At 37.4% G+C, this 72,089-nt stretch overlaps 1 protein-coding gene across 2 annotated transcripts; it reads right to left on the reverse strand.

Moving 5' to 3' along the window:
- Positions 1 to 5,542: 5,542 nt before the first annotated feature.
- Positions 5,543 to 33,270, reverse strand: AMIGO2 (adhesion molecule with Ig like domain 2). 2 transcript variants are annotated; one of them, XM_025171083.2, is made up of 3 exons: positions 32,978 to 33,270; positions 10,917 to 10,959; positions 5,543 to 9,577 (listed from the first exon to the last, which is right to left on the reverse strand). In XM_025171083.2, the coding sequence occupies exon 3, from the start codon at positions 9,505 to 9,507 to the stop codon at positions 7,966 to 7,968; it is 1,542 nt and encodes a 513-aa protein (XP_025026851.2). In that variant the 5' UTR covers positions 9,508 to 9,577; positions 10,917 to 10,959; positions 32,978 to 33,270; the 3' UTR covers positions 5,543 to 7,965. The 2 variants fall into 2 exon arrangements, with proteins under 2 accessions (XP_025026851.2, XP_025026850.2); XM_025171082.2 differs by lacking the exon at positions 10,917 to 10,959.
- Positions 33,271 to 72,089: the final 38,819 nt, after the last annotated feature.

The raw sequence follows: 72,089 nt of genomic DNA on the forward strand, positions 1-72,089 counted from the left end.
CAAAAATAAGGAAAGCCATTAGATGGCAGCAAAGCAAGTTTTCCTACAGTCTAGTATTGGTAGCTCTATGCTTTGGTTCTATGTTAATGGACATAAATAATGACAGTCTGATATGACTTGGGTTAATATGCTTTAATCTGAAGGCATTCATAGTAACACCTTGCCTGATATAAAGGCAAAGGATGACATATCCTGAAGGAGCCAGTTATAAAATCATCATCAAAGAAACCACATTTAGAGCCAATTGGTGATGGAAATTGATTGCCCAGTCTTTAGAACTACTGTATCTGAGCTGAGAAGATCCACATGAAAATCTAGATGGCAACAAAGATATTCAGAAAACTCAATGTCAAGATCTGCTCCAGGGTTTTGGTAGCAAAATTCAGAGAGCTAGACAGTAAGCATTATCAATGTTCTCCTGGAAGTAGAGTTATCTGGTTAATTAAAGCAATGATTGGGTTCCAGATTCAGAGTAGTATATAGAGCCTCTCTTTTGTAGCCTGCAACAAAAAAAAATTAGAACAGATTTCTGACCTGATGTCCTCCAGCTGTATTAGCCTTCAACTCTTAGAATTCCTTTCCCAGTACATCTGGAGAACATTGTTGGGCTCATGAGTATCAAAATTTTCTGAATGTTAGCCCCTTCTGTCAGAGTAATCACTTCCTAGAAATATACATGGTTCATTTTTAAGTTACACACTTTGCAAATTTCAAGCTATCATTGAATAACAATTTTTCAATGGCTGACGGATTTATAATATTGTGTTTAATTTTAAAATTGTAAATAGCTATGACGGCTTATCTCAAAGGCAGTTTAACAATGCTGTAAATAAATAATATCATGGCATTAAAATATGTAAATGAGAAAGAAAAAGCTAAAGCAAACCATGTCATGGTTGCAATAGCATCTACAACACAGAGTTAGCAGCACAAACCTTTTAGGAACAGAATGAATGCAAAAATAGTGAGGCCACAGTCATTCCTTTCTGCCATGTTGTGGTTTTCCTAAGGCTGATGGCTTGTGATACAGAAAAACAACAACAACAACTATAATATAAACCCTAGCAAGCTTAACCCTATAATAGGCTTAAAAGTAAAGAAACTCCCCAATCCCATGCAAAAAAAAAAAATAAAAATCTTGAAGACTTGGCCATAACTCCATGCATCATTGCTTTGATTACTGTGATGCTCATTTTCATCCTCCAAACATTTCATGTGGTCCTGACCACCAAATGACTGCTAACCCTGATACAGATGGAAAATAAGATTATTCAGTTTGCTTTAAAACTAAAGGCAAATGCCAAGATCCAAAAAGGACATTTACTATTCCCAGATCCCCATTTTCAAAGGATAATTTGAAAATCATAGCAATTGGCCATCATGAATATTCATGGATCAGTTTTACTTTTATCCATTCATTATGAAACTGGTTGAGGTTCTTTTTTCTTTACTGTTACAACTCAGTAGAGATGGAAAGAAGATGACTTCATCAAAGCTAGGCTGTGGGATAGGAATGTATGTCAAGGGAGTGGTATTTTTCATCATCTTCAGGAGTCAACACTCATTTTCCACAGCTGACACTGCCCCTAAATATTTACATAAGATGAGAATTTGTTATTTTCTGTGTTTAAAAAGATCCTGGATGATGTTTTCGGTAATGGTCTGCTAAAATCTGCCTTGCAATTTTACAAAAGCTTTCTTCTACAGTATAATGGCTTTTAGTACTATAATCCTTCTTTGGAGTCTGAGTTTCTTCTATTGCCTAGAAAAAGTGATTAAGCCTTTAGGATATTTTCATAAGAAATGATTCGTGTACTGCTGTTGGCTACTCAATGTAAGAGTAGAAAAACTACCATAGCCAAAATGGCAAGTTAAATTCTATTACTTGGCACCATTTATGTATTATTATTTTTTTTCACCTCAACTTTCAGACTTAACCCAGAAGCATACCCATGTCCCCAACCACGCAGGAAGCTACCATCTGCACATAGCCTCAGAATATGTGCAAACCAAATAAATGAGGCCATAGTTCCCATGTTTTTGAAGCACACATCAATGGAACTTTTGTACATATTAGGAAAAATGTGTTCCATGGACATATTTAGTAGTCTTATGAGAGATTAAATAGATATTCCAAGATCCATTATAAATCCAAAGTGTAAGTGATGACATCCAGGAATAAACTCCTCACGTATTGGAAATCATGATTCACTCAGAACTCAGTTGATTTATGAAGTGCAAAAATAGCCAAGTGATAACAACATGGTGCTGAGACATTAGGCAGCATCATTGCCAAAACAAGCCTTCTCCAGCCAGATGACCTCCAGGATGTATCAGGATTATAATTTGCACAGTTGCACCAAGTTCAGAAAAAGTTAGCTTCTTTCTACCTGTTGAGTTGCTTGCATCACTAATTATCATGTGAATTATATGGTGGTCCATTTTAGAGAGCCTTTAGCCTAGTTTAACTTTGAAAATTCAGGAATCATGGAGGAACACATAAATAAATGATTCTCTCTTGACCTGACATTTGGGATTCCCCCACCTCAAGACTGCATACATGGCCTTCAGAAAATCTTTTGCAGGTTTTGTTACAAAATGTCGAAAGTGCATATTTAAATGCAATGGCTAAAGATAACTAAGGAATAGATAGGTGGGTAGGCAGCAGAAATTGAAAGGTCATTTGGAACCTGGATTCAGCTGGATTCTATTTGGAATGAAGATGCAAAAACTTGTCTTTACACCGCTGGTCTTCCAAGCTGCCCAACTCAAATGTATATGTGAAGATATCCATAGCTCATCTGATTTGGTTTTCTTCTTAACTGACTAAAGGCAGATAATTCAAATACTGTATGTTTCAAATATTATTTCACTTGAAATTACTTGCATATTTTGATTGCCAAGATAACCTTATTTCCAATTCTATAAATTGGAGATAAGTTCCATTTTAAGGTTTTTAATGCAAAGAGTATTACTGAAATTCATTTCAGTTATTTAAGTTGGAATACTGCATGAACTGGTTGCAATCCCTCACATTGCTTTGGATTTTAATGATAGCATTTAATCTAAAGAAGATAAAAAGGTATACTCTAAATAGGGTGGTAAATCATATTATTCTTTTTTTTTTCATAGCAAGGGAACAATCTAATCATGCCAAAACATGATTAATGGGTCTTCTAAGAGTGCTCATTTGGTACATTATGTCAAAATCTGTGGAAGGATGGTTCTTCCATTAAAAGAAACCCAACATATTGGAGATATGCCAAATGCTTACGACTCAATGTTGAGACATACTTTATTACAAAATGTTCTTTCTTTACAATAACTCTCTTCTGTTTTATATGGTCCAATTTGCCCATGCACAGATGGCACATAGCAGTAATTCCAGCACATTTTAATCTGTCTTTTCAACAACAACAAACCCACCCACCCCTCAAATTTCTTGAGCAGCACTATCTTGAAAGGCTATTTCATGTTCCAAAAGATACTCAGGAGTAACTTCTTTATTTACAAACAAGTTAGTTTGAATATTTTATTGATACTCTGTTAAAAGGCTATTGAGTACCACAAGAATAAATATTGAGTAAAATATCTGCATACCATCTTTGATCAGAATGGCTGATTCACTCAATAAAATATATATCAAAATATTAAAATATAGATGGATGGTCAAGAAGAAATATAAGAAACAGCAAGATTTAAACCTTCTTAAAGAAAAAAAGTAAAAGGTTTTGCCAGGGGCTAAAAAATCAGTATTGATGCCTGGCAAACTTCTTTGGGAAAGGAGAATTCGTGGAAGGAGTTGCAGTCCATTGGTTGCCACCTCGCTTTACTGCCAGCCAGAAGGGTCAAGGAGAAAATTCTCCGCTAATGAACTGACAGTACAGACAGAAAGCTTTGGGTGCTCCTCAGGTTTCATTTGAAAAAAAAAAATCTGCTTGGCTAACATCAAGTGTGGTATATAGTAAAACGTATTTGAGAACTATCATCATTACCATCATCATCCAAAGAAAAAAAAAGAAATATTGTTTATCTCCCTAGGGTACAACTCTTGACAGCATGCAGTCCCAGGACAAATTATTTTGTGATCCCCAGAGTGCTCTCTGACTAAAAATTAGCAGGGTGGTTTCCTGTAATTTGGGGTCAGGAAGTACAATGAAAATTGCATTGTAAAGCTTGAAATTCACTGTTTAGTATAATTTTTTTTAATGTTTTAAATTATGAATAGTGAGGGAAATTTCCAATCAGAAAATTGCTGATTTTCTTGGGGTCATTTTTGTTTAGAACAATTCATCCCTTGTGATATATTTTCCTATCCTGATATCTTCAAAATTTGGACTATACCTCTCATCATGGCTACTCACTGCGCAAAATCTTTTTCAAGAGGTTTTCAGCCAGGAGTGCTGACTTTACCATGCTTGGTATGTTTATCTGCTATTTTGGCCCCACTTACCTATTATTAATTATGTCTTGCTTTATTTACAATTGGCATGGAAAAGCAGGATAGATGGTTCATGGTGACCATTACACCAAATTAGTTAAAATCACTTTGTTTATATTGAACCTACTCATTGCAACACAGAGCACAACTGGGCCTTTCTTCTGCACGTTTGAAACATATAAGTGGTAACCTGAATCTTCTAATACACCCTTAGTCATTGCTTAGAGGTGTGGAATCAAAACACAGGACACAAATGCAAAATAATCAAGGCTTCACTCCAGTGTTTATTAGACATACCTACTGGAGGGGGACCCCACCAAAGGTTAGTGGGAGACACTCCCCCTGTAGGCAAAATGGATGCCCTGATATTTATGCAGTTCTACAAGAAGGGGAAGGGAAAAAGGATGTATATGTATACATATTCATATGATGATGTAGGCATACCACCTAAATGAACAATACTTCTCAAGTTACTTTCTGCCCCTCTGTTATCTGCTATCTACAAGGACAACTGCTACCTACTAGGAAGAAGAGAAGAAGAAACTAATTAGTTCAAGGTGCCAAATGCCAGGAAGAAGGCATCCTCCCTTAAGTTGCTAGGGGGATGTTTGTGACAAGGAGTTTACAATCAGCTTAGTTTACACCAGCTTCAAAGGTACCAGCTTCAAAGGTGCTGCACATTCCTTTGTTTCAATTTTATTAAGGCGATCCCATTCATCTGAGGCCTTTAAAAACTTGCTTCTTTCATCCAAAGGTATATTTTCCTCATACAGGTCTTGGTACACCTTGATCTAAATACACACATTATGCTATGTTGTAATGTATCTTGTGTTGTCTTTCTGCCCTCAGCTGATTGTAGTTTATTCAATAAAGTACGGTTGAATACTATAACTGAACTATGGCTTAGCACAATGTATGCAGAATGTTTTATAGAAGTTCTGCTTCTGCCTATACTATGGCCAGCTGAATAAACAAGCTCATAGAACAAAAGGAACAAAGCAGCACATAATTATTGAAGATTCATTTTAGCTCCTTTCATTTTTAGTTAATACATTGATTATTCAAAAAGTCAAAGACCCAGAGATTCAAAAGATTGTTTCAAGATACTTTATTGTTGAATCAAGACTGACATGAAAATCAAATGGAATGTAAAGGAACAGAGAGCTTTAGACTTACATTTACTATAGATTTGTAAACTGGCCTATTGCACATATAGCTCTTAATCTTATTTACAAATGCAAGTCCTTGGTGGGGTAAACCACTCTGATTCTCTTTTGCTTGAGAGGAAGAACTGAAGCAAAGAAATTAATCTCATTTACATTGGCTAGACAGAGATAGCATTTTAAGTATAGTCATTCTAAACCATTTCTGCAAGGACTGGACGTTCCTGATCTTATATAAACTCATATAGTAGCAAGTAAGTGCTTCAAGGCTTTGGACAAAAGGAAATACAGCTGACTCAGGATACCAACAATCATTGGACAGTAAAACTAAAATAGCCACAACTTTATCAAGTGTAGACTAAGGGAACCATTTAACATTCTTTCATGAGACAGAATGGGTGGATGATGAATGTAGTAGATAGCAGTGTTTTCAGGAGTGATTAAAAAAAGTCAAGCTGGTGGTTGTGACAGTGTTACCGAAGCTCACATGCAATGCTTCTGTACATGTGTCAATATTCACACATGTAGAAAGGGACAGGGTTTTTATTGTGCTGCTGTGATCACCATCTTGACTGTTTTGAACCCATCCTGGAGATGCTGCTTTGAACCCATCCTGGAGAGGTGGGACTAAGGAGAATAGACCTATGGTTTACCGCCAAAGAACAATAACAATAACAATCCATTATTAATATTTTAATGGAAACCCTCTTACAAGGTTGCAATTGACAGCCAGCAGAGAAAGAGAAGATTCTCATCTGCAAGTTATATATGAAACTAGGGAATCGTAAGCTATTCTGCATGTCACTGCAGAAATGTCTACCTATTTGACAGGAACTCAAACGGTACAAACAATGCTATGCAAATAACTTGCAAATATCTTACCTACTTACAAGTGACTTGCAAATAACGTACTTTTTTTTGTACATCATTTACTGACACAAAACTATGCTAAAATGTATATGAAAGTACAATCTGTACAAAGTTCTAGCTTTCTGACAGAATGGATCATCCTAAAATTAGGACTTAATTGACAATTTTATATCAAAACTTCACAAGATGGAAGTTTCATGAATAGTTGTTTTGATACTTGCACATTAAACAATGACAAACAGCCTAACTACTTTGAATTTTACAAATAAAGCTCTAAACCAATAAATTCAATGAATCTAGGTTCTACAGAAGATAAAGTCTAGGCATCCATGCCATTTCATCACTGATGATGTGAAAGCCTACCTGCATTTGCAACATTTACCTTGGGGTCAATAGATTGGAGTATGGCTCTAAATAGGTCATCAAAAATAGTCAAAGTGCAGTAGAACTTATACAAAACATCTAATTGCACAAATCTTGATAATTTTACTTACAAAACTAATTCTATGCATTCTTTTTGTAGATATCTTCTGCTCAGCCCACACAGCACACACACATAAGTTTAAATCCAAACAGACAGGCCGGATATACTTCTACAGCATCATGGCTCTTATCCCTTTAAGACCTGTAAGGACAGACATTCCAGTAGTGCACCTCTGTCCTCACCTTACAGTAAATGGGAAAATAGTACTTCTTAAATACTGTTGGACTTTGGGTGTCTTGACAGAACTGAAGTGCTATCCCTTCTGATATACAGGCCTTCAAGGCTTAAGTGGTTTAATAGATCATACCTCTCGGCAGTATGATTTCTGCAAAAGTTTTCATTTTTTGAAGGTTATCTCATACTAGGTTTACCATACATTCCATTTCTAGATTTTAAAATTCAGTATAGAAAAAAAAAGAAAAAGAAAGCTAACCCTAACCCAGCTTTGCAATTTATCTAAACATCTATTTCAGAATATTCTGGGTTGTATAAATTCATTTGCTTCTTTATGTACTCAAGACAATGAGCAAAAATTGAATAAATGGCTATTTTGTTCTTCTATAAACTCTAGAAGACATATTTGATTCAGAGTCTGATCCCTGATAATACAGTCCCACTGGTTCTATACAGAGAAGCAGCTAGGGGCCTAATCTGATGGGACATCTGCCTGTGTAAGCTTTGTTCCACTGAATGAGAAGAGACCAAACATGACTCTTCATAAGACTACCTCCTAATTCATTTCAGAGCAAAGATTAGAAGGAGAGAACCCCACCCTGCTTGGCTACAAATGTCACGAAACAAAGAATTCCTCCCAACTGTTATCAGATTAATGCACATTCCTCCCACTAGTCTGAAAGGGAACGAGAAGATAACAGTGATAACACCTCACACTTCAAGATTTCCATTAAAAAAAAAAAATACAAAAGTTTCCCATGATTTTTCTTTTAACATAGGCTAAAGCTATGTCTGCTGCTGAGAGGGTTATGACATTAGAGGAGGTGGAAAACTTAAGAGGATGGCATGAAAGGTGTGTCCGAGAATACTGAGTTCATGGAATCGGAGTCTGATTTTGCTCGGGGTGTTTTCAGAATGCTTTCAGCAATTACAGTCTCATTGGGAAACATTCTGACTTTCCCATTTTGACCTGGCTTTGGCTCCTTCACAGGTTCAAGAAACACCACTCTTTTGCCACTGCTAGCTTTCTTCTCATCTGCTGGAAGTTCGAGGGGTGAATTGGAGGTTAGTATGGATGCATGAGGTGTGCTACTTTGGTTCAGTTGCCTTTTCCTTCTCTTCGACTTGCACTTACAAGGACAGGGCGTCAAGTAGAGGTAAAGAAGTACCAAAATAATACTGGCTACACAAGCTGCAAGGGTAGTAAAAGCTGTGTTAAATGTTTCATGTGAGTAAGATTTGTCCGCTGTGAAATTGCTGACATTTATTCTCACTTCAATTGTTTCATTCAATAGTCTTTTCTTATTTATTGCAACGCAGGAATAAAGCCCAGCATCTTCATACTGGGCGTCATCTATTTCCAAGCTCCCATTATGAAATACTTTGAAGTGTTCAGTTGTCTTTCCTGGCTCCAAAAATTGATTATCTGGGCTGATCCAAATGAAATGAGTCCCAGTGTCACTGATTTTGGTATCACAGGGTACTATAATCCTCTCACCAACTTGTGCTTCGTGAATAAAACCAAAGGCATGGAAAGAACCGTTAATGGTGCTTTCTGAGCAATTTAAGTAATTGTTCTGCAATAAAGGCAGTTTTTGGGAGTCTTTATTGCATGTGTATTCAGTCTTGAAGTCTTCCACTGAACTGAAATGCCGAAGGTACCAGAAGCTCAGCATGGAATAAAGTGTACAGTCACAATGAAATGGGTTCCCATGAAGATAAATTCCACTCAAGTGTCGAGCCGGTACTAAGCTCATGTCATTAATTGGTATTGACTGGATCTGATTGTAAGAAACGTCTAAGAGCACAAGTTCTGAGAGTTTATGTTTCCCAGTGTAGAGTTCTATTGGGAAGCGTGTGAGAGAGTTGTAACTTAAATACAGCTTTTGCAGTGTATGAATTCCTCCAAAAGCAGCAGAATCAATCTGTGCAATATGATTGTTATAAAGCAGCAGAACCTCCAGCATTCTCAGCTCCTGAAATACAGGATTATCCAGTGACCTCAAATTGTTGGAGGACAAGTCTAGGTACTTGACATTTGGAATAACTGAAAAGCTCCCTACAGAAATACTGAAAATATTGTTATGACTGAGAATGAGAGTGGTCAGCTTCTCAAGCAGCATGGGTATCCAGTCTTGATCCAAAATCCCAATTCTGTTGTGACTCAGATCCAGTCTTTTTATGTGCTTGAAAAGAGTTGATGGTACCCTTGAGAGGTTTCTGCTGGTGCAGCTCACAAGGTCACTGGCACAGATGCAAGTGGTGGGGCACATTACAGAGGCACTATAACATACACTTACAGTGAAGATTAAGAGGCATCCCAACCTCTTGTAGTTCCCATGAAGAGATGGAGTCGTGTGCCAAACAGAAGACATGACTGTGTTTTAGCCGTCTTCCAATTTTCCTTGCCACACTTTAGGCATGTAGGTCACTTTGTACCAATCACTGTTGAGAGAGAGAGATACATTAAAAAAAAAAAGGATATTAATATCTAAAACCATCCAACATTTTACGATATTCACCCAAATGAAGTTGATCATAAATTTAGGATCAGCCCTTCTTGTTGGGATTAATGGAAAGAAAACTAGAAAAGAGCCACGGAAGACTATTTTATATATGCATGAGACTACTATATGCACAAAAATGGAAAGACTTTGAAATACCCCCAATGGATTGGTGAAGATGATGGAACTAGCAGATATGACAAAATTAATCAATTTGTTTGCTTAGAGGAAGATGAACTATTACATTTATTAGTGACTGGAAAATGAACTTGTGATTTATGGGTTTGATGATTACATGTGTATTCAGTCTTGAAATCTTCCACTGAACTGAAATGTCGAAGGTACCAGAAGCTTAGGGGAGAAAGAAATTATGATGTAATCTTAGAAAGAGAAGATAAAATATAAATGCATTTACAACCGCTGTAAAAAAGATTGGAAGCTGCTTCTTTATAAACTTTTCGTTTTCTATTTCCTTTCTTTCTTATTCATTATTCTTCCTTATTTTCTTTGTTTCTTTTCTAATATTTGTATTGCTTTTATCTTGTTAAAAATTTCTTCAATAAAAATTATGTAAAAAAAAAGTTTATGATCCTTTCCCCTTCACCCCCATCCCAAGGAAGAATAGGCAGAAAAAAATTATACATGTAGTCCTCGCTAAGCGACTGCCTCATTCAGTGAGTGTTAGAAGTTACGACAGTGCTGAAAAACAACTTCACAACCAATGCCTGCTTTTATGACCTTCAGAGCATCCCTCAGTCATGTGATCGCCATTACAGTCAGTATACCTGACCTGTTGTTTTTCTATTTTTCCCCCCCTTGCAGAGTGGAGAAAATAGAGAGGAAGGGATTACGAGAGTGTAAGCAGGCACACAATGGGGAATACACTGGGCTGTTTGCATACCACATTCTGGGCTACCACTGCCAGCGAATTCCTTTCAATGTGTATTCCCCATTGTGTGAAACTGATTTGTCTTGTCAGTTACAGGCTGTGAGTCAGCTATGTCAGTGCTGGGGTGAGCATTTCAAAGGGCAGGGGAGTTAAGAAAAGGAAAGCACAGTCATGGTCACATGATTTCCCACTTAGCAACTACTTCACTTAATGACAGAGCTGCTGGTCCCAATTGTGGTTGCTAAGTGAGGACTACTTGTAAACATAGACAAAAATATGTGCAGTGCTCAGTTTTCATGGCTAGTCCATCTAGAATTGCCAACTCTAGCTGTAACCAATCTTGGCCATTTCCCATTTCCCAGTAAATGGCTGAATTTGCAACAATACATACCTGCCAGAAGTCAGTGGTCATCAACTGAATAATTACTAATTCCCTGTAAAAGAAGGTACCCCATTTATAAAATTATTTTCAATCTGTTTATACTAACTATAATCTGTCACACATCCACTTTCACAACTACAAGTTTCCTTCTTTCCTTCAAGATGAAAAAGCCAAAGAGAATCAAAAGTAGGAAGGTGATGAGGTGAAAGGAAAGGGTAGCTAGGAAGGAAAAGGAAAAGAAAGAAGGTGGGGAAATAAAGCTGAACAAAGATGACATACAGGGAAGAGGCAACTGGACCAGGAAGAAAAAAGAGAAAGTCCTATTTAAGCTTATAGGACAGGTTAAACTCCAGGCAAACAATGAGATAAACTTTGGTCAAGCTTCCAAGGCAGTCATGCTTTGCAGTGGAGATGCCTGAAGTCATCTGGAGCACTTGCTCAGCCCTTTGTTTTCAGGAGCTTCTTCTATTTTTATTAGGAAATGGAAGACAATCTTCTCACTTCCCAGGTAAAGATTTAGGGGAAGGGGGAAATTTGGAACTCTCTCAATTAGGTCACAGTACATATAGTGGCATTTTGCAACTCATTCCCTGCGGCTGTCCATCCAACTGGGTTAACACGGTATTGTTTTTGCATCTCTCTCCATAAGCAAATTAGAAACAAATTAATGCAAAAATATTAGTGTAAGTTAGTACAAAATATTACACAAGACAATCCTCTTGGATGGGACAGGCATAAAAATTTAATGGTGACACTAGTTTCAGTCTTCTGAAGTTATATATGATGTTATGTATGGAAGATGATTAAAAAAAAAAAAACTAAGGGAAATGTCCCTTATGATGTCAGGTATTGTTGGAGTATTCATATAGAAGGAAAGTATTTGCATGGTGTCTCAGATATGGGCCAACTGGATCAAATGTTTGTACTTGGTGGTGGAAATGCCAACCACAAAAAAGATGCAGTGCTGGATCTACTAATGCACATCCTGGAAAGGTAGCTATCTCTCAGTAAACTGAATTCAAATGTTTCTGGTGAGAGCAAATAAATACTGTATTTATCAGCATATAACAGGCACATTTTTTCCTAAAACTGGGGGCTGAAATCCTAGCTGTGTGTTATACGCTGATATGCCCTGAGGCTTCTCACCTCAAGCGGCAGGGCTGGGAGAGCATTTCTTTTTTGGCAGCTGGCACAACCCAGTGCTGCTGCTCCAGATGGCTGCAGAGGGAGGCACAGAGCCCGTGCCGCCCCGGCAAGGGGATCGGCGCTCCTCCGAAGGCTGCATCATGCAGTTGGGACCACAGGAGAGTCCAGAGATACGAGTTCTCCAGCACTCAGTGTCAGAGCAAAGTGCAAAGAGCAGATCCACAGCAGCTCCTCGGTTGGCTAAAATGGGAGGGGCAGGAAGCCATGTGCCACTCATTCCCCGGGCCTCTGACTTTGCAAACCAGCCACTGTCCTGAGAGTGCTGCACCTGGAGAAGGAAGAGTTAAGCGCCGGTGTGCGTGCGTGTGTGCGCGGGCATGTGTGTGCAGTATTCCTCCCCTGCCACTTGGTGATTCTGAGACACTTGCTGAGAGTCTTGGAGTGGGGTTGGAACAGGAAAAAAAACCGCACAAACACATGCATGTGTGCACACACACACACCAGCACACATGGAGGCCTGGGGAATGGGTGATGTGTGGCTCCCTGTGCCCCCCCCCCCCATTTTAGCAAACCAAGGAGCTGCTGCGGATCTGCTCTTTGCGCTTTGCTCTGACACTGAGTGCTGGAGAACGCGCATCTCCAGACTCTCCAGTGCTCCTAACAGTGCGGTGCAGCTCTCGGGGGAGGAGACACCCCTCCATGCCAAAGTTTCCCCAAAGGGAAGGAGAGAGGAGCAGGCGAGGCCAGGGGGAGCTGGAGGAGAGACTGCCTCTTCCACGCTCGCTGGTCTCGGGTTGATCTGAGAGGGGTCGGGCACAGCTCTCGGTGGGTGGCCAGGGGGGCGTTGCGCAGCGCACTGCGGCTCCACGCCTCCCTCTGTGGCCATCTGGCGTGGCAGTGCTGGGTTGTGGCAGCTGCCAAAAAAGAAATGCTTTGCTCTGACACACTGAGTGCCGGACCGCACGGATGATGTCACTGAAGACTGCAAACAGAGGAGGCATACCCTAATAATAAATTACTACACCCCCCAATCCACTCGGACCACCAGGAATTTTTAACTCCTACTGGTCTACCAGAGATCTTACCTGCCTGCCTGCTTCAGACAGGTAAGCAGGAAAGGAGGGAATAAGTACCAGTATGGTACTAAACAGATTACCATTACCACACACTATACAGAGCTAACAAACACTAATGGTACATACACACTATACACAGCCAGCCCACAACATACAAAAGAGGCGCCTTTTCTTTCATATTACATATTTACCTTATAAGTGGTATAAATATTAATAAGCAAAAAGTTCAGAGCTCCCTTTATTTTGCTCCCAAGTCATTTATTTTAAATTTACGTTTTTTTACTCAAACTTCCTTCTTAAAATTAAGGTGTGTGTTATACACCTGTGCGTGTTATACGCCAATAAATATGGTAAATCCAGATATCTCACAAGGTCACCATTCTTCCATGAAATCTCATGAAAGTTTTCTTTTTTTAAAATTAGACACTTTGAAGAAAAAAATATATGAACATGAAAAAAGAATATTTTAATATAATGCAGATGAACAAATCAAGGATTTAAAAATGTTATGGAGATTATAGCTTTCTAATGTGTTGTTAATTAGTTGTACATAGGTAAGTATATTGCATATATTATATCACACTAAAAGCTAAAGATCACCATTAAACATGAGCTAAAATTAAATATCAAGAACCATTGTCAACACAATCACTGAATGAAATGATATAATACGTTCAGTTGATATTACAAAGAATATATTCTGAATAATATCTCTCATAAAACTGAAATATACATTCTATGCATAGGTAAACCCCAATTTTGTATGTGGTACTAATGCATGCATTAAAGCCTAATGCATTAGATTTACATTTAAGATAGAAGGTGATTCTAGACACTGAGTCTTTTGGAGTGGGTGGCCACAATAAATCTAAACAAACAGCAACAACTGAAGCATACTTCCCCAACTTGTTCTTCTGTTGAGGGGATCAGATGACCTTTCCAATAAAAAGCAAATAATATCCTCGCAGTAATTATCATATATAAAGCTAATTCAGTATATGAGCATGAAATTGAGCAAACTCAGGGAGGCAGTGAAGGACAGGAAGGCCTGGCGCAATATGATTCATGGGGTCACGAAGAGTCGGACACGACTTAACGACTGAACAACAAAAAAAATTTCATCAGTTAAAATAGGAATTCAAGTTTTAAGATTTGTTTCATTGTAGTACAACTCATTTTCCAGAACTGTTGAGCTTTATGGTACTGCCATCCAATTTGAAAAAAAAAATGATCCAACCAATTTTTTCTGAGAACAATACATGGAGTGAATTTAATGTTCTTCTTCCACTGAAATTCTCATTGTTGCATCTCTATTACTACATTCAAATTCTGCATCTATTTAATCATACAATCTTTGATCTCTTTGGGTTCTGAGTCATACTTCACCAGCAGTCTATAAATAAGGCCCAACGAATTTCTGAATTGTTCATCATTGTGAAGTAAGAGTTTCAAAGGAGTTTCAAAATATTTTATCTTTGCCTTATTAATAATTAAATGTTCACTGAGCAAATTTATTAGATGTTACTCTTTGTGAAATCTTGCCAAAATCTTACAAAATCATTAATAATAAGTAATGTATTGGATATCCAAGATAAACAGAGGAAAAGAATCAGTCTAGGTTTCTAGGTCTCTATTATATGTTCAAACATATAATAACAATATGAGAGCACAGAGGATTAATGATTTTGTAAGATTTTGGCTTTGTAAGACTTCTCTGTAATGTTTACCATAAACAAAAGGCTGGAAACTAGTGTTGTATATAAATATTTATGCTTTCATGTTTTTAAAAATATTGATTTACTATTACATCTAGGCAGGAATATATGACACGACAATCCTCTGCGTTTAATAATAAAAGCGCTATGCCAGAAGAAAGAAATCAGAATTTAAAATTACTTTGATATAGCTGTTCCCTATCATTCAAAAACAGGATATGAGAAAATAAATGATTTCACCTAATAAGAAAAAAAAATGATGTGCTACATATTGCAAAGCCTTTGAGTGGCTTTCTATTCAATAGTGTAATATTGGATTATATACTAAAGACAAAATAGGGAGGCTCAATTTTTCCATTGCCAACTACTCATATATTCTTCACAGTGAGAATAAGATACCTTCTAGCCCCCAACAGTCTGCATCTTATAGAGAATACTGTTTTATAAGTAACATATTCTTTATAGCAAATGTGCTTTGATTCTCAATTTCACACGTACGTAGAATTGTAGTACAGGTATTACTATTAATTAGTATTTAAAATTATAGCCCGATTTACAGTCTGACTGGTTTCCTTAATATTGGAGGAGGTAAATTTGTAATTATATATTGTTAATTAGGGGACCTTACTAGATAAAAGACTAGATGCTTCTTGTCTCTCAAAGGGACATCAAAACTCCATTGTCAGTGTACTGATAGCTCTAGACCAGGGGTCCCCAAACTCTTAGGCTCATTGACCCCTTCATAAAGTTTCAGATTGTTCATTGAGCCCCAAACATTTATTATGTGAAAATAATTTAATAAATATTACTTTAACTAATAGTATTACTACTACTACTACTACTAATAATAATAATAATATAGTGAAAACTGAAGGAATCAAGATCCCTATGGAAATAACATCAAGAGTCTGGATGAAGAAGATCACTACAAGTACCTGGACATCCTTTAAGTTGACAACATCAAGCACATGGAAGCCAGGAAGAAGGCTAATAGTGAATACATCATGAGAGTAAAGACGATCTCAAAGTCCAAATTCAGTGGAGGAAATACCATTAAGGCAATTAACACCTGGGCAATTCCAGTCATTAGATGCACAGCTGGAATAGTAAACTGGACTCAGAACTAGAAGCCCTGGACAGGAAGACCAGAAAAAAATGACAATGAATCATTCCCTTCATCCAGGCAGCAATGTTGACAGACTCTACTTACCAAGGAGCATAGATGGACGTGGAATGTTGCAAGTACAGCAGACAGTTGAAGAAGAAAAAAGGACATTAGAAGAATATCTAAAGGAGAGTGAAGAAGGTGCACTGAAGCTAGCATACCATGAAGGCTTACTGAATACTGAAAAGACCAAACTGGCCTACAAGAAAGACCAAATGAAGAACAGAAAACAGACATGGAAGACAAAGTATTCCACACAGACACAGACACACACACACAAAGCAGATAACAACAAGACCTTGCAATAGCTAAGAGCGGGAATGTTGAAGAAAGAGATAGAGGGGCTAATTCTGGCTGCACAAGACCAAGCCTTAAGAACAAATGCATACAAAGCCAGAATTGAGAAGACAGCAACAGACAGCAAATGTCACCTCTGCAAAGAAGCTGAAGAAACAGTGGACCACCTACTCAGCTGCTGCAAGAAGATTGCACAGACTGACTACAAACAATGGCATGACAAAGTAGCAACAATGGTGCATTGGAATATCTGCAAGAAATACCATTTGCCTGCAAGCAAGAACTGGTGGGACCACAAAACAGGCAAAGCAATAGAAAATGAAGAAATTAAAGTGCTCAGGGACTTAAGAATTCAAACAGACAAGCATCTGCCACATAACACCCCAGGCTTAACAACTGTTGATAAGAAAGACAAAAAAACTGGATATTGGACATTGCAATACCTGGAGACAGCAGAATAGAAGGGAAAGAACTGGAGAAAATCACAAAATACAAAGACCTGTAAACAGGAATACAACAACTGTGGCAAAAGAAAGCAAAGATAGTACTAACAGTAATAGACGCTTTGGGTGCAATCCCAAAATATCTGGAGTACCACTTGAAGACCATCGGCACTGGCAAAATCACCATCAGTCAATTGCAAAAGGCAACTTTACTTGGAACAGCTTACATCCTGTGACAATACCTTTAACCCCATAAACTGTAAGGTTTACCGTTCAACAAAGCAGTTTACTCAAGCATAACGTAAGTAACTACAGACAAAGCCAGGGTTGGCTTGGCACAGCTTACATGGTACTTTATAGCTTCCCCATTCCCGCGCTTTACCCATCGCTTAGTTCCAGATTACCCACAGTAATCCCCCCTCGCCCAAATGCCAGATTCAGTCTGATGCTTTTGTCTTTCTGATTGCAGTCTATGGGTTGTGCTGTTGTTGCCTTTGTTGGGTTTGCCTGTGGCAAAGCCGGGAGTTCGTTGATTGCTTCACTTCCGAGCCTCTGCGCTTTCCTTTGTTTGCAGCGCCGAGGGGAAACAGCGCTGATGCAAAGTATCCGCTTGCGGTTTTGAGTTAAGCGTCGCCACCTGTCCATAATCAGCTCTGTCCATAATCAGCTCGTGGTTTCACTTCCCCTTTTCCTCTGCTCATGCCTGGGTGGTGAAATTGACTTAGGTGAAGCTGAGCGGTGCCTTCGCCGTGCTGTGCCGTGCCAGCTGAATCTGACATAAACAACATCTGTCTATCCCAGGTCCTTGGGAAGGAGTTGATAGGTAGATAAAAATGCCAAATCTAGTCTAAAGATTTGGCTTACTGTGCAACCAACAATGGATAGTCCCATCAACTGTGGGGGTCGATACTGACCACTGTGGGGAACCCTGCTATAAACAGTGCTTTGGCTTCTGTTCCTAAAGAAGCTTTGGGAACAAGTCTGTCTGCAATTCTGTAAGGCAGTCATGTCTTCTCCTGGCATCATAGGGCTCCTGCATAGGGGCTGTGGGTCGGCCCTCCCAGGTAAACCAGACAAGAAACATGACCAGATGAGCTACTTCTACTTTATTGATAGGCTACATTAACAGAATCTTGCAAATCTGAAAATACCAATCTCCCACTCTCTCTATTTACTACCTGATCATTTAGGGCTAGTACTTTCTAAGTTTCTTTCTCTGTCCATTACTCAGTTGGGGGCTCCTCCCCCTTTTATCAGATCATTCCCTAGGCAGCATCTCTACCCCCCCCCCATCTTCCAAGGTCATTTTCACATTCCATTACACAGTGTGATCTTAGGAGAAGATGAGGCTGCTTTAAAGTGAAGAAGATAGGAGCTACATTTAAGCTCTGGAGATCTCTGATGAACCTTTTCAAGAACTATTTCAGAAGCACTCTTCATCCTAATATCTAGTCATGCAGAGCATGAACAGAGAACCTGAACCACATCACCCAGTAACCAAACCAGCAGGCCCAAAGATAAGAGGTGCTGGAGCTTAGTTCAGCAATTTCATTCCTGAAACTTCCATGAATTGCACTGAGCATTATCAAAGAGGTCTGGCTCATGTCTTCTTTGAACTACTAGATGGAATGAAAATTGCTTGTTGTAGTGATATTCTGTGAATCATGCTAAGAAATTATGATTTACCTGAAGTAAGACTTGAATCTTCCTTTTTATTTTTTCTGGTGCCTTTGTCCTGGCAAAACCTGGACCGGTCACTGCAATTTTCTTGGCAAGATTTTTGTAAGTTGTCATTGCCTCCTTCCTAGGGCTGAGAGAGAGTGACTGGTCCAAAGTCATCCAGCTGGCTTCATGCCTAGGGCAGGACTAGAACTCACAGTCTCCCAATTTCTACCCTGTGCCTTTAACTACTACACAAAATTGGCTCTGATCCATATCTACCAAGCCCAAAACTAACTTAGCAGGCAAGCAAGGGGGAAGGAAGCTGAAGCTCCAGCAGTACATGAACCCAACCTCCTGTAGTTGCTACAGCCCTTTCTGGCCAAAATTAGCGGCCTGGTTTGCTGCCAGTTTGATGTAGCAGCAATTCAGGAAATATTTAGGCTCAATATATTTTCTAATTAAAATATCCACATTCAGGACAACTTGAAATATATTGAGAATGGACCAATATTCCAGTCATACATTTTGTACAATCTGCCCAGGATTCAAGGAATTTATATTATTATCATTTTTTTAATTAAAAAAGATTAAATATTGACAAGAAATATTTATATTTTATATCATTGTCTAGGAATTGAAATCATGTTTTCTTTGAAAATGCCCCGAGACAAAGGAAGAGCAAAGTTATTAAATGTATTTGCTTTTTTTAATTTGTTATATCCACACCATGCATGAAAATCCACAGGCTGGAGGATTTTTCTTCCAGCTTGATCAGATTTTTGAGTTGCATTGTGAAAAAAAAATCAATAATATTATGACTTTATTTTTTATGCTTTGTTGGGCAACTAAATGACTCATGTGTATTTGCACTTTTTAAAAAATAAGAACATACAGTTCTTTTCTTACAAAATTTTCAGACGTTATAACCAAAGAAAGTTTCCTATATAGTTTTGATATTTTTAAAAAAGAATCTTCTGGTTGCACTTACATATCATGCTAAAACATACTGTGGTTTGTTTGGTTTGGGCTTAGTAAGCTGAACAGAGTACTGTGGTCTGTAAAGTATGATTTATGGCAGCGGTGGCAACATTGGAGGCTTCAGGGATGGCAATTCAGCCTTCTACCTTTCTAAACTATTGTGACATCATCAAAGGGATGATGACATCATGGGAAGCAAGGGTATCTGAAAAAGTAAAAAAAAAGTTAAAAAGTCAAGATGGCACCCACAAATGTGCAATCAGAACTCCCTTTATGTGTGACCTTTATGTGTGACAACACATGACAAAAAAGGGCGAGACTTCAACTATAAAGAAATGGCAGTCATCTTGACTTTTTTTTTTTTTACCTCCCCCTACAATGGCCTGGTGAGATTATGGTTGTTTACAGCATCCATAATCCGAACTGCAAAGCCAAGCTTTTAAATGTGTGGTAAAGATTTAAAATACTTCCCCTCTAGAATTCCTTCCCTAATACATTCCCAGCAGCAAGAACAAATGGGACAATGAAGGTCTGTCATCTTTTTATATAAGTCTTTTCATGTGCTCAGCAATAATGACCTTTTTGCCTCAAAATATTAAATTAAGCAACTAATACTTCCACTGCTGAAAACACAGACCTAGAATGTAAGCAGATTACAGCATGCCGCTGATTACATATCCAGAAATTACATTATACTTCAACCTTATTTGCTTCAGGTCAGCAATCTAGCACACTGAAATGTTATCATCACATTAATACTAAAGGATAAATTCAGCTGAAAATCAGCAGTTAACCCAATAAAGTTTGCCGCCCCCCTTAAAATATACCAAATTACTTCTGAACATTGTTAAACTGATATTTAAATGCAATTCCTAAGATTTCTTGGCCCCTTCCTACCACTATTTTTTCCTAACTGGAGGAAATAGCTGTTGTTTCCTGCCAGTGTCCTCTGTCAATCACTAGTCAGCTAGAGCAGGATTTTTTAAACTATACTTTATAGAATCCTGCAAGACCTTGATGAGGTTCCACAAAAGACTAAGGGGGCGGGGTGGGGTGGGGTGGAGTTCACACAAATGCAGTCAAAGGAATCCATAGCACTTTTGTTAAGGTTCAGTGGGAAGGACAGGGCTTGTTCTTCCGTGTAAGGAAGACACAGTTGCCATTCTGAGGATCAGAAGTTCCAAGAACTTTTTTTTTAGCTAACAGGTTCCATGAATTGAAAAATTGCTGAGCTGAAGAATGTTTGGGAGTGTCCAGTGGCACAAAGCAGGGTGTTTCTTTTGGAACCACCTTTGTCTCCCATTGTGGATCAAGATATACCTCAGCTGGCCTCTCTTGAATGGGATTTTCGTAGTTTGTTCTGAAGCTACCAAGCCTAGGAACCCCTAGGTAGTCTTCAGGCTGGCCTCTGTGACGCTGGAACTCTCTAGTCTGAGACACTTTTGGGCAGACCTGCAGGAAAAGGCTCCTCTCAGCCATCTTTCAGACTGTAAATTGTAGGAAGACAGTTGAGAGATGCTCCAAAACAGATAGAAATTAAGCAACATGATTGCTTTGCTTTTGGTCTTAGAAGTGAGGGGCTGTTGCTGTTTTACAAAGCATCTCGGGAGTGGGGATGGTTTGATTTGTTCAAAACTTTGTCAAAACAAAGCACTCCTTAGAAGCTTTGTACAACTCTTTATGGTAACCATACAGAAACCAACTATTTGTGTTGGACCAGAAATCTTGGGATTAAATGTGATCTACATAAAGAGAATTTCACTTTGTAGAATTAGATTAATTAGTTTTAATGGGCTACTATTTTCATGGGCTACTTCAGCTACTATTTCAGACAGTAGTAGGATCCAATATATATCCATTTGTATTGTACATAACCATTATAAGCTCCTGGTAACTTGTTTTTATATCAACATTCAATATCTGTGATCATTCTAGTTCAGGTTTACAATTAAACTCATTTAAAAACTTGACTGGCTTTTAAGTTACACCTACATAACAGAATATTAGGCATTTTTGAACTTTAGGAACAGTACAGAATTTTAAAAATGTTATCAGCAGATATCTCCAGTAAACAGTAACCAGGGCATAGGAAATGTGTGGGACATAAAATAGTTCAGTAACAAGGTGCAATGTGAATTGCTGGTAGAGGATCTTAAATAAAAATTTTGGCTAAACATCTGCTGGTTAACACATTGTACTTAGCTGTTGTTTGCTTAACTGGGTTTTACTGAAACCCATAACTGATGGAGTTTACCCAACTTGCAAAGCTAAAATTTATAGCAGTATTATAATCATATCATGGCTTTGTACAATGTTTGAACTCTGAGACTTCATGTAGATAAAGTCATTACAGATCAGCCTTCCTCAAACTGGTGGTCTCCAAAAGTGCCACTGTAACTTGCATTATTTCTGGTTGTGTAATTCAACAAACTGGAGGTCATCACATTTGAGAAATTGATTGTACATTGTATAATACATTGCACCAAAGAGAAACCTGTGGGATTCTAATAGGTCACAGAAGTATGATTTAATCTACACCTTCAATTATGAAGAAAATTTATAGCATCACTGGGATATATAAAACTGTGTGGAATTGCTGGAACATCACTGAAAAGGGAAACTTTATTCAAGCAATAAATTGGTTGCTATATTTTTGTTACACTCTCTCTCCATTTGATAGTATCCAATTTGCACATTAATTTCACATTCTGCTTTGGCTGTAATTTAGTGCAGATAGCTTTAATAGCAGCCCCACTTTCCCTTTCTCTCACTTTTTCTGGATTTTTTTTAATCATCTTGTCTGAAGAAAACAACTTGGATACTCAAAAGCTTGCAAATTGTGCTATAAAAATAATATGAATTTTTGACCTCGTGGTTATTTTTTAAGTTTTTTAATAAATTATTTTATTTCCAAATTATAACCCTATGGGCAATGCACTCAGGGAGGTTAGAAGGGGAACAAGAATAAAAATTAATCAGAAGGTTTAGAACACAGTAATACGGATTAGAAGAACAAACATGTTATTTATCAAAAGCTAAATTAGCAAATGACTGACTCTTAGAACACGGCTTTGTGGAGAAATTATTAAGGGAATTATTTGAATTTATCTGTGAGAGTCAGAATGCAGCAGATTCAATTCTGTTTGACTAAAACCTACAAAAGGCAAACAGATCTTGTTTGTAAAGACATTTTCCCATCTTCATTAAAAAAGGATGTTCCGACATCATGAAACACCCTAATTTAATATTCAGATGCAGAGAAAATTACCAGCAATTACAAGAAAAAGTACAAAAATCTCATCAGCTCTGGAAGTTATTCTACAACCATGTGGTTTTAGCCAGCCAGCATTTTAAAATCTCAGAAGAGGCATGCAGTTACCAAAACATAACATACTATCCTAAACCACAAGCCTAACCACTAACTGATAGTAACAGGGATTCGTGAGTCATACTTTAAGTATGTAAGAATGGATGTGCTGTTTTAAAATATCTGTTTCAGAGCTCCTGAAGTTTGTCCATTCATCTCTGTAAATACTTAATGTTGGTACATAAGAATCAGAAAATCCTGAATCCCGCAGTTCTGGCTTGTTTGAATACTTCTTACCATAATCTATAAACACCAGAGTGATTTGAGAGGTTTAAATAAAAAAAAGGAGATGAATTTTCTTTTCTACTGCTTTCCTTTCTTAGAGGTTGGTTTAAACGTCCAAGAACAGATGTAATAACTGAATGTATTATTGGCCTTTAATACATAAAACATTCATGTTTGTGATAGGTGAAGCCCATAGTTTTTTTTTTTTTTTGGCCATTGTTTTCTAGAACAGTCCCCAAGTTGCTTGAGGCAAAGAGGGTTTTAAAGGAGACAAAAGCATGAAAAAAAAAATCAGAAATGTAAATTGAGGCTGTAATCTTATAACATCTACCAGAGACTTACAGCCATTGCCACATTAAGGGTTACTTCCAAATAGACATGTATAGAATTGAACTCTTAGTGTTGAATCAGAATGTAATAAGCCTAATTTAATAGCTATAAACTAAACATGTTCTTGACAGACTTTATTGCCATACAAATGAAGTTGACTTACTTTGTAAGAGGAAAACAGAGATTCTATTTAAGAAACTGCTAGAAATCTCTCTTGTTAAATAAATGGTTTCCTGGTCTACAACTGCACTCTGTAAAGAATTGTTAGAAAACACACTGCTGCCTTCACAATCTGAATGGGCTTTCCAACATTCCCTTGCAAATTCATACTTCAGGGGAAATTTGGTCATGGTGATTAAGGTCCTTTGTCAGGCAAGAGTTCCCATGCTGGCTGAGGAATTCTGGGAGTTGAAGTCCACATGTCTTAAAGTTGCCAAGGTTGAGAAACAGTGGTGTAGAATCTCATTTGGAATCTGGGAGTTCCTTTGAAAGAAGAACACATATGAAAACAGCTGATCTGGTTTTCTGGTGGTTTGAGGTGGGCCTTATAATACAAGTGGGGTGACGCTGAGTTTTAGGGGAACTTGGGGGGTTTATTTTTTAACAATGATATGCCTATTTTAGAATTTACATTACTATCTTTCATCTCTTTCCAACTCAAAAATGACAGGAAATTATAATTCAATTTTCAGCAAACATGGTTATGGGGGGTGGTTGCGCAGCTCTGAGATCACAAGTTGATTATACTTCTTCAAGAACACAAATGACTTGCTTTATAAATTCAGATCTTGTTGCACTACAATGAAAAAGAAATGACTATGATTTTAATATATACTTCCTATGCTAACATGTATACAGTAGTATTCAAACAAACAAACAAATGAAGTGATTTCTCTTTCAGCGTGTCAATATGTTGTATGTTTGTGCCAGTTGGTGTGATGAAGGCCAGAGTATGATGATGGCTGGAAAATTAATCTAGTAATCTAGAGATCTAAGTTTACACAGAATAGTGCGAACATGCTTGTAGTAAAACTGGGCTTTGATTACACTTTTGTTACAAATCTGCTAAGACTCACTTGTATCACGTCCTTACCATTAGCAGGGAATGTTGCATGTATCACGTGCAACCTAGTATTTGCCTACTCTATCATGGCAGTACAAGTAAGTAGAAAGCCTTGCTTAACCAAAGTTATAATGGGTGGCAATATAGGTAGAAAACTATATTTCTTACTCCTTTTTTTTGTGGTTTGTTAGTGTTGCTTACCCTGAAAGGACGTAGCATATTGGGTACGTATGTATAACATCTTGATTAAATAACTGTTGAGCATAGAAAAATGTCAGATTTCTGCATGTTTTAGTTTTAAACGGAAGATGTAGGATGTTGATTCTTTGTTGCAAAATACAAAGTGAATGCTACCACTTCATTCTTTTGGGGAAAATATCTGCCTTTGATTTTATCCGGATATATTCAGAAATGGAGATCATCCTCTGTTCATTCTTTTTTAAAACCATGTGGCAATTCTATTCAGAAATCTTGCTAGTTCAGTGAAAGGCCTTGCAGTTTTCTAGTGATATTAAAAATATTTAAACCGCAATTTGGGGGGCAGGGGAGAAAAGAGAGATATCAATTCTGTAGAGCAGTGTTTCTCAACCTTGGCAACTTAAGATGAGTGACTTCAACTCCCAGAATTCCCTAGCCAGCATGGCTGGCTGGGGAATTCTGGAAGTTGAGGTCTACTCATCTTAAAGTTCCTAAGGTGGCCTTTAGGAAGGCTCTGAAGACATGGCTCTGCCACCGTGCCTGGAGGTCCAGCAATGGTGGGGAGCTCTTACACAAGCTATATTGAGCTGCTATAGAGTGAATTCAGCTGCTGATTGTGATTTTATGTTTTTTAAACAGATTATGGATAGTTTTTATATGTTTGTATATTGGTTTTTAACTTGTTTTTATTGTTTTTACCAGTTATGAGCATCTCAAAGTCACTTAGATGAGATGGATGGCCATACAAATCAAATAAATGATAATAATACATTTATTCTACATTTCTGTTTTTGAGTTACTTTGCTTGATTAAGATGCAACAAAACTGAAGCCACAAAACTGTTAGTTGTGACAGTTTCAGCATTTCCTATCTTTCAATGTGTGTCATAACTACACCTGGCTAGGTGGCAGTCCCAACCTGATCATGGGTGATCTCAAAATCAAAGCAGGGTCAGATCTGATTAGTATTTAGATGGAAGAACACCATGAAAATACAGGGCAGTAAGCCAGATTTTGAAGTTTTTTTTTTTTTAATCTAAACAACTCAACAAAGGAACAGCAAACCTCATCCATATTGTTGCTAAGAAAAATACGAATATATCCATGAAGTTGCTAGCAGTTAAGCTTAGCCTGAAAGAGACTTTACCCTTAAGACCACCTCCAGTGTAGTGGAAAGGAACAGAAACCATATCGGCTTGTCTACAAACTGGCTAATATAATTGATTTCTTCTTCTGGATATGAATCACAGTTCTAGATTACATGGAGTGCCTCCTGGGTTTGTGCACTGAAAAGGCTTTTCAGACCTTCCAAATTGTGGAACAAGAGCCAATCTCTATCCTCTCTGTGCATTTATACTTGCATGAAGGCAAGGACTGAAAGGGATTTCATTCAGGAGCGAACAACTGCGCAATAACAAGAGTGCTTAAGTACAACAAAGAACACAATTGATTTACATTCAGGTATGGCAACATCATTGTGTTTTATCAGTACAGAATGTAAAGAACAGGGTACTTTAAAGAAAGGCAGCATTTAGTACATACAGTACCCCATATGAAAATTAAGGTGTAAATAGATGCAATTCTAAATACAAAGGCTGACTAGTGCATTATTATTTTTACAATATTATAGCCCTGTGCCCCAGGATGGCAAACATCTGTCAGGAATTCAAAACCCTGTGTTGCAAGCCAAGCCCCAAAATATTGTTTTCTAAGGAGCTTGGGATAACATACAAAGTTCCAGTCCATTATTAAAGTGAGATGTGTGCTCTCATGACCAAATAATGCAATCAGGAACTTGCAATTGCACATAGGGAACTTCCATTTCAAGACAATTGCTTTTTCTGAAATGGACATGTTTTAAGAAAAAAAAAATCTGGAACTTCCTGGAATAGACAGCTGGTCTACTGCTAATTAATTCTGGTTAATTTAAACCTGATTGCATTGACTGGGCTACCATATGTAGAAAGGCTTTCAAGGAAAGGAAGACAGCCAGGACAGAACAATCTTGGGTACATTTTATATGGGAATTAAAAGAGTTGAGAAACAGAAAGACTGGTTATCTGGAACAACCCATTCTTTTCCTCCCCTCTTATTTTGCTGTCAAGAACACTCTGAGATTGGTTAGAATGAGAATGACTGAGGTCTTCCAATAAATTTCATGAAGATTTAGAATCTTATTCTCTTGGGTTCTAATTAACACTCCAGCCACTTTACCAAACTAACATCTATAACCCTCCTCCTGTTTTCCCACAAGCATACGAGTAAACAAAGTAGCCACAAGCCTTCGATCATAGTGCACCTCCTGCAGTTACCAGAATTTGCTCGTGATTTAAGATCCATTTCTTACTCTACACTTGGCAGCAGCATTGTCCAAAGTCCAATCCCTAATCTCTTGGGGGCATTAACTTCCTTTAGCACTGAACATCAAGAACGTCTTTCCACCTACTAGTATAGCTGGATAAATATGTATGACTCAGTCACAAGATAAAGTCACCCTTTGGGGGAGGATGGGTGGCATATACATTTAATAAATAAATAAATAAATACAGACAGACAGACTAAGAGGCAAGCAAGAACTCTTTGAAACTCTTTCTAAAGGATGGATTGGAGTTGTCTTGACAGCAAATAGTTCTTTACTTATTTATTTGATATTTGTAAACTGCCTTTACCTAACAGGTAAATATTATAGGAACATTAGGTAACTGCATACTCATGGAGACAGCCGAAATGTTTAAATAATGTCAAATGAAAACTTCATCATAGAATTGAAGTTGTACCTTAATATTCATCAGTCATGGGAGAGCATGAACTGGATGTTGTCTGTACAGACATCCATCTTTGTTCTATACCTGTGGCAAGCCAACCACTAGTAAATGAATAGTGCATTGGAGGAATCTCACTGCTCTTTACAGGAGATTATTATTATTTGATCAGAGAAGGTTATGTTGCATCTAAAGCCTGTTTTATGACAAGAGCAACTCATAAATGGGTCTGCTGCATTATGAAAGTGCTACTCCAATCATAGACAGCCAGTTTGGTGTAGTGGTTTACAGCAGCAGGCTAGAAACCGGGAAATGGTGAGTTCTAGTCCTGTCTTAGGCACAAAGCCAGCTGGGTGACTTGGGCCAGTCACTTTTTCTCAGCCCTAGGAAGTAGGCAATGGCAAATCACTTCCAAAAATATTGCCAAGAAAACTGTAGAGATTAGTCCAGGCAGTCACCAGGAATCAACACTGACTCGAAGGCACACACACACACACTCCAGTCATGCAAGGCTGAATGGCCAAATCATTCTGTAGGAATAAGCAACACCTTTGTATTGCTTTCTAAACTCCTAGCACTGCTAACGTTGTTCAATAAAAGCTCTTCCTGTTTTAATTGGGCATCTCTTTTATGGATGGTTAGCTAATAGAGTTCTGCCCTAAATGTCACTCAACAAATACACACAGTGGAGAATGATTTTCTAAGGTTTTCCTATACCTGTTTTTTGACAGGACACGTATGAAATCAGTGCTTAGCAGAGTTCCATAAGAAATGATCTTGACAGTTTTCCTTTGCAGCATCCTGTGGCTTCTAGAATGCTGCTTGGAAGGCTGTGAGATCCTTAAGAACTGAATCAGAGGAAACACAAAGAGATGTTGGGTGGGCTAAGAGAAGGAAGCACAGCTTCTGACCCCTCTCTTTTATGGACACCGCTATTATATCTGTGCCTTCCATGAATGGCCAATCTGTCAACAATTTATCCCAGTCTGGCTCCAGCTAAAAACCTGGATACTGTTTGGCAACTGTTCTTTCCAGGAAAAAACAGGGAATTGGGTCTCAGAGTTCCTGTCATCTGATACTTCAATATCTTGACTCTGTTCTGTTTATAAATGTATTGATTCATTCATTGATCCCTCACATTAGAGACACAAAAACTTCATAAATATGACTGAGTGACAAGGATGGAGGAGCGGAATAGTAGAACTTACACTGGATGTGGTAACTCTTTATACTACTATACCATGTTATTGGCCTAGACTGTTTTACAGCAAACACTGGTGCTATACAGTAAATAACATCTTCCTATACCTTTTTTAAAATTAGATTTAGCAATATTATATATGGGGGTTAATTTCACTTTTAGAAAAGGAAGCATTATGGACAGCTTATCTACACTTGACAAAATTTATATAGTGGATAGAAGTAGATGACAGGATGTTTAGAAGTTGAAATTTTATGCTAAAGAGGAAAAAAAATTAATAATGCTTAATAATTTCCCCCTCAGTTGGAAGCCTTTCACTTTGTCCAGTCTGTTTGTATGCCATCTACACATACATTTTGGCCAATAAATTTCTTTACCTTAGATAAGGCAAATGGCCAATCTTTTGATGAGCAAAAGCTGTACTTCACATTTTAGAGGGGCTGTGAAAAAAGGGATAGGACCACATCACACATATAAGTAGGCTGACTTATTTAAAAGTTTTTTTTCCCCCAGAAGGGATCCCTTTTAAAAAATTTGATGGGCATATTTTAGGGGTTATCTACAGTTTTTAATCCATTTCCCACCTCAACCGTTATAGGTAGAAGGAACTTTGAAGGCAGCAAAAACCATGCCTGCCCTAGAGTTTAGGAGTGGTGTCCCTCTTCCCTTTAACAAAGCTATTTTCTATTCATAAAATAAAACTTCATATAGTCATAATACGGACCACAGAACTTAAAGATAAGTATACATGGGATTCCAACATAACATACTATCTCAATTGTGACTGTAGGACCAGGGAAGGAAGAGACTAGAATATCTGTCTGGGGAACTCCACAGAGCCTTTTCAACCTGCACTATTCTTTTGTAGACCTTTGCACTTAATGAAGTATCATTAAATTATAATGCCCCACAAACAGGAATCTTCTAAATTCGCCCACACATAGATATCTGTCCATGTATATTTTTTCTAAGAGAATAATTATAAGCATGCATGGTACTTTACTGTGCTGTAAAAATCTGACTATGATACTGATATAACCCATAAGATGTAAATGCAATACCATTGTAAATCCATTATGGCATTATGAATAGGTTGCCTTGACACCAAGGATTTTTGAATTGCATTCTACATTTTTCTTTGTTTTACTTACCCAATTTTTAGGGTAACATTTGAAAGGGCAATGGTAAATTGTAAAGTGATAATAATCACTTGCTGATTATTATCAGGACATCAGCATTGAAACAGCTTTTAAATACATGCAAATTTTGTTTTTGTGACATGATATCTGTGCTTTCATTTTCATTGGTCCTAATGTAGGTGTTGTCCTACTATGGATGTTAGATTTTCATGTAACCCAACAGTGTAACACAAGAATTAAGGTGAAGCTTGATGTTTGTAGGAGTGCAAAATATCTTTCAGGGAAAGGTAAAAAAAAAAAAAAAGTCTGATGAAGTCTGAGCATGCTCAGTGGCCAACCAGTGGTAACTGGTAAAGAACTGAAATCCAAGAGAAGAGAATAGAATGGAGTTGGTAGACCCTTGAATAACAACAGTTTTTCCTGCAACATCTCATTTGTCTTGTTTTACCATGATATAAGGAAAAAAAGGTAAAACAGAAAAATGGTTAGTTTTCATATAGCTTATAGACAAGAACAATATATTTCTCACAAAAATATTTTCTAAAGGTTTTCAATTCTGTGTGGGGAAAAAAGGTAAAAATCTTCTCAAAGGCATTCTATTTCTGCTTGTTTAATTGTCAATCACTCCAGGTGAGGCTGGCAAAACTGGAAACATTGATAATAATAGTTCTATTGTTTTATTACGTTACAAGAAAAGATTGTTAGGAAAAAAAAGAATAAAAAAGGGAAATTACTACATTCCACGTATTCAAAATTCATTACCCCTGGCACAGATTGAAGTTCAGGGTGATCATCTAGACGAGAAAAATCCCAGGAATCTGGTTGCTGAACCACCATAAAAGATTGATACTGAAGCATGAAATCTAATTTATTTATTTCCTCTAGGCCAGGAGTCTTTGTATCTAATTTAAAGCAACCAGTTACGAATTGGTCAGAACCATTCTTAATCAATGAATACATTGCATTTAAATGTAATGTATTACGCACTTTTTTTGTAATGTATTACGCACTTTTTTGAGAGAGAATTCCCTTGTACTGCTCCTAGGTATTTGATAACCTATGGTATATAAAATAATTGTCTTTAATCTCTTTTAAAGCATTTTCATTTATCATGAAAGATTCAGAAAAACCAAAATACTGATGTTGATTTCTATCTATCAAGTAGATAGTACCTATCAAGAACTATCAAATTCAATAGCTTGTAGTTCTTATTAATCAAAAAAGAATCACAATGGGTTCATTCATTCCAAAATGCAAAATATCTACTAGCTTTGGCTAAAAATGAGTGGAAAATGTATCACTGTTTCTTCTTGGTTAATTCTGGCAGAAGGGACAGGCGGTTAATCTGTACAGCTAGGAATATATGCCTGAATACTAGCCTCACTAACTCAGAGAAGGAAACATTCTCTGAGGCTGTATATTTCATTAATGGGCATATTTCATTAAAAGTAAATCTATTACATTTACTTTCATATTCAGAAGTTTATTGGAACCTGCATTGTTAATTTACTGATCTACCCAGCAGATTCAAATAACCCAATTTACTAAAATAAGCACATCAACATTTTAATTGGCTCAACATATTCACTGCCAAAAATAAAAATAAAATATGGACTCATTTCAGATATCTGTTTAATGTATACAGGACACTTTGCAGAGATTTATATTTATTATAATATGTTTCCTAATAGTTTTGCTAACAGTCATACATGACTGTTATGGATGTAGCAGTTGTAAAGAATGCCCCCTACCTCTATTTGATTTATGTGGACATACACCTGGATTTTTCTGAACACATAAACAAATAACAACTCTAACAACTTAAATTATTAATTGTAGTCAGATTTATCTTTTCCCCATTTGCGTAGCCTGTTGTGACATAGGTTTTCAACTCACATCTTATCATCTCCTTCCCTATGGAGTTCTACTATAAAGTCATCTCATCATGTAATTTTGGCACTCCTCATTTTCCCAGTTGTTGCAATTATTGCACCTAGCATTCTAGATGATGCAGAAAATTTCAGACTGTTTTTTTCTACGTATTTCCCAAGCGTTTTTCTCTCTCTCTCCCACCTCCATTTTTGCTTCAGTGCATCTTAATTGTAAAATTGTACAATCCTATGAATGTCAATGTAAAACTCCAGTAAGTTATACAACTTACTTTTATGGAATTATCTGTAGGCCTACAGTTTAAACAGATTTCTCCAACAGTTTAAATGCACACATTCTTCCTCCATTTTTTTTTTCTCACTAGGTTCATTAAGAATTTTTGTTCTTTGATTTACTGGTTCATCTTTATTGTGATGCCTCAAATGCTTTTCCTTACACTTCATCAACATCTTTTCAGTATTTCATCTGTCCACTTCTTTTTCCCATTCTGGTTCATGCTTAGCAATTAGTACCAGAAAAATATCCCCCCCCCCAAAAGCAGATAGAGGATGTTTATATCCATAATATTTGTATATGTTGGCTAGTATCTATAGATGCAAGTATAGAAAGAATAGCTATAACTTAAATATGAATACATCTCTACATAGACTATGATCACCTTATCAGTGACCATACTTAATTTGTTCCCAGTGCCAAGGATATCTTCAAGATCTCCTTTCTTGGGACTCTGTCATTAAATTAAAATAGATTTGGGGAAGGTGGCCATTCCAACATGGCATCGCTACTACCAAGTCTGTCTTTTATACATATAGGAGCACCTGGACTTCAAAGTTTTGTTCTAGAACAAAAGTGATCCCATGGAGTTGTAGTGCCTCAACAATCTCACAGAATCATAGGGTTGGAAGGATCGAATATCATTGTTACGCTGGATGCCCTGGAACACCTTTCTCACAAAGTAATGCTGAAACCCCCTGCCTCCCAAGTTTGCTGAAATTATGTTTCTGTGCCACATCTGGGTAACCCCTCCCACTCTCTTTGGAACAGAATTTGATTTTTCTCCCCTGCACTGTGAGCCCCCTCTCTCTTCTTTTTAGAGGGCAAATACTGTACAGGCACACACGCTTTCAAAAATAAGCAATTCCACGTTATCAGAAGGCCCGGGTAGTACAGAATTTCTCGGGTTGGAGGATTAATTATGCCTCTGTCCCGTTGAAATCATAAGGACAGGACTCGCTGCTAAAGGATCGGGCGCAGAGTGCAGAGTTTTGTTTTTTAAGTGCGAACGGTATTGTGACCGTCCCTGCTCTCCTCCCACCCCAAATATAGCATCCTGTGGGATCTCCGTGCTGAGAAGAAGCTCCGTATGAATGATCTTCAGGTCCTGCAAAGCGACCGTCCTTTCTGGAAAGCTTACCTCGGCTTACGAAGGCGCAGGAGCCAATGATTCATGGCAAGTCCAAGAAAAGATCCAAGACTGGATTACGCCCTGGACTTGACCACATCGCCCGCCTTTCCCAGCCGCCATGCATGTTCCTTTGCCCAGGCTCAGGCTACGTTTGAAGTTTGAGGTCGGCGGCAGCTGGAGAGGCGGCGGCGGCAGCCGAGCGCTCTGGGCGCGCACTCGACCCTCCCTGGGCATCTGCTCTGCCGCCTCCGCCCACCTCTTGACGGCGGATTGACTCGTAGCGCCTGAGCAGAAGCCTGTGGACTGGAAGCGCGGCCCAAGCTCAGACCGATTCAGACGGTCCTGGCGATTAATTGTGCTAGCAATTCTTGGGTCTGGGAGAGACCAAAGCGTGTAGATCCCCTCCTCGCCGCCGGCCACTTTCCTTTATCAAGGGCCCAGTGCATGCTGTGCCATCAGCTAAAGGAGGTGGAGCTGTACACGTGAAAGCGACAGAGAGAGAGGAAATCGATAGAGATGGACAGAACCTGGGGTAGTTCCCGGGAGAAATTTGCGAAGCGTTGGAGAGCAGCCCGAGACCTCCCGAGTCGTTTCGGATCCAGAAGAAAACACGGACGCGTGGCTTCGTTGGACACAGGCTGTGGATCTCCTTTGTTCGTTTACAAAAGCTGGAAGGATACCCGCAGCAGCTGGCGCCGTTCTTGAGCATGTTTATAAGGGATTAAGCCCCGCTTAGTATACTGGCTGGAATACCACGCGCTGAATAAAAGGGTTACAATCTTGCTTTTGCTGCGCACTGAATGAAATGTCCTGATGAGTAAATGAGTAGGCATAGGCTTAAGTTGGTAAGTATACGGTACAGTTTTAGCTGCCTGAAAGGTCAGGTAGTTTGAAGCACTTCCTCAATACCCTGCCCTCCCCATGTGCTGATTTCAGTTTCCTGATCTCCCCAGCCAGACTGGCATCCTAATTGGAATATGGGAATTAAAAACCAACACATCTGGAGCATACCAGATTAGGGGAGGCTGTCTTTAAACCCATCTGATCCAGCAGATGCTAGTCTTTAATTAGGAGCCTTTAATTAAAATTACATCCATTTCATTAGCATTCATACAACATAGGCATATTGATTTTGCACATTAAATGTGTATGTTCTATAAATGTATTTTCAGCTTGTTCTACAAATTTTTGTGCAAAGCTCTTGTACAGAATTCTAACAAAATTATTAATCATACATGTAATAAATGTTTAGATTTGAAGGTCATTTTGATATTCTTCAGCAGGAAAACAGCTGTCCTTAAAGAAAGGATACCTATAAAGCTATTTTACATTTTAAAGGTCATTTGGCATGTTGTTTGATAGAAGGCATGTAAAGTTACCTAAATCTGTAGCATATAGCCACATTAAGACTGTGTTTCTAAGCCTTCAGCTTAGTTCTATTTGTAAATAGAAATGAAGATCCCTGATGAAATCATTTAAACTTGACGTACAGAAATATTGTTTCAATTCTGGAAAAGAAAATCTGTTGTTTATGGAGATACTGACCAACTTTACTGTTGAGAGAACATTCCAACAGAGTTTGTTCTATTTTTCTATATATTTATATTCTATATATTTCTATGAATTTCTCTTCAAATTCATGTCTTCAGCCCCTCAGATTTTTATCATCAACTATCCCACTGATAAAACACTTAAAAGGGCCCAAAAATTGCTTTGCTGAAGCATGACATTTGCTGGCAATAGTATCTTTACCCAATACCCTCAAAAGACATTTGCCTTTCTTCTAAATATGATCTGAGGGATTTGTTTCTAATATCACTGCTATGCTGTGGTGTAGTGGCTAAGCTATTGGACTGGACTGTGGAGACCTGGCCAGATTTAAGTCTGCCATGGAAGCTCATAGGGTGATTTTGGACTAGTGACTCTATATTAACTCAACCTACCTGATAGGTGGTTGTAGGCAAAACTGGATGAGAGAGTTCTGGGAATGCCACCTTGAGCTACTGGAGGAAAGGTGGTATATAAGTCAAATAAATAAATGCTGAACATTTTTTTTCCATTTTATATTCTCACTGAATTCAATTTTTAAAAATAGCTTTAGAATTTTATTTTTCAAAGGAGAAGAAACTGGTGAAATCCCTCTGAAGTGGGATTTTTCTTACTGGAAATAGAATAGATCCAAAGATTATTCATGGGTGACTCACCTTTCTTCTTTCTCTAAATAGAATAGATCCGAAGGTTGTTCATGGGTGACTCAGCTGTCTTCTGTAGCCTATCACCTCTCTGCTTCCCAGACTTATAAAACTGAAAGGAAGGAAATAGTGGAATAACTCCTTCTCGGAGCTTTCCCATATCGTGAAACAGGGCAGTAGGGAAATTGCAGAGTGACAGAGAGGTGTAGCAGAAAGACAGCCACAGCTATCAGGAAAAAGCACACCACCACCATTAAAGTAAATTCTAAAGCAACCTAAGAATGAGGCAAAAAACCAGAAGCCTGATTTGGAGAGAGAAAGAAAAAAAATTGGTTAAGTAGAGGAGAGATTTCATCAGAGTATCAGTTTCAATAAGCTGTCTCAATGGATCCTGCAAAACTATTCTGCTTTTGCAACATGATTTTGTGGAATTGTAGTTGACTGAAAACATGGCCTGCCATCTCGCCTATCTCCCAGGCTGTGACTGTTCTTGAAGAAAGTACGCACTTTTGAACTAAGGGACATCTGGCCATCTTCCAAATCTGTTTATTCAAGGATATTTCTGGAGGGCCAAAGCAAAGCTGGGAAGAATGTTTTTATTTGCTAAGCAGGGAGTGTCACTACTGTTGCTGCTTTTTCCTTGCCATCTGTTTTGTAGGCTGTTCATCTTTTAGGTTGACTAACTTTTTTTTTTTTTTAATGGTTATTCCTCTCTCTCTTCCACTCAGCTGTTGCTGTCTGAACTGGGGCTTCCCCATGTTCCTGAGAATTAACTGAGTCAGTGATGCTTCTTAATTTTCCAGGCAGTTTCCCTTGTGAGCCTGTCAAAAACAGAAATACAGTCTGTCCTGGCTGGGGAAGAAAGCTGCAAACATTCACACTCCATAAAACTTGACAGTGTAATGGGGAATCTCACAGTTTTTAAAGGAATTTGTTATCTGATATCAGCTGGGTCAGATGCCAGAGCATGAGAGAAAATGTAGGAATAATGCTATTTTGCTCTAACTTGCCATTCATCCCATCCACCAGCCTCTCCTGACAGATGAATGGGCTCTGAAAGAACCCCTCCCTTATCCATGTCTGCACTCCAACGTTGGGCTTCAGCTCCTGCAACATAACATTACGGGTTGGACTATACCCTCCATCATCTCTTAACCATCATGGCATCTGCCTTTAAGTGTATGCTGACTCTGCTTGAGAAGAATGATGCTTCAATTTGAGATGGAGGCTGTGACATTGGGACATTGCTTTGCCCATTAATATACTAAGAAAAAATTGTGGTGATCTCTTCTACTGACCAAGCAAATAAGAAGGGATGGCAACTCTTGAGTTATTTGTTGATCTGTGGTGCCTTCAAGGGGTGGTGCATTTTATTGACTGAATATATTTATATTGCATCCTTTTCACTGAAATCAGCACTCTCTATAAGCCAGTTTTGCTTTCCCAGAAACAGGAATCAACCAGCTGTAATTTTAAGAAAGCATTCATCGGTTATTTTTTTTGTTAGAGTTGTGAAACAAAAACTCCTTAAACTGGCTACATTATCATGATCTCAGTCCTTATCAGCTAATTGGATCCACTCAGCCGTAGACAATAGCTCATCTTTTTCTAGCAATTAGCTATAAAAGTTGTTCCAATTTGCAGTAAAGAAGAAAAGGAGAAAAGTGGTTTCTTTCATACAATTAAAATTTGTGAAAGAACTCTTTTTTTTAAAAAAAATAAAACCTTCATTGTGTTGAAAATGGCCAAAACCAAACTGAAGGCTCTGCAATGAAATTCACAGCAAGTAACAGAACCCTGTGTTCTCATCTAGCAAAGGCAGCTGTTTCCAACCTGGCCATGCTTCAAGAATGTGGATTTCCAGAATGCTCAAGCCAGGACAGCCACTGCTGAAAATTTTGGGAGTTGAAGTCCCCATATCTAAAGAATGTTCAGAAAGATTGGACTAAATAATTGTTTCTGTAGAAGAGTGTAGTCTCCTTGGGACAATCTATTGGAAGTCCTATGTAAGGAGTAATGGGCAGACCTAAATCAAATTATGGGTGGGATCAGATATGTAAGTGGTCAGAGCACCCATTCTGTTTCTGGCACCCTTCCCTCCTCCAATTCCCCCCTCATATTTTTATATCCTCATTCTTGCAAGCAGCAGACTTCAGCTAAGGAAGAAGACCTTACCAGACCTGAATTAATTTCTTGGAGAAAGGTTTTGATACACTAGTTGGAACGCTTTTAAAATCCTGTTCTAGATAAAAATCTCACAAATAAGACTGATTAATCACTTAATTCATTAAACACTATAAATAAAAATGAATGCTATAAAGGTTTTACCCAATGACAAGCGAATCAGTATTTTTCCAGACTCAAACACTCAATGGGTTGGCAGTTATTTGCTTGTGGAAGTAACCTAAATATCTCTTATTCTTGAATGTAGCTTATTTGCTGCCCAAAAGCCATGTCCAGTTGTATTATCTATTGAAATGAAAGGTCGAGGAATTTTATATAATATAAACATGTTCAAAGGAATTAATTGCACATCTGATCAATAAAGTATATTTTTTCTTTATATGTTATTAATATCACACTTGGCCATTGGTGTTTTCATTGCATGCTCATGTGTTTACTGTAGTATAAGAAGCTGTAACAAGGTTTGTATTTTTATAGGTGTCTTCAAAAACTTTCAAGTAGCATTCAAGAATCACATCCTTTTTACAGAACTTGAGTGTATCACTGATATTTTGGCTGCAATAGTGAACTCATGTGACAATTGTATTTGCAGTACTTGAATTTGGGCCTGGACGAACCAGGCTGCACTCCTTATGTCTAAATGTAGTGTGTCCTTAAATGAAACGGCAAAAGGTCAACATTATGTTTAATCATAGCTTTTATTATATATTAACAAATAAGATTTTAAGAAGTGTTAAGTAGTTTTAATGCTAGAAATTATAATACAATTCTGGCGGGTTATTTTAAAACAAAAAAGAGGGTTTTTTGGTTTGATAAATTTGCTACAATATATGGATTACTATTACAATATATGGATTTCTATTACTAGTATACATTGTATAGGAAAAGAACGTATTTCCTACAAGTCATATGCACATTTATGCAGTTTTTAATGAGTTTCTTATGTAAATAAATCTCACATAATTGTGAAGAAAAGTTCTTTAAGTGCATTAGAATCATACTAAGTTAACTTCACATACAATACAAGGAGAAAGAATGTTACCTTTAACATCCTAGTCCTATAAATGTCTACTCAGATGTAATTCCCACTGAATTCAATGGAAATTAAGAAAAAGCTATTTTGACACTTATGGCTGAATTTGAAATGGTAAAAAAAATAATCAGGCCTGCATTTTGTAACTTTTGGAAATACCAGATACTTTAGTTTGGCTTTGCCCCACACCCACACTGGACTTGTTTTTTCTCTAAAAGATTAGCTTTACCAAATTTGCATGCCCCAATTTATATAAAGTTTATCAATAATTGGTTCTAAATGCTTTTGAACAGAGACAGGCAACTTGATGCCCTCTAGATATTTTGGTTTTCAACTCCCACCAGACATAACCAGAGAGGACAATGACCAGAGATTATGAAAGCTGTAGTTCAAAACATACAGGGCATCAGATTACCTTTCTTGAATCTTTTCTTTCAAAACAATGTTTGGAAACATTGTTTGTGGGAGGGGTCTGCCTCCTATAATTTAAATATTGAGCATAATTTAAACTACAAAATCACATTGCAATAAATGACCTGAGATGGAACTATTCTTATGGGAACACCACAGAAGGAATCCATACTGCCACAAGGATGAATATGCCTTTGATTATAGAAATAAGCCTTAATCTGGCCCAGGCTTTTCAGTCTCCTAAAGTTTGAGCATCAATAGATTACCAGAGTCTTGGTAATATAAAAAGGAGGAGGAAAGGACATAGTCCTGGAAATACCACTGGAATTGATAGTATCATGTTTTCCCCAAAATTTGCCTTGATAAAGACAAAGGCACATGGATATATGCAAATACAGGTAGTCCCCAGGTTAAGAACGCCCGGGTTACAGATGACCCATAGTTAAGAATGAAGCCTATTGTAGCAAAATTCGAGTTAAGCACACAAGGATTCAAGTTAAAAACATAATGGTTCGAGTTCATTACACAATACTACTTATACAGTATTATTCAATAACACTACTCCGGCTTTCATACAAATTCAACTTAAGGACAGACCTCGGGAATGGAACGTGTTCTTAAACCGGGAACTATAACAAATATAGACAAATATCTGTCTTAATATATTAAGGAATTCTCTTTAATTAATTACATGATGAATCAGTTGAAATTCACTTCTTAAACTTTTATCAGAACAGAAGAACCCATCAAATTATTTATATATATATATATATATATATATATATATATATATAATAAATTGTGTGTGTATAAATTGCTATGAGCTCTGATGTATTTGGAAGGCATTAAATGGGAATTAAGATGGTAATATTTGCACTGGGTTTTCCTTCATTATATTTGCATTGGGAATAGGCTGATTCTACTAAGTTCCATGGAAAACAATGGGGAATTCCAAGTAAATATATTTAGCGCTGCAGCCAAACATCAGGCTAGCAAGTGCTTGAACACAAAACAGAACTGCTGAATTTACAGACTACCTGGCATGTTGCTTATAGAATAACTCATAGCTGGCATGTTTGTGTCAGCCAGTGTGGATCAAGATTTCTTTCCAAAGGCAAATCACTAAGCTAATTTTTCATCTAACTCATTGCAGCTTTTTATAATGTTTCCAGGAACATGGCCATTCAAAAATTAAACAGTTGTCTACGAAAATAAGTATTTCATTGAAGAAAATGTTTTGGATGAAATCTTTGTTCACTGAGAAAATTACTCTGTAAATATATAGTTTTCTGGTTGTGATTAATCACAGCTACTTTTCAGGAGATAAAAAAGCAGTTAATTCATGTATGTTAGCAGCAAACACTAAGAATAGAATTGAAAAGCACACCTATGTACCCATTATACTGGGGATAAAGAATGTTATATAAAGTGCAGAAAAAAGAATAATAAGAAATAAGCAAAGCGATTAAACAGGAAAGATATGATGAAAGAAAATGTAATACAATTGGATCTAGCTTAGGCTAACCCCATTCACAGTCCCTCTCCATACTTTCCTATCCTTGCAAACCATCCTTGCTTCTACTATATCAGTAGACTGGTTTGGTTGTTCAAACTTCTTGTCTCATTTTCTAAGGATCTTATCAACTCCATCCAGACACAACCTTCTTGGTCTTCTTATTCTTGTGGGTCTGTTCAATAGTTCAGAAAGCTGAACTGCCACTGCAACGACAGATTAGATTTTTAAGCAAAATCACACATTGTCAGGATTTTGACCACTTCTCACTGATAAAAATTGAATAACATAGAGTTATGGGATTCTGTGGGGCTGACACAAAGAAACTGGTTTTCATAGCATTGCCACCCCCACTACACTCTTATTTTTAAAGCAGTAAAAGTTGAAAGGAATAAAAATGCCAGCACTAGCCTGACACACATTCAGTCATTGTCAAACAACTGAAACCTATTCCAGTCATGCAGAATTTAAAAATAAAACTAGTCCCTGAACTCATATTCACACTGGTGAGAATGGAGTTGAGTTCCAGTTGTGTTGGCAGGACTAGCACAGAAATATAACATTCCATTAATACCAAAAAGCAAACTTCAAGCTTCTTATGTTAAAGAAATTGAGAATTGAGAATGTGAATGAAGCCCAAAGTAACGTTAGCTTTGCTACCACAAACAAGCTGGTAGGTAGAGTTGAATAAGGTGATAAAACTCATTGGCTGTCTATTCATATCAATATCAAGAGAACACACCACAACATCAAACATTCCTTGATATCCCCCATACATGGAATTGCTCTTGTAGCAGTAGATACAGTTTATTACAATCACAGAAGCAAGAGAAAAGTCATCAAATTTGTGAAGATCTTGGAGACCACTTGATTTGATTCAATACTTCAAACCAAGTTTCATAAACTTGCTTTGATCAGAGGATTCCACTGAAGCTTCACCGAACAGAAGCATTCTGTTGAAGTTTTGAAGAGACCTAATAGCAATTTTCTGTGGGAACTTGTGGCATATGGGTTTTGTGGCCAGGCTGGCTGCTGCTGAGCTGGAATGAATCAGCAAAAGGAAAAAAAAACCCTGGGGAGAAGTAGCTCAGCTATGGCCTTGAATTGTAGCTCTGCTGTCACAAGGGCAGATAAGCAATAGCCAGGACTATTGTGCCACAGATGGAGGCAGTGTTCTGATTGGCCGAGCCTAGTTTTGAGTTCTAAAGCCTGGATGGAAACCCACCTCCTGGGTTGCTGGAGGAAATGCTGCTGGTTTGAACCTGAAAGAGAGAAGAAAGGCAGAAAGATACATTGCCATGTTTGAGCCTCTGCTACTCTGATGCATTGAGACAGTAAGTGCTTTTGGAATGACTGTATGGGAAGTTGGTGGCTGGTGAGAGACATTGCTGGCCACCAGAGGGAGAAGAGGGATGAAGACATTATCTGGAGGCTTTCCTGGGAGAAGAGAAGTGAAGAGCTAGGCAGAAGAATGTGTTTCACCCCAAATTAAAGACATATGGGGAAAGAAGGAGGTGGCTGCCTGCAGAGGGATGCCTGGAGACCTCAGGGAAGCCCTAGACTGGGAAGGGCTGGCTGAAGGCCAAGAAGGAGGTTCATCACACAATGTCAACATGGACGAAAGGCTGCTGAGATCTGAAAAAGCATGAAGAAAGACTTCAAGCACACCCCAAAGTAAATCAGCCAATTCCCTTCTTATCTCCCTCTGTTAATGAAAAACTGAGGGAGAGGGGAAGGGAAAAAAAAGGAGAGTTGGTAGATAAGCAACAGAGTGGATGGTTGCTAGCAAATAGCTCTGGAGAGAGGTAGAGAAAGTTAGATCCTGGGAGAAACAGGAGGGAGGAAGTGACTTTCTACTGGGAAGTTTGGATACACTGCTTTAAATAGTTCCTAATTCCCATAATATACTTGTACATGGTAAAAAAAACAAAAAAGCCCGCTTGGTGTCCGTCTCTGTGAAGCAATTCCCCCCCCCCCCCCAAGCTATAAAAGTACTATCAGTCACACTGTGACAGAACTGTAGCTTGGTTAGATTGTAGTTGCAGTGGAGCTGACATTACCTTTCCATGACTGATAACTGGAACTGATTATCAATAAATAGAGGCAGGATACATTGGACAAGCCTTTTTATTGTTGATGCATAAAAGGTGATTTATTGCTTAATGCATATAAACTTGCAAAGCAGCTTGTGTTTAATTCATAGCCTGTTGAAAGCTGACCATCAAGTTGAAGTGGAGTATCTCTGGAATTAATGCTTTATTCATAATATGCCTAAACAAATGAGTTGGACAAAATCAAATACCAAACCAGGCAATTATGAATGTTTATATCATCACTAGACTTCATACATTATTCATGTGAATGAGGGAAATATTATTAAAAGGTGCATATATTTATTCACATCACTGATGATTCACAGGTATTCCTTATCCTGACATCAATGTATTCAAGTGGACATCAATGTTCCAAGCCTGAACATCTACAATGATGTTATGTGCTTGAATGTTTGCATATTGAAGATGCCCTAGAATTCTAGAGCCCTTCTTCTACATTCTTGAAGGACCCCACAATTCATTATTTGTAAGCTGCCTCAGGCACACATGGAGAGCTTCAAACTATATTGGGAATGGATCATGTATATTGGTTCATTGTTTTCTCTCTCTGATTTCCATGCATTCTGTCAGGAGATCTAAAGCAGAGATGTACTCACTTGGCTCAAACGAGTAAAATTTCCACATAATCTAATAAAGCTATATTCCAGAAAATAGGACCTACATGCAAGCAAACAGAAAAACAACCTCCCTTCAGATAGCTGAACATGTGGTAGGTGAGTAGATTAGAGAATAAGAACATGTACCCAGACAATTATCTTCCCATACTGAAGCCCTCCATGTGTTTAGGTGAATGCTTGAAGAAAATTATAAATATCTATACATAAAGTCTTTTGTCTCACAGACAGCTGTGCAGACGTTAATTATGGGATCTGGAGAATGTTCATAACATTAGGAACAATCATGATGCTCCTTTGAATAAATGTTAGTTGTTGGCCTGATTGCACCTTGACTGGAGTTCATTATATACAAAATGTGTGAACGTGTTTGCACCTGAATGTATTTCTACTGTATCCTGTAAAGGAATATACCCACACCCATGCTCTTGTAGGAAAAATGACCAAGATTCACCGAACACAGCTAGTTCAGTGCACTAGGGATTTTGGGTTTGTATTTTTTGAACAACAGCCTTTACACCACCATATGGTAAGTTGCTTTGGAAGCTCAGAAGATCCAGCAGGGGAAATCTGTTATTCAAAACGCAACACAATCATTCGTTGGATTCTGGCCTATAATCAAGTCTTAGCAGTGAAAAGAATTCATACCCAGAGAGGTACTTGCAGCTTTTGTTAGTTTCTAGTGGCAGGTTCTGAGTATTACCTGCTTAATTGCACAATGTAGGAAGATTCGAGTTAAGGTGAATGTTGTTGGATCTTAAGTTTTGATAATGGCGCACTCTGATTTTCACCAACTAATATCCCAATATGCCATCCTATTAAACAGATGTGATTAAATAGAACCAGTGCATAACAGTCTACTAGTCTAACTGACATGCAGTAGTAGTACTTAGTTGCTTTGATGAAAAGAATTAGGGATGCATGTGATCAAAATATTCGTATTTTATGGCAAGTAGGACAATTCTGTGCTTTCTTTTATACTTCTGCTGAAGGAGTGATTCAAAGAAATGTTGGCAAGCTTTTCCAAGAGGCATTTCAAAACAGTAATATGAGAGGCTTGCCTTTTCCCAAGCTGTTACTTACCTGTATAGCAATGTTTCTCAACCTTGGCAACTTTAAGATGGGTGGACTTCAATTCCCAGAATTCCCCAGCCAGCAAAGCTTAAAGCTGCCCAGGTTGAGAAACACTGCTGTATAGGATGATTGGGCACTCTGCTTACTACTAACAACTTTATCAGCGTTTGGGAAATTGACTCTAACAATTTCCCTCTATAGACAGATCAAAGCCTTGAGCCTATTTTAAGAACCTGGAAAGATGAGTTGCTTTTCGTATCTAATAAAACTTTATTATTATAGATATATTTGCTCCAGCCTGTTGTATGAGACTAAAGAAGATTCGTAGAAAGTGCTTAGCTTTTTAGCATAGGCAGTGAAAGCTACTGGAGCTACTGCCAGACATTCTGAGTCCTTCATTGCTGGCAACTCCTCTTCCTTCCTCATTGTTCCCCTATAAAGCTGCCTATTAAATGATGGGGTGGGCAATGAGCTGCCCATTCAGTATTCAATATATGTATCCATTTTTTTCCAGCATGCAATCACTGCTTGGAATTGTCCTCCACAATGTAACATACTGATTGTAGAATCAATTCCATCCTGATACCTCAGCTTAAAAATAAACTAGAATCAGGGATATCTTGACCAATTATAAACAACAATCACAAGTTCCTTATCTACTCTGGTGATTTCTTCTTCCACTTGCTCTTCTAGCATATAAAAAAGAGAAAGGATACTCTCATTTTCTTTTTGATGAAAGGCTCTTTAGTACTGAAAAATAAGTTTCAGTGTCATTGCACACTCTAGGGTTCATTCTGGTTTAGGGAGTTTGCTTTTGTGAAACATCCTAAAATAATAAAATAAAATTTTAAAATGAAAGATCAAATCAAATAAAAAATCAAATAAAAGAAGGAAGAATAAAAAGTGGCGTGCTGAAGAATAAAAAGGGGCATGCTGAAGACCATATTTTTGGAGTATGGTCTTCAGCATGCCCCTGAAAACATAGCTTGGTCCTCAAGCCACAGAATTTGTAATCCAAAACCAGAACAGATATTTATTTGAGCTTCATAGCATTCCAGAACAGTACTGACAATTGCATTTTCTCTGTTTAATAAAAAACTGAGCTTTCTCTCTTTTACTGAACACCAACACATTTGAAGGAGAGAACAGGGGGAAAAAAATGAGATTATGCAGTCGTGCTGATATATAAAGGAGATTTTTCACTCTTTCTTTATTCTGTCTGTTTGCAATTGGAACTAGATGGAGTCACAACCTTTTATCAAAATTGTCTTCTTAACTCATTTTGCCCCTGGGACTGGCCAGGATCTTGAAATAGCTTTGTATGAAACAAGAGCTTTGTACACAGACATTTAATTCATTCAGAAGCCCCTGGTGGTAACTGCCAGGCTGTACCAGTTAGCTCTCTCTTTTCTTGGACTAGCTAATTTTCTCATTCTTGGTCACTGTGAACCATTGTTAATAATAAGCACCAGCAAACCAAGATATATATCTAAATGTGATAAAAAGGCCTCCAAACTGGAAACTTTTTAAACCTAATTGATCTGAAGTCCATGTAACTGCCTAAAGAAGTTTAAAAATAGTTCAGTGTGGTGTTAATTAGGACAGTCCACACTAGCAGTGTATATAACAATATGAAGGCCAGGATACTTTTTTAAAGTGTAAATTTAGCATTTCCTTAACATCACTTTGCTTCTTCTTCCAGGAACATCCATAGCATGTGTATTCTAACTGCCCTGTTTAAAACAAAACTTATGTAGCTAATGAAGCTTGGAAAATTTATCCCACCTATTTTTTTTAATAGGTTTATTTAATGTGCATGCTTAATTTTTAAGTTGATTTTTGTGGGACCATAGACAATAAGAAGTAAATAGCTGCCTATTGTTCAAGCATGTTAAACTAGGAAGGACAATGCAGCGGAGGTTACTCAGAATATAACTATTCAGAACTATTCCAGAACTCCAAGCAGGGGCATCATATGAGTGCCCTCTACATAGCCCTATGATAAGCCCTAATATAGCCAATGATAAGAAAAGCTAGTGAATACATATTCCAGACAAGGTTAGGCCTCTTAAACAAGAACAGAGTAGTGTTAGGAATCTCTGGTCTTCAACCAGATACAACTGATTCTAGTCCCTACTGATAACTGCACTGTAAGCCACTTTCCCATGCTGCATTTGTACTACTTTTTGGCTTTGTGCCCATACAATCCAAGCTGTTACCTTTGGTGGGCTGTCTAGTCAACTTATTCCCTGTCAGCTCCAATGGATCAGGAACTGCATTAGATCTGCTTTTCTAGCAGAACCTTTGGAGTTCTGCAGAGCTTCAAAGTGGGCCATTTTTCACTCTGCCTTACTCTGTTTCCTAGATCTTGGACTCTTCCTTTTCCCATAGAACCTAAGATTCTGGACTTTGGAATTATCACTTCATAGCTCTTTTTTAAACTGATAAATTGATAGTTCTTTTAATTTCCCCTCAGTGAAAATGCTCAGAGTTTTCTCATCCAAGGCTCAAAATAATGTACACAAGAACTGGATAGAGATGTGTGTGTGTGTGTGTGTGTGTGTGTGTGAGAGAGAGAGAGAGAGAGAGAGAGAGATACTGGTTAGATGCCCTTTTATTGAGTCCCTGGAATGTGTACTGATCAGCTCATATGGTATACTGAACATTCACACTGAAGGTGACTATGGGTTAGCTTGAAATGATTTCTGAGGGTTTGGTGATGTGGAAGGAACTATGTAGAGTTGTTGGGAGTTGGGCAGCATACAATTTTAATAAATAAATGTAATATAATTATTCACAATCACATTTCATATGGCACCAGAAATGTCCCTTATATTTTAAAAATCAGGTAGGAAATATGCCATTACTTTTTTCTTTTACAAATATTCCTATTCTAGTCCATTTTACATTTACTATATATGTCTTGCAACTTGTTTTTAATTACAGTACATTTAATTTTACTAATAATATTATTAGTCAATTGTGAAGCAGTCATAACTGATTTGGTCCAAATGCATGGAGTATAAAGTTGGAACCATCAAGTTACAATTATTATTTCTTTCAGGATATTGTGTACTGCCACTCAAGTGAAAGTACCACTAACATCCATGGGAATTACTTTCAGGAAGTAGGTACAAGAATATAGCTTGATGATTCAAGGAGGATATGTTATTGAGTTCAGTGAAATATCTGAATAGATATACATAAGATTGCATTGTTAGAAAAATCATCAATGTTTTATGATGGGAGCGTATAATATATCTAAACATTGATATGGAATTAATAAGAAATGGAGAAATTATTAGGACAGCAATTGTAGACACAGGATGATTAAATTTCAGTAAAGTGAATAGAAGTTTGGCATTATAGCCAAATGTAGAACTGCAGCCAAACATATCTACTACTAATGAGCTTTTTTTCCTTCTTTCTCAGTTTCTGAAGGATAGCTGAAATGAGGACTTATTTTTAAAGAAGGGCCATCTTATTAGTATATAAGATGGATATTTGTAAACACAAAACTAAGCAAAAAGAGGAAGATCATCTGCATAACACATGACAAATTAAAATGTGCTGCTAGCCCACACACCAGATGGTATGGAATATACAGCTATAATGTATGTCTTAAGATAAAACTTTAGCATAAATCTTTGTAAATCTATATCAACAACGTTGTTTTAAGAAGAGAGCCATTCCTTTAGTTTTATGGACAACATCAGCACAAGGAATTTACCAAATAATTGTTCAACATGCATACAGTCAAGTTTTAATTCCAGAGCTGTTAGAAGGACATTCTCAAAAGTGGCCTGTTCTCATTTACTGGAATAATCTCTAGAGAAAAAAGTCTGTGATAATGAGACAAGAGTGTGTGATGATATCACTCATGGATAGGTTTCTTCCTTTGGCAACCAAGAGGCAAGGGATGGTGGAGTGAAGGGAGGGACTTCCTCTTCTTGGCTGAGAAACCTACTACCATTTGGCCCTTCCTTCCTCAGGTGGTTCCCATTCAAATGAATGATTCACTGCATATTTTCTTGAATATTTCCATTTTTTTTACCTTTCAGTGTCTTGTCCTTTCTTGTCTGCATGATTCTGTTTTGTCTTAATCTGAGCCATTAAAAATTAAAATTAAAGTAAGAGAAGACATATGTTCAATATGAGAATTCTGAACTCCCAGAATCCCTCAGCCATCTGAATACCTGGCAGCTGCAAAAATGCTTTGTAGAGAAATATCTCTGACTGCAGCAATTAAATTCCATGCCACTTACTTATAGAATATCCTCAAGCTTTTTGGACAAATCTTGAGATGTGAATGATAACTTTCTATAGGCAGATGGCTTAGGAATCCTAGGGCTGCAAAGTGGTATTAAAAATGGGGCTTATTATGATTTCTCTTGTGTCTTGTTTATAGTATGCTGTCTCACTTTACACAGGCCCCTTTAAATTGACTCTATTGCCTGCTGCCAAAACATCTTGCTTTGAATATGTTCATATTTACATTAAATGAAAGCTGCTTTCAATATCATTGGAAGATAGCCATTTCAAAATTTGCTTTACAACTACTGCAAAATTAGAACCTTCTAGCGTATGCACAGCACTTAAAATAGACTTATTCCTACACAATGTCTGGGTGCGTAAGTGCTTGGAAAGGGTGAAGTAGACTTTGTGAATCTACAGTGGTCTCGTTAGGAGTCCTTTTTCTGTCTCTTCCAATGAACTGTGGGAGTCATAATCCCACATGATATTGTCTACAGTTGATCTGGAATTATTATTATTGTCAGAACCTGTACCTCAGTCATCAAAAAAAGGATAACCGTTGCCTTCTGCAGATGCATGCACTTCTCCAGAAATATGATTTGGACCCACTTTTCCTGATAACTTTCTGAACTGCATTATTCTTTCTCATAAACTAATCAGTATTTGTGATTTATCTATTGTATTTGATCCTCTCCTTTCCCCCAGATAATTATGATCTTCCCAAACAGTTTTAAAGTTTTTTTTTCTTTTAAATACCTACACTCAGCTTTGCAGTTTAAAGAGGCAAAATGTACAAGGAGAATGGAGAGAAAAACTGGAAAGGAAAAAGATTAGTTTCTTAAGTCTAGAATAAATTGGTGAGCCAGAAACTATTATTTTTATCCAGTTGAGGCCTTGCTGATCTTCCTTTTCTCGTGTTCTTGCTTGAATAATAATTAATTAGTGGTCAAATCCAAACTTTGCATCAGAAGAACTGGATGTGTTAATGTGCTTAAGTTCTGGATGTCTGTTGAACACAAAAGATCTATACTATTCAGTACATTTTTTTTTTTTGCCTATTTAACATCTGTAATTCCAAATTACAAGACACTGTAAAGGAAAGGTGGCACTGGGCAATCTTGGTTATTTGGTAAAAGAGGTAGGATTTAATAAATGCATAGGAGATAACCAGGGAATCCCATGACTGTAGCTAGACCAAGTAGATGAAAAACACCCTTGAAGAAGCTGTGGCAAACCATTCCTTACTGTTAACAATAAAATGGTGTGGATGTTTCTGTTAAGTCACCAAAAGTTGAGTTAAACTTAAAGAAGACTTTTATCTTACCTAGATATCACTGTTTCAATGACCCTCAAAATATAAGCCTGATTCCCTTAATTTAGATCCCATTACACATGTTTCACTTCAGCTCATAATTTTCATCCAAAGGTCATGCTCACAAGAATAATGGGAGCTGAAGTACAACATATCTGGAGACACGCAGAATTATTTCCAAGACACAACTTCAGTTTTACCTAAAGTGCAATGAATGGAGGACGAATATCCAATAACTCTATATTTACTAGATGGACCACTCTTCTAAGTGCTAAGTGATTATTTATAAGAGGAAAATAAATATTTATGTGATAGAATATTAACAAGAAATGAAGAATTACAAACTGAAATATGCTTTCCTCTTGCCTCATTGACATAATTTGATTCCGATTTTGTGGAGGCATTTAAATGTCACACCAGATTGCTTTCCTTCAGAAAGAAATGTAATCTAGGGATCTTCTTCTTACATTAGTAAAAAATTTAAAATCCCACAGCTGATTCAGTGTATTAAATTATAACAAACTGCAGCAGCTGGTTATATGCTGGCACTAAATACCATAGATTCAGTGTCATATTTAAACTAATCCTTGATTAAAAGAGTGATTAATTTGTTGTGATATGAAATAGTCCCATTGCAATAGGAATACAGAAGTTACCCACATTTTTCATGCTGTTATTTTAAATGTCAGAGTTTCACTGTCACTTAATCTAGAAGTCTCAGCCCATGTTGTTTTCATATGGTAACAGTTTGTTGAACTATTGGAACACCCTGCAGATTGGGTAAACTCAGCTTGTGCAGAATGCGTCTAAAATACAGCAAGTTGTGTATAATCCTCAGGGTCTGTCTTAAACAACTGCTCTCAAACAAATTGACCTCATTAAAAAGATATGGGCATATCTCTCTATATCTAGTCAGAGTGTGCAAATCAGTATTGCCTCCCTTTCGTGAAATGTTTTGTCTTAATGTGGTGAAGCATTCCACTTTGCTAAACCATTGAACAGAAGCCCCATTTATTGGTTCACTCGGACATTTGAAAGTGGGGAACTGCCTCAAGTTGTTGATGTGTTTTGAAGGAGTGCTTCAACTGAAGTGTTATTGTGGCAAAATGTCTCTATGAAACTCTGCCCAAATAATTTGACAGTGAGATCCTATACACTCTACTCAAAGGAAGCCCTTTTGGGTTTATTGGGCATTACTCTCCAGTTAAATGAGTATAGAATTGGACCATAAGCTGCTCCAATACATCTACTTTTCCTGAGTAGCGTCCCCCAACCCAAACGAATGTTGCATGTTATTTATCCCAGTACTTTAACTTATACAATATTGGTATCAGGGAGATTGTCCTTAATGAAGACCTGCATGTGGGCCAAAATTCATAGGCTTTATTATTAAACAGGGGGCAGCAAACGTTTTAGACACTGTGCACCATAAAGTTATTCAGTATTGTGATTCCATGCATTGAAACTGAGAGGCTGGCTTGATACAATGTGCTAAACCTGAATTCTGGGTTAATATCACATTCTATAATAAGCCATACCATATCTCAACATGATGGCCTGATTCATACAACATGCTAAGACAATACTGGGCTCCCATAACATATTGAATCACAAACTCTGCAATCCCATTTTATCCACCATGGTATGTGGTGCAAAAGCACTAGAGAATTACCCAGCAAGTTCATGCCTAAATTTTAACTAATGGTTGGGAAGCTGCCTAGTCCTTTGTCTGGCCATTCTATCTAACCTAGAATTGGGTGGCTCTTCCAGCATTTGAGGCAGTAATTTTTCCTAGCCAACCGAAGTGGCATCTGGGATCCTTTTATGGAAAGAACATGCTCTACCACTGAACCACAACCTCTAACTAAGCAATAATCAACTACTTAAGATGCAGCATAATGAAATGTAATTATATTCAAAGGGTTGGGCCTAATTGATTGCTAGACTGTGTTGTCTAACTGCTATTATTTTTACTGGCTGCCAACCTTTTCATTAAATTAAAGCTTAAAAATGTATTGGTAACCATGCAGTACAATTAATAATCAAAGATCCTATAGAAATCTCTAATGTGGTGTGTCCTGCTGAGTTCCTCTGTTTATTCTCTGCTTTTTCATAATTATCAATTTCCATGCTGCTCAGCAGGCTTTTTGTCTATAGTGGTATACTGTTAATGACTTCATCTTTCAGCATCTGTAATTAAAAAGTTGCTTCCTGGCATTTTTGGAGCATTAGCTGAAGTGATATTGAATTCAGTATTCATTTCAACTTTCAAATGTTAAGACATGAAGTTAGAATCTCTCTCAATCTCTCACATATAAATAATAATTGTCTTTTTGAACATTACACCACTTAATAGTCTTGATGGTGAGGGCGCCATTGTTTATATAAAAACTAACACAAAATTATGGCCACCAGTTCATTTCCTGAAATAAATAAAAACAGAACCTAATCTAGAGTTAGGGGGAACCTATGATCTTCACTGATAAAATGGATTCACAGTTTTTTCCCTCTTAAGGCTACATACCCATAGGGACCTACAAGTGAACACAGACACCAACACTCTCTTCATTGTATCAGAGAAAGAAAAGTTAATGGAAAGGCTCGCATTACATTTACCATCAGGGGGTTCAAAAGGTCTTTCTTTGAAATTTCTTCCTAATGAACCTGACTGAGATTGTGATTCCCATATAGCAGCAGGGAAACAATGAACCTGGTTGCATCAGAATTGCTTTCTGTATATAAAATGGATAAGACAAACTACCCTTCCTCTCCACAATTGAATTCTCCTAGTGCTATGAGTAGTACCAAAGGAACACATTCATTTCCCCACTGCTTGTTGACAGCTGATTATATGGGTTCTGAAGGGAAGTGTATGAAATTCTTCAGGCCATATGTGGCGAATCTTTGATTTATCATTTCCAACTCTAGCCTAGAATGGAGAAATGCAATTGTTTGGCAGTTGGGTTTTTTGGGGAGGTGGGGGACGCTTTACTTCAGAAAGTGAGAAATGAAATAGTTATCCTGGAGATAAACTATTTTTAAAAAATAAAATTTAAATTAAACTAAATTAAGTTCAGTTAATACAACTAATCCCCATATCTTTAACAATTTTATTTTGTCACATAAAAAATTATAGTTTGGCATTGACTTTGGAGTGGTTCTTATACAGCCTTCTGTGGTCTTGGGGCTTTCTGGCTTGGAGCACTATTAACTAAGAATAAGTACAGTATATACTATATACTATCTATCTATCTATATCTATCTATCTAGCACACACACACACGCCCACACACACACATCCCCATATAAATCTGCATAAGAATGTAAAATCAAAAGTTAATCATAGCTGCTATGTTGGTCCTTAAAGAAAATGTAACCATAGTTGGGCAATAGCTTTATTAAGACCAACCACAATGACACAAAAACTATACAGGCAGTCCTTGACTTACAATACGGACCAGAAAATTCATTGTTCAGTGGTGCAGTTGTTAAGTGAGGCATCACATGACCACATCTGATTTTATGACATTTTTTGTGGTGATTGTTAAGCAAATCACATGATTCCCCATTGATTTTGCTTGTTGGAAGCTGGCTGGGAAGGTTGCAAATGGCAATCACATGACCCTGGGACACTGCAACTGTCATAAACACATGCTGGTTGCCAAATGCCCGAATTTTGATCATGTGACTGTGGGATGCTGTGACAGTCATAAGTGCAAAGACTGGTGGTAAGTAACTTTTGTCAGCACTGTCGTAACTTTGAATGGTCACTAAATTAATGGTTGAAAGTTGAAGACTACCTGTATGCTGGTTATCTGTATCTTTCACTCAACATAGGCATCTCCTTATTCTCCAAGAAGAGGTCATAATCCATAGGTGTCCAACAGGACTGGGGCTAAGAGTGAGCAAGGGCAAATGATGAAATGATCATGACACAAGTACAAAAGGCTGGATTTGTGCTGTGACCTTGCAATACACTTTTTGCCATTTTTTTGGTTATTTTGGTTTATACCAAATACCTATGTATTAACCTAGGTACCAACAGGTATTATTAAATATTATATACAAAACTAAGATAAATATCTGTTCTAAGCCTGCCCTCTGCCCTGGGACAGCTAGAGGCCACATATTAAAAAAAAAAAATGTGGGGATTCCCAAGGGAGGTCACAATGTCCAGATTAAGGTTGTGGTAACTTTGATGAAAAGGTAGGGCCAAGATTTTTTCCATTATTTGGGAGGTCAGAGATAAGGATTTTGGAGATGTCCAAGTAATAAAACTTGCACACAAGAAAAATATTCCATTGAACAGGTGGAGAATAACACCTGTTTCTCAGCAGGTTGCTACTGAAATTTAGTGATGAGATTTTGGGGAGGGGGAATTAAAAAGGCTGTGTGGGGCCTGAATAGTACCTCAAGGGCTGCAGGATGTCCATTCTTGCTAGTGTTTGATTATTTAGATAAGTATCCTGTATTAGGGATACTGTAATCTGGTCTTCTCTAAATTGGCATCTTCTGTATGTATTGAGAGATCAAGTCCAAGAATTCCCAAGGAATTGGGGCATTGAGGTTCCAACATAGCTGGAAGGCAGTAGCTTGGAGATGACCCTAAGATTAAAATGACTGCTCTATATAATTGTTATTTGCCATTACAGTATGTCTGTGGTCATTATTTGAAAGGAGTATGCTTTGATCTGCCACTCCCAAATCTAACTCATGAAATTATTATTATTATTATTATTATTATTATTATTATTATTATTATTATTAGTGGTACAAATAACCCTCCTCTGATGTCCTAGTTATTTTATTGCTACTCAACAACTCATGCTGCTCCCCTTACTGTCAAGTATTTTTTCCTGATCCTGCCTAAGACTAAAGATTCAGTTAATGTTGCATGAGGAAGACCTACTAACTTTAATTCACATGGTAACTTCATTCCCTTGAATCCGTATAAGTAAATCATATATATTTAGCTGAAATCAGACTATTTTTTCCAGTTATTTTATTTAGAATGGTCATGCTAGCAATATATTATGTAATGTGTAGATGATAACCATAGATATACTGAGAATATTATACTGAAGACCAGTATTAATGAATGAATTGCACTGAAACAAAGAAGCAAAATATCTTAAAGTTTTCATTATTTCTAATTTCTGTAAATGCTGCCATTGGCCATTAGTTATTTGGAGTAGACTCACTAAAAATTAATGTGACCTTAGCAATGATTGCTAGGTGTGATTAAGTCTGAATCATAACCATTCATTTAATTTAAGGATATCATTTGGGGAAACATCCAGTATGAATTTTTTTTTCAATCTAGTAGAAATGTTTAAACAATTTACATTATTTCTTTTTCCTTTCCTTTCCTTTCCTTTCCTTTCCTTTCCTTTCCTTTCCTTTCCTTTCCTTTCCTTTCCTTTCCTTTCCTTTCCTTTCCTTTCCTTTCCTTTCCTCTATTCATAATATTACTTAAGGATTATGAAAGACTTTAAATTAGAAGGAAGTCTTTGGGAGACCTGAGGCTTCATTAGACTTGTTGAATTCTGTGGATAGTGTAATTTCAAATTTAATAACATAGTGTGCTAAAGCCAGTAATGATATGGTTATAGGAAAAGAAAAACCTTTTGAGAGGGTTTTGAGACAGGCAGGAAGTAGAATAATACTGTTAGGCTGGCTTTCAAAAGATGTTTTGATCCAAAACTTTGTGATATTCAAGACAAATTATATTACTACACTTTAGTATATTTTATAATATAAGGAGCTAATTCTCTCTAGGTTCTTTCTTGTTATAAGTATGTAATAAATAAAACTACTACTGCTTACTACTACACTGGTAATTTACCACATTACATATTAATTACACCCAACTGTAGATAAATGCTTTTTTCATCATAGATCATTACAAATAGAGGACACATCAATAAAAACGAGATATGTCTCTTTCTTGATAGCTGGTACCTCTCATGGCCTTTTTCAATCTGGTTTCTTCCGGATCGCTTGAATTATGTCCTTGACCTAGCCTAGAATTATTCACAGCTTTAACATCTTTTCCTGTGCAATTTAATATTTTGTCACAGGGTAAGTGAAGGTCTCTGCTACTCATAAATATAGCAAATCCATCAGTCAACCAAGGTCTGTATTTTGAAAATAATAGCTCAAAGGAAAGGGAAACAAACAAGCAAATGAAACAAAACACACAGCACATGTATAAAAGGAAGAAACCTTATAAAATTAGGAATTCATTGGAGGCACCAAACGGTTTCTATAAGCTAAGACTAAAAATATTTTGCTACTGTCTTCAAAACACCCGGATATTGGTCATTTAGTAAGAATACCTCAATCTCTTCCTCATCATGTGTACGTGTTGTTATGTTTGTATGTATATAAGCATTAATAGTGTGCTGTATTTTAAATTTTGTGACTTGGTCTTGGACCATAAACAAACAAATAAACAGAACAATTTAACAAATGCTTAGACATAACAATAAGTCTAAGAGGATAAGAAGTGGTGTTCATATAAAGTCAGAACTGTGTGGTCAACTGGGTTTACACTGGTCAAATACTAAAGTGGTATCTTCTAAAACAGAATTTATTGTGGTAATCATTGTTTTCAGTGTAAATATTGGATTTAAGAGTACTTTGGTTTCACAGAATTAATCCTATGAGTGTTTGTTCACAATATGCTCATGGTAGAAGGAATTGTAGAACAATTAGAATGAAAGAATAACTAGTCCTTTACATTTTTCACTTTATAACATGTTTTTTTTCTGGAATGTAAGACATATAGCAGATTGGCATCACTCTAAACTGCAGACAGAAAGGTAGATTTCTTCTGGTTGATCCATTTTACCATTGTTATTTTCATAAATATATCATTGTTAAGTCCATGTAAAGCAGTTTCTCATCAACTTCAGGATAGGAAGATTCTGGCATTTTTTGCTGTCAGTTAGTCACAGCCTCAGAATATATAGTATACTTCAGTGAAGATGTTTGAGGTACTCTGAAAAATAAGCACAACACAAAGTTGAATAGAAATAGCAGGCTTTTTTGACCTGTTATTACCAAGAAGAGGAATAGGAACAGTGGGATAGTGCTTTTTGCCATATTGGTGTACTTACTAGATTTTCATTAGCTGTAATACAAAATGAATTCACCGATGATGCAATTGATCCATTCCATAGCTATTTGCCTTGTAGTTCAGTGGGAGAAAAAACATACATGCTCTATGAAGCGTTAGATGCAAAGGAAAAGAGAAAGTCATTCAAAGTTTCTAAAGCTAAACAGCAGAAATTACACTGGATGAAAGAGTATTTTGAAAAAGCTTTGATAACAGGTATTGATCTGAATACATTTTTTTCTTAATAATTGGACTCTCCTGTTCTGTTCTGCAGCTATTGAGTGTCTTCCCTGCTTTTCTTTCTTGAGCATAATTAAGAACCTGTGTTGGGCTGTAATAGAAGTACAGCAAACAGTAATCTATAAATTCAGGTCTCCAGTAGAAGAGAATATCTGTAGCTCAGGGTTGAACTATGGAGCCCTTGGTGCTCTCTGAGCTTGGTGGTTTGCTTGCAGACGTTTCATTACCCAGCTAGGTAACATTATCAGATAGCCTGATGGGGAGCAAGCAGTGTTCATATGGAATGGATGCTTATGGTTGGAATAATTTGAACAGCTATCTAAACCTGTTACAGGCTACTAATAATTACTAGCAATTAATTACTGGTTACCATGAATTCAGCTCTTCAACATATTGCCACATAATTTATTTACAAAGAGTGCTTCCCCATGGTTCAGAAATAAGTGGTATCACCTAGTAGGACTTGGCTGATCCCCAAAAGCTAATTAGGACTAAATCTAGTTATTGTTTGGATGCAAAACCATCAGGAAATACCAGGGCTGTAGGATAGACTGGAAAGAAGGCAATAGCAATTCACTTCCATATTGTTGTGAAAGAAAACTACATGGACTTGTCCATGTAATCATCAGGGTTTGGACTTGATTTGAAGGAATTTTTACTTTTACTTACCTGTTGGATACTGGTTGTGACTCCAATGGTAACTTCCATATGATTATGATGGACAAATATGATGGATGCTTTCATATTTGTAAGGCGGAGAAAGAAGAATGTTCAAATATTTAAGTGGAAGATTACACAACCTCTTCCCTTCCCTATCCAACATCCTTGATTATAATATCAATTTGGCATTATAAATGTATCAAGGCAGATACATTGTGTTGAGATCCTTAAGTATAAGTTGAGTCCAAATAAAGCTAAGCTAAGTAACTTCTCATGATTTGATAAAGAGCATAGAGATCTGACATGAAAACCTTGAATTAAACCAGTTTGGGATGTATATAACTGTTTGCTAAAACTTGGATAAAGTAATAGAAGTACATCCTTTCTATTTCATACATTAATTATCTCCCTTTACAGCTTCCTGGATCCCTTTAAATGAATCATTTTGTATACAGATTTTGGTCAATGACTAGGCACTGGAAGATTTTGTTATCTTAATAAATATATACAGAGTATATAATGCTAAATCCTAGTACTGAACTTGGATTTTGCACAAACTTTGCACAAAGGAGATTCCAGAAAAAGTCAGCATGTAAAATCATACTATTATTTTGTATCTATTTGCTGCTGGTACACAAATATTAATATTATAACCAATTTTAGTTTTGTTTAGAATATGGATGGTTCCATGGTGACATTTTGATGTTTGAAAGGGATTTACAAATTCTACTTTAAGTCTAAAGCTGAGGTGTGCATCTGTGTCTATGTGTCTGCATAGTTAAGAGCATTACACTCTATTTCTGTATGGTTTATCAAAGCTGAAATGGGTGATATTATTTCAGATCTGATATATTATAATGTTTAATTAATAGAGTAGTGAAATTATTCAAAGGATATAAGGAAAGTTTCTGTATATCTACCTTGAGGAAAAGATGGGACTAGCTCTGGTTTTGGATAAAAATCAGATTGATTATCGCATTTTGGATTTTCTGTATAAACCCTGAATTCACTAGAGAACTTATCTAGAATTTATCTGGAAACTCCTTAAAATGAAGAGTATCAGAGATAAGACAATGAGTTGAGATACTGTATCTGCACCCTTTCCTTCAAATATTGCAAATTGGTTAGTCAGGGTAAAATTTCAGTCCTAGAAAAAGAGCTGTCATTTCCTGGTAAATGAAATGCCAGCACATTTGACTTAACTTTGAATGCATAGAATCAGTGATTCAAATGGGAGACTGAGGACTTACCAGGGCAAGAATGACCATATTGGATGTTGAGGAAAACTATTGCTGCTTTCGCTTCACTGTCTTTTTCAGTGCCAACTTTATGTCAAATACAATTTTTAAAAAATGAAATATTAAACAGTAAATGAAAAATGAAGTTTTTTTTTAATTACAAGAAACAATTTAATATCAAGTGTGGTGGGTCATTGTTTTGGCCACAAAGGAATCTCATCTCAGAAGATTCTTGGAATCCACTTCAGTTAACTGTTGTAAAAATTAAGATATGAGGAGATTAACTTTGATTTGCATTTTATTATGATCTCTGGAATAATTTAAATAGATTTTCTTCTGTATATTGTTGGTACCACAAATGTACTGAATATCCACTGTGGGAAGAGAAGAACCTGTGGGGAGGGGGAAAGCCTTTTACTGTATAGTGATCATAATAATTCTCTGCTTCACATAAAAGCTACTCTGTAAAGCCTACTTCCATTCATGGCATTTGTTCAAAATGTTATGTGAATACTATAGAGGCAACAAAACGATAGAATCACTGAAGGATGAACTGGGAAAAAGGGACAGTCTGAATAGGTCTGAAGTCATTTTAGAAAAAGATGTTACTTGTGTCAGCTACTGAATTCCAGTGTTTGATTTTCTGTGTAGAGAAACTACAATCGCTTTAATACTAGGTATAGCAATCCCCCTCTACTTTCACAAGGCTATCTGATCCCTAGAAAGTGGGATATAGCTTGGCATTTTTGTCTTTGTTTGTCCTTCCTTTTGTGTCACTGCAAGATCATAGCCTCTGTCATGATAAATGATGTACACAAGAACAAACAGAAGCACAGCCAAGGAATACTTCTTTATTTTGAATGATGAATTGCATTCTAGGGTACTGAAGGTACTAGCTGATGGTCTGATCAAAGCCTTATTTATTATCTTTGAGAAATTCCAGAGAACTGGTGACATGCCAGATGACTGGAGGAGTCCAATTATTGTCCAAAAAGGGAAAAAATGAAGACCAAGCAAATCACAGAGCAGTCAGTTTGACACTGATACCTGGGAAGATTCTACAGCACATCATAAAGATTGATCTATATGTACATTGAAAATAATTGTTTGGCTAATTTCCTGAATAGACTGTGGGATTTCTGTAGGCATAATGTATCTTAATTTCAGCAAAGCAGTTTGGTAAAGTACTCCATGACAGTATGAATTGGAAATTAGTTACATATGGCCCAGATGTAATAACAATTAAATTAATAAATAGCTGGCTTAAAATTCATACTCAGAGAGAACTCATCAATGGCTGTTCATCAAACAGAGTGATATGAAGTACAAAAATCAGTCCTGAGTTCTTTACTTTTCAATATCTTTCTTAGTGATTTCAATGAACTAGAAAGAATACCTATCCAATTTGAATATAATATGAAACTAGGTGGTATAGCCAATACCCTAGAAAACAGAAATAGAATTCAAAATTATTTAAAAGATCAGTGGGCTGAAACTAATAGTTACATTTAATAGAGACCAGTTATTTATTCAGGAAATAAAATCGAATGCACAGATATTGTATGTAGTATAGCTAAATTCGTAATTATATTTCTGAAAAAGAACTTGGAATAATAGTCAATTGTCCACTGAATATGAGCATTGCCATGTGGTGCAAGAAAGAAAAATGCACCACAGAAGTTAATCATTCCACTTTATTCTGCTTTGTCCAGATCCCGTGTTAAGTACTGGTCCAGTTCTGACTGCCATACTTTAAAAAGCTGTCAGACAAATTGGAAGAGGTTCAGAGAGAGACAACAAGAAAAATCAGGGACTAGAAACTATGACTTATGAAGAGAGACTAAAGAAGTTGGGTATGTTTAATACTGAGAAAAGATGAATAAATGACTCTGATAGCACTATTTAAACAACCCCATGGATGTTACACAGAAGAAGGTCAGGATTTCCTTTACAGGAAGATTCTGACTGGCTGGATTTAAGTTAATGGATTAATGGATTAAAGTTACAGGAAGATTTTGAGTGAATGTTAGTCGTTCGTAACAATAAGAATTGTGGAGTATTTGGTGCTCTCTTAGCTTAGTTATTTGGTTGTAGACATTTCATTACCCAATTTGGTAACATCATCAGTGCTAGTGAGTGTGGGCTTTTCTCCCTGTTTATATACAGTAGCTTGCCTGCCAGTGTTGGTGGGGGTGTGGTTTTCTCCTTGATTGTTTCTTGATGGGATATTGTTTTCTGCTTGTTTGTCTGGTGTTATTTCCTGCACATCTGGATGTTGGCTGCTGGGGTGAATGTGTCTGGTCTTTTTGTTTCTTTCTTAGCTTTTTAATTATCTCATTTGAATGGTGTGTAAATATGGTTTATCTCTATGTATCTACTGATGGCTGATTGACTTGGTCTAGGTTTATTTGGTTTACTTAAGATACTTCGGAGGGCTTTAGTTGGTTTGTGTGCTATGGTGATGCCATGTGGTTGTAATAGTCTTTTGGTTGTTTCTGATATGTTTTTGATGTATGGTAGTGTTATCCTTTTCATTGCTTGTTTGTTGGTTGTACTGTAGTGGGTGGAATGGTCAGGTACTTTTTGATAAAGTTGCATGGGTATTCATTTTGTTGGAAGATGTTGCATAGGTGGACTGTTTCCTTTTTCTGGTGTTCCAGGTTGCTGCAATGTGTTTGTGCTCATCTGAATAATGTTCTTATGCATCTCCTCTTATGGGAGGTCCAAGCTCAGAGAGCACCAAGGACACCACAGTTCAACCTTGAACTCCATATATTCTCTTCTATTGGAATAACAGCTGTTTTACAGTGGAACTACTAACCCAAAGTTGGACTCACTGGATGTATTTCACAGCTGCCCATCTGGGATGATTTAGTTTTGGATTTCTGCATAGCAGGTAAAAGTCAGTGACCTAAATGGCCCTTTTCTTCTTTCTTCTTGTTGTTGTTGCTACTGTGCCTTCAAGTCAGCATTGACTATTGGTGACTGCTGCACTTTTCTTGGCAAGGTTTTTTGGAAGTGGTTTGCCATTATCTGTTTCCTAGGGCTGAGAGGGTATGACTGGCTCAAGGTCACCCAGCAGGCTTTGTGCCTAAAGTGGGACTAGAACTCATGGTCTCCCGGTTTCTAGCCTAGTACCTTAACCACTACACCAAACTGGCTCTTCATCTCTATAACTATAAATACATTATGATTTTGTTTTGGTATTTCAGCAGTGCAGAGTTTCAACTTTGATAAAATAGGGGTTATCAAAATAGGGGTTAATAGAATTTTTGAACTGTTCCTATCACCTTATTCAGAAAACAAATTTTGTATCTCAGGTCATTTACTTACGAGACTTTTGAAACAAATAATTCTTCCCAATTAAAATTATTCTGCACAAAATTAATTTGATCTCAACTATTAGATACATATGCTAAATTTTTTGGAATTATTTTTACTATTTTTAATTCTGTTTTTAAATTATCTTCACCAGCATTTTGTAATTTTTGCTCTCCTGCCCTCCCATCTTTCGATTCTCCCTTTTCATGCCTGCAAATAACTCTTGAAACTATTATTCTCCTTGTCCATTATTGCTACTTATTTCAGTATACTCACTGCCAATATTTCTTTATCCTTACAATTTTGTATTCATTGCTTCCATTTCAGTTTTCCTTTAAGGAGTTTTGTTCATTTAATCCCTAGAAGTCATGCCTCCCAGGGTTGGATTTTTTCTATGAAGGGTTTTGTGTTAATTGATGGAAGGCATCATAGAAACGGTTGCTTTGTGCTGAATCTTGTAAGTAAGACGACTTTAATTAGAAGGAATTATATCCTTGGGCTTCATTAAGATTAATGTTGATTTTTTTTTTCTTTTAGAAGACATTAAAAAGTTCAATAACATGCTTGGTGTGTTAGCTATCTACAGTTAGTACTCGTGTTTTTGTGTTTTCAGCCATTTCAAGTACAGCCATTTTCAGTACATTTCTCAGCAATCTTTACAATAAGCCAACAAATTGGGTCAGTGCTACCTTTGTCTTATAGCTGAGGAGCTGCTGCTAAAGGCTAGAGGTTCATGTAAGGTCATTTCATGTACTTGCATTTGATAGCCAATGTAGAATGAAGATATCTGTCCCACGTTTTAGAGTTACATATCATCAGAGCACCATTCCCCAGAGAGAGGAATGAGGTGGGTAGAGGATACCGTATCTATTTTACTTGGGTTCTTGACCACATGCAGTTTGGTGTGCATGACCAAGAGGACACAAGTACACCTCCCAAACATCCAGGTTGAACGCAGAAAATATGGAGAGTTCAAGGGGTAGAACATGTATGAGTAGCAGTAGTTCCAGTATGCGGGGACCAATCACTGCATACACTTGTGTCCTCAGGTATTTGATGTATTTGAAGAGGACTAGAAAGTACATATAGGAGCTACTGGATAAACCTTATGCAGGCACTTAACTCCTGCTATATGCATCTAAACAAGTGAAGAGAATGTGGTCACACATCCAAACTCCTTTCCTAACGTTTCTGCACATATGTCTTCTAGATCTTTATTTGATAGGAATAGAGAGTTCCCTTGACTGGGAAGCTCGTCTTAGCAGGGTTTCTAATTTATGGATGTTCAGCATGCTTACAGAAAACTTCTCATACATTCATGCTGAGACCCTAGCGTTATCATCATAGTTCTAATGGAATTTGAAAAATATTATTTTTTTATGGATACCTGTATTCAATCAGGAAACCACATGGAATTATCAGTATACAAATAATATAATAAAAAGAATAAATAAACAACCATGCTGATATAGGATGCAGCCAAGGGAAGAGGGACATTATCTATGAGACCCATGAGTATGCAGACTATCCCACCACACTTTGAAAGTTGTGCTGCATCGGGTTTATCCAGAAGCTCTTAAATGGCATTTTCAGTTTAGGGTTCTTTTCTGGATTGGTTCTTCCATATAATGATTAAAATAAGCCCCATTAATTTACTTCCCATGATGTATCAAAGAGGTGTTTGGTAACTTCAGTTTTCAGAGTTAAATTGAAATTATGCTTCAAACAGATATACACAAAACAAACTAGGATGTCTGAGATGTTCATTACAGAAAGAGAGGGAGAGATTATTAATAACATTCTTAATATTTGTTATTTCACAGAATCAAAATGTCTGAGATGATTCCTACAGGATAGATTATAGAAAGAAGACAGTGATGATATAACTTTAGAGAGAGGTTAAAATATAATTGTAGTTATAACTACTGTGAAGAATAGCGGAAACTACTTCTTTATGCCTTTATATCTTTCTTTATATTTTCATCTTTTAAATTTTTTTTTCTATTTTATTTTCTTATTGCACTTTTAGCTTTTTCTGTTCTTTCTTTTTTTCACTTTTTCTGTTCTAATATAGTTTGTAGTAGTTATTGTTCTTAAAACTTTAATTGAAAATCATACATATACATATATATATCTATGTGTGTGTGTGTGTGTGTGTGTGTGTCTGTCTGTCTGAGATGATTCCCAGTAAGAGTAGCATGCTGATAAAGGGCTCACATGCTGCCTTGAGTGCAGAAAATGGCTTGCCTCTACATCCTGCATGATCCCCCTTTCATTTGCATCAAATCCCCAAATTTGTTCATAGGTGATATCCATAACTGCACATGTTCAAGGTAACTTACAGTAATTTAACTATACCCTATATAACAAGTTAATAAAATATGGTTAATGCTTATACCATATGTAATGAGTTAATAAAATATGGTTAATAAAAACAACAGACAAATGAGTAACTGAAAAGGTGAAAAAGAATACACAAAACATCCAAAATTATTAGATAGAAAAATAGTTATTAAAGTTGAGCAAATAAAATTGAGTGCTATATTTTAAAAACATCAGACTAGAGGCTAGGAAGTCATAGTTTAAATCCAGAAGGCTCCTGCAGAAGTGCTCTTCCCAAGTTATCTCCTTTCTCTTTTTTACAAATGATGAGGGCATCTGGAGAATATCCTCAGATGCAGATTCTACACGATTTGATTTGGCAGCATCCAACAAAACAAACATTAGTAGATGTATTTCAATTGTGTCTTAAGGTTGCAGCTCTACTATGCCTGATGGAATGTCTGAGGGATGATAAGACTTTGGAAACTTCATCCTCTGAGACAGTTCCAATCTCAAGAAGGATCTAAGATCAGAAAACTCTTTTTAATCCACAGACAATCATAGTGAAGTTGAAGTCTGGCACTTGAAAGACCAAAAAGAAGCATGCTGGAGGGCGAGCCAAAGGACAACCCTGAAGGAACTATGGATTTCCTGGTTCTGGAGCCTGCTAGGTAACAACATGTCTCCAAATTAGAGTATTATTTATGCAAACTCTAGAACAAACCAGGACAAATTCTGTTGTATTATTGGTGAATGCTTTTCCTTCCAAGATTAGAGGTCTTTGAAATGAGAATTAGGATTGCCTTGTTCTTTTGCTTAATAACGTACAATGATTTTTGAAAAAAATCATGCTTGTATATATTATTATTCCTCTTTACCCCATGAATACAGCATGCATTCGTTGAGCAGAATATGACTGCCAACATAGATGGTGAATACAAAAAGAAGGATAACAAATTAAATAGCTGGGCTGAAATTGCCTGTAGGGCATGGTAAATAGAAACTTGACTTTTGCATAAATGAATGTTTGGTGACCTTTCATGATCTTTTCTGCCAAATCGTTCACACACCATTTACTCCAGTAGGGAATATATAGTGTCGGGAGAATGCCATGTCAAGTTTGTCCCCCAATTAGATATCCCGAGGGCATAAAAAAGATCAGCCTTCTAACCCACAGAGCAATTTGCATCAACTTATGATTCTGAAACAGACAATACTTAATAGGACAGGGCACTGGGTTAAAGAGTGCTGATTAGCCCTATTCTGTTCTATGTCCAATGGAAGTAATGGGAAGTTTTGTGCAAAACAGCAAGGGGCTAGAGCTGATTCTAGAGCAGTTCTTAGAGACGAAAGGCTAAGCAAATGTTATGTCCATTCATCTATCTTTTGCTCTTATTTCAAGGCAGACCCTTTCTATTCCACTTCTTCCTCCCGCCCCTATTATAGCTGCTGTTCCTTTCACTCATCATTGTTCTATCCACCTCATGTATAGTTTAGTGTGGATAACTGGCAATGCTGGGTAAAACAAGGTAAGAAAGATAATGCAGATTCAATGCTTAACCTATACACCAAGGCAACGATAGGCTATCTGGTGCTTTCCAGAGGTCTGGGTTTCAACTTCCATCTACTCAAACCAACTTGGACAATGATAAGGGATTGTGGGAATTGCCTTCTCTTGGAAGGGAAGATACCTAGATCACGGTTAACAAAGGTGAAGCACCATGTCATTTTTTAAAAAAAATTATTCTCACTTTTCAGTGCTGTGCATGTTTTTCATTTTATTTTATTTGTGTCGTCAAGTCAGTCTTGATTCCTGGCACCTACATGGACAAGTCCCTGCAGATGTTTTGGCCATATTTTTCAAAGTGGTTGCACTTTCTAAGCCTTGTCTTAGAGCTTAGGAAGAGTGAGTGACCCAAGATCACTCAACTGGCTTTGTGCCTAAGACAGGACTAGAACTCATGGTCTCTCACTTCCTAGCCCTCTACTGTATTATAGCAAAGGTTCCATGCTGTCATAATATCCATGTCTTTTTTAAGCTGTGGATCACATGCACAGAGAAATAACTTTCTACTTATGTGTCATATATAGATTTTCACATGCTCATGTACCTGAGGCTTGATTCCTCTCTCCAGTTTAGCTGTCATGGTTGCACTCAGTTTTCTCTGCAAAGAAATCAGTGGCAGAAGTATATAGTTCTTGGGAAGGAAAGAAGCCTTTCAGTTTCATAAAGGTCAGCAGTCTGACAGCCTAAAAAGCAGTGAACCTATTCCATGAAAGCGTATAGGCAGACTGGAGTTACATTTCCATACATTTGATTTTAACCCAATGCTGCCATTAGGACAAGATTTGGGGGCAAAAGTCCAGGCCTCATCTTGCAAAATGAACAGGAGGCTTCTCATGCAAATCAATACATATTTAGAAATGGCAAGATGGTAATAATGCCTGGCCTGTTTTGAGGTGTAAGTGGAGGAGAGTATCACATAGGGCTACTTGATTGTTTTATATTTGCTTTTATGTGGGTTGTTACTGTTTTGTATGGATTATTAGAGATTAAGACTTAATTGTGTGTGTTGAGGTTCTAATCAAGATTAGAATGAGTTGGGTACTTTCCCAACCATCTACTAGGTGGTACCATAGGTTACCTGGTTAGCCTTTGGCAACAATAGGTGACAAGGGCTCTTGATGAGATTGCCTCTGAGCAACCTCTTTCTGTGTGCTGAACATGGGGCATGGTTTGGTTTACTAAGAAGCTCCAGCATATGAAGTATCAAAAATGATGCCTGAAATGCTGGTGGAGAAAGACCATAAATATACTGAATTAAGTATGGGTGCATCCTTAAGTTTGGGAGATGAAGTGTTAATTGATGAAGTATAAGGGAGATGGTGGTACTTCTCCTTATTGCATTAGGAGGCTGTTGGCTGTTGGCCTTGTTTAGGGTAGAGAAGGAAGGGATAGCCATGAAGAACAGCCATGAAGATCCTGTGTCCAGTGTGACTATTTTGCATAGCATTTTGCTGATAAATTCTCTCAACTCTTCTGAGATCTTGACTCTATTTATGCAGAATCCAAAGTAGTGACTGGAACATTGTCTGACCATCTAGAAACCCTTTTGGCCTGTAAAAGAAGTAGAAAGGGTGCCTTCTGGCCACTTATGAGCTTGATCCATATACTTTTTGGCTACTACATGAGGCTGGATGTATGTGATGTGTGGCATCTGGGAGGTTGTCAATCAGCTGATTATTTTGTTTTTTTACACTGATGATACTATTGATACTGTTGATATTATTGATACCATTATTGATTTTCTGGAGCTTGGGGGAAAGTAATCTTTTTAAAGAATTTTTAAAGGCTTGCTAAAGGGATGCTATTCCAGAAGAATAGCACCATAACAGAAAAGGTGTGCTTCCTAGGTCCCATCAGATGACATTGTTTAATGAGAGAAATAGAGAGGCAGTTCCTCTCCTACAGCCAGGCTGTATGCCCCGAAAGAATGTATAAATAGTAATTAGCACCTTGGACTGCAACCAGAAACTCACTGTTTACCAGTGCAACTTGTATAGCAGAGATGTTACATGGGCATTCCAAGATCAGCTTTAGCTTTCAAATGGTCTTCAAGGACAGCCCCATGTAGACCATGTTGCAATAATCCACCCATGAAGTGAACAAGGTATGAATGGTCCAGGAAAGGGCACAATTGGCACCTTGGATGAATTTGTGTGAATGCCCTTTTGGCCACAGCTGCCACATGCTCATTGAGCAGAAGTTATGAGTACAGAAGACCTCTAAACTGCAGCAAGCTCTGAATGGGGAAATACAATTCAGGCTGGATATCTCCCCACTTGTCAGCATGAACTGGAACTGGCTATAGAGAAAGGAGGGGAACCACTGCAATAGCAGACTCTGTAGCTGGTCCAGAAGGATACTGTAAGTTCAGGTTCTTCATGATGTCTCGGCAGTTTTTGATATCATGAGTGATGGTATTGAGAATGGCTGAGACATCAAAAAGAACCATAAAGTTCACATCACCCTCATCCCTGCTCAGGCAGAAGTAATTGACAAGACTGGCCTAAAAACCAACTGCAACAATTCCAGATAATCCATTTCCTCCAGAGCCCTCTGGAGTCGTAGTTCAACCACCTTTTCAACCACCTTACCTAAACAAGAAAAACTAGGGACTGGATGAATGTTGTCCAGAACCATTGGGTCCCAGTGATGGCTTCTTGAGGAGGAGGTGCATCATCAACTCCTTCAAGACAGTCAGAACTCTTCCCTGCTCTCAAGGATGAATTTATTACCACATGGATCCAACCACATGTCACCTCCATAAAGACCTTCACCAATTAGGAGAGACATGGATTATAAAGGTAGGTGGCTCAGCTAACAGACTGGATGATACTGTCCACTTCCTTAGGCATCATGTGGTCAAATACATCCAAGTTAACAAGACAAGCTTATGCCTTGGCCAACTCAACAGGATTTATTTGATTGGAGTCAGAATGGAACTGAGCAACTATATATGCCACATGCCTATTGTATTGTATTGTATTGTATTGTATTGTATTGTATTGTATTGTATGGTGTCTTGAAAGCCATCACAAGTCCAACAGGAGTTGGCAGAATACAAATATGGTATTAATAGTAATAATAATAATTCCATCTCAAGAGCTTGTCTCTCTCCACTTACTCCATAAGTCCAAAGATTGAAATGATTAACTGTATTATTGCCTGATTTAGGCAGAAAACTGTATTTATATTGAATAAAAGAAAATAATAGGAACCTGTAATTGAAGGCTGCTTTGTGGGTTATCTAATACAAATAGCTTTATTCAGGGGAAATTACTCAGTTTGGCTGGGTAATTAGTTAGCTTTGCCAAATTTGGAGACATTAGTTGTTGGATGAATAGAAAATTAAACTAGATTTTTTTTTTTAAGAAAAAGATGTCTAATTGCTTGGTAATTTGATATTGTTAAGAGAAATGTTTCTTTTACAACAAACAGAGTTTGTTGCACATTAACAATTTCAGGTTTTGCTGAATTAATCAGCTTTAGCAGCACTGAGTGGCAAAAGGAGAGACCATTTCTTCCTCTTCCTTGCCAAACCTCTAGCATAGCACTGGGGTTCAGTCCAATGAACAAATTCTCCCAGCCATGCCAGAAAGCGGGAAAGAGAGGAAGGGACTGATTTCCCATAGCGGTGCACCACATGAGGACCGAGGAATGGATGTGGTCCTCCCAAAGCCTGGGCGTGGTCCTAGAACTCCTCCAGGGGTTGCTGCTGCTACTGATTTTGTAACTTCAAGTCAGTCTTGACTCCTAACAGTCCCTGCGATTTTCTTGGCAAGATTTCAGAAGTGGTTTGGCCTTGCCTTCTTCCTAGGGCTGAGAGAGTGTGTGACTGGCCCAAGGTCACCCAGCTGGCTTCATGCCTAAGGCAGGGCGAGAACTCTCGTTCTTCTGGTTCCTAGTCCAGTGCCTTTAGCCAGTATTCCAAACTGACTCTCTCCAGAGGTTACTACTAAATTGCAATTTATTTAATCTTGCAGGAGAAAATTATTTAATACCAGGGAGTGATCTTATTAAATGTACTCAATTTAGTTTATATTAATTAAAATTAAGCTGTTCTCCATGATCTGCATAACCAGTATGCCCCAGGGTGAGTACAAGGCAGTGACTATTTCTCAGTGGCAGAAATATACAATATGCTCCTCTTCTCATGCTCAGCCTATTGAGAAGACAACCTCCATCCATCTTTTCCAGTGTTTTCTGATGTAGTCTGGTTTGCCTTACTGTGCTGAAATTCATGGTAGACAAACACTTCTACTGCAATTGGCTACCATGCTCTGTGGCAGGAGCCCACCCTCCCCTTCAGTCCTGGGCACTGCCTTCCATGGCCATGTTTTTATAAGTCCAGAATGGAATAATGAAAAGCTGGGGTGGCGGTGTTTGTTTTTTAGTAGCAGGTTCACTGATGGAGCAATGTAACATGGAGGTGTGTATTTTATTGTTTTAACCAGGTGAAATGGACAAGAGTTCTACCACATTACTCTTTTAGTCCAAGTGACAGAAACAAAATAGTAAAAGAATGATTGGTTCTTCCTCCCTCCTTTTCTCTCCCATGCTGGCTCTGTAGAACTGAGCAGCTTCTGTTCTGTGCTGCTCCTAGCTGTTCTGGAATCCACCTTTAAAACTTCTCATATATATTGCAGATTAAGGCCCAGATTAAGGCCCATTCGCAGAATGAAAAAGTCAAAATGGCAGCTGTGACGGTGTGATCAAGCTGCACCTGCTTGTGGAGCATTGTAGCATCATCGCCAAATATGAAAGAATGATCCACCTTGTTCATTACATTGCCATCAGTTTTTTGAGAATGAATGGTCCATTTTAGCAATTGAAAATGAACTAATAGACCAATAATAAAGTATTTTATACCTATTTTCCCCATAATGTTCAGAGTGAATTTAATGTTCTTCCATTGAAATTTCCATGGTTGCATCTCTGTTGCTGTATTCAAATTTTGCATCCTCTTAATCATACAATCTTTGATCTGTCTAGGTTCTGAGTCATACTTAGTGAGCAGTGTATAAATAAGACTCAAGAACTGTCTTAATGTTTTCAAATTAATTAAGCCCTCAATATCCCCTTGGCTCTTCATTTCTTTTAATACTGTACTATGCATTTGAAGAGAATAAAGCCAATCAGGTAAACTGGGCCATTGTGAAGTAAGAGTTTCAGAAGATTTTATCTTTGTCTTAATTAGATCCTGTAATCTGAACAAATTATTAACTGTCCACTGAGCAGGTTTCTTGGAGCCTCCCTCTTCATAAAAATAAACATTTAATAACAGTGCAAGATGAGAGAGATCTGGATTAATTCTTTTCCTGTTTTTCTCCCAGATATTCAGTATATTACTTAATAGTACACAATTTCTTCTAAATTGCTTGTTTCTACTTGTGTCAACTCAGAGATATTTATGCAAACCATTTGGCAGTTCTGCCTTTTCCATACAAGTCACCAAGACATAAGGAGATGCAATCCATTCTGGAATCCATGTTCAACAGCTAGCATAGTAATACAAGTTCCTCCTTTTTTTCACAGTTCAGGGGAAAGCAAGCCTTGGTGGCTGGCCCCTGTATGGGCAGGTCACCCAGGGCCTCTCTTTTCTTTTAGGGATAGTTCCCTTCTTACTACAGTAGGCTTCATGATTTTCCTTTTGTTTTCCCAGATGTTTGCCCACATGGATGCTTTCACTACTTCTTCACACGTTTTCTCCATTGACATTAAAACAGGTCTCTCTCTCCCTGCCCCATTTTACTATTGTTGTTCTCATGCTACAATCTACAAGCAAGGGGAAGTAGGCTGTTCTTCCCTCCTATGCTCCACTAGAAATTTTGTAGCAAGAAAAAATTGATTAGTACAGCTTCATAGAAGAAAGTAGCTTTCACTGAAACTTTGTAGATTCATTCCAGCATGCCTATGTTGCAACTTATAGGGTAAGAGAGTAAAGGGAAGGAAAGC

This window comes from Python bivittatus, unplaced genomic scaffold (genome assembly GCF_059951505.1).
Source record: "Python bivittatus isolate LINGU-HERP-01145 unplaced genomic scaffold, Pbiv_v1 ctg000330_np1212, whole genome shotgun sequence".
NCBI lineage: Eukaryota > Metazoa > Chordata > Lepidosauria > Squamata > Pythonidae > Python > Python bivittatus.

Bases quoted from the DNA above. Each gene is read 5' to 3' on its own strand.
- AMIGO2 (XM_025171082.2), bottom strand. From the start codon at position 9,507: ATGTCTTCTGTTTGGCACACGACTCCATCTCTTCATGGGAACTACAAG.